The sequence below is a fragment of the Scyliorhinus canicula genome, chromosome 10 (assembly GCF_902713615.1).
Source record: "Scyliorhinus canicula chromosome 10, sScyCan1.1, whole genome shotgun sequence".
NCBI classification, from domain to species: domain Eukaryota; kingdom Metazoa; phylum Chordata; class Chondrichthyes; order Carcharhiniformes; family Scyliorhinidae; genus Scyliorhinus; species Scyliorhinus canicula.
The window spans coordinates 25,606,983-25,673,297 of record NC_052155.1 but is presented as its reverse complement, the minus strand read 5'-3'; the positions used below and the strand labels follow the sequence as shown (position 1 = coordinate 25,673,297).

General features: G+C 50.9%; 1 protein-coding gene across 1 annotated transcript; it reads right to left on the bottom strand.

Moving 5' to 3' along the window:
• Window positions 1-6,042: 6,042 nt before the first annotated feature.
• Window positions 6,043-21,791, bottom strand: LOC119972285 (chromatin accessibility complex protein 1-like). The gene is made up of 3 exons (XM_038808733.1): window positions 21,593-21,791; window positions 12,823-12,946; window positions 6,043-6,598 (listed from the first exon to the last, which is right to left on the bottom strand). The coding sequence occupies exons 1-3, from the start codon at window positions 21,764-21,766 to the stop codon at window positions 6,441-6,443; spliced, it is 456 nt and encodes a 151-aa protein (XP_038664661.1). The 5' UTR covers window positions 21,767-21,791; the 3' UTR covers window positions 6,043-6,440.
• Between the last annotated feature and the right edge of the window lie 44,524 nt (window positions 21,792-66,315).

Below are 66,315 nucleotides of genomic sequence, written 5' to 3'. Positions count from 1 at the left end.
CTTCCCCAAGCTGCTTGTTTTCTCTGGGGGTTTCTGTAAACAACTTCTAGCTCAAAGTTAGGCAAGTTCTGCAGCCTCTATCCCCATAGAACTTTGTCACCCAAATGAGCTTCCGATTATATCTTTGTTCTGTGTGATGAACGATAAAAGTTAGTATTCTCTCTGCTTAAGGTGCAGGCCTCGCAAACTTTGATCTCTCTTTATCCCTTTACTCTGAACTGCAACTGTCCTGGTCCAGCAAGAAGCTCCCCTGTTTATAAAGATGCTTTAGTATCTTTAGCTGGAAATTAAATACCCAATTTAAACCTCTTACGAAAGTAAATGTAGACATCGCAAACCTACCAAAAAACACACTGGAAAATAACCCGTTGTTTAGTTTTTGCCCTACTATGTGTAAAATTTTGATACTGATTTCTAGGGTTCTGTATTGGTTTGGGTAATAATAGATTTTTATCTTAGCCTCATTTTAAACAGATCAATTTGAATTTCTGCAAGTGAAATGATTAACAGTAGAGGCAGCCTGAAGACTAAATGACCGTAAAAGGTGCTTAAAGGGTTTAAGCAACTGTATTTGTTTTAACTACACTGTGATTCAAGGCCTCTGTTAGCCTTAAAGAAATAAGCAAAAGGTTTGAATTCAGTAGCTTGAACTTCATATGGCACCATACCTTTAAACAAGAACCACTGGGGCTGGTTTAGCACACTGGGCTAAATTGCTGGCTTTTAAAGCAGACCCAGGCAGGCCAGCAGCACGGTTCAATTCCCGTACCAGCCTCCCCGAACAGGCACCGGAATGTGGCAACTAGGGGCTTTTCACAGTAACTTAATTGAAGCCTACTCGTGACAATAAGTGATTTTCATTTCATTTCATTTTAAATAGATCAAGTAAGCTAAACCCTACCATATCTGGAGGACAGAACACCTATATTTTAAAAAGACATTCTTTTTCTGACACCATGCTTGGAACATAGAATCCTTGCGAATAGGTTAACATGTTTTGTGTGAATTGTTTACGATTGTTTATATTATTGAAAAGAGGATGTGCCAAGTTTATAGAACCACTATCTGAAAGGATGTGTCATTTGTTCCCAATGGAATGCAAGCTCTGGGGCCTGGAGGAAATATTAAGTGGACATTTCTCTCAGCCTTACTTGGCCCTGGTTACAGTGATTGGTAGGGTGACACCATAGGACTCTGTTTTCCTGAACTAATGAAGAAGTAATTTGCCTTACTTCCTAATATGGGGGAAGGGACAATCTGAATTGGGGATAAAAGTTAGAAATTGAGTTTTCAATGGCAGTTTCACCATTGCTTCTGTGGTGTAACTCTGTGACACAGCTCCCACGTTACTTCAGAAACAACAAAGGCATCGCCTGTGCTGGCAGCATTCCAGGAAACCCAGGCCTTGAGAGATGAGAAACTTCCACACCGTCTTCACTGCTTTTAAGTACATATGACATATTGCTTAATAAATTCTACTTGATTCATAAATACTGGTTGGTCGTATCTTATTGGGCTAGGCAGAGGTGGGGACTCCATTGTTTTGAATTAAAAATTTAGAACCTAGATATTTGAATTAAAATGGTATTACACTTAAAACCTACACCTCTCTGAGCACTCATGTACAGATGGGATATCCTTTGGCAAATATTTTGGGGTGCTTGCCAATCTCAAACCCAGGTTTTTTCACATCTCATTTAGCACTAAATGTTGTACCTCAAAAACACGAATTATGGAACACCAATGCTCCAATTTTAACTCCTTTCTGACCATCACACGTCAGAGCCAAACTGGCCTGATTAATTGGTTCTGTTGCTAGCCTAATTTAATTGGTTCTAATTCTGACCTTGAATTGATAAGGCACCTGTGACAGTGAACAGAGTCCTATTCATGTTGTACAAGACTCTATTCACTTCCACTGATATAATATTCATTTTACACAAAGCTATTCATTTCCACTGATACAATGTGATTAGTGCTGGCTGTATCAAGGTCTCTAGCTCTAGGCTTGTAGGGGTTACTGGAGTTCACAATGCCATTGTCCGATGTAGACAGCCATGTGCCTGCATTACAGTAAATTATAAAAACTTTAAACTTGTACAATATTAAAGCTCATTAATCAATAATGCAACCCAATCAATATATGCATAACTCAATCAAAATTTCAGAATCTATTGTAACTGATTTATCTTAGTACAGTGATATAAAATAAAGCTGGCTAGTTAACCAATGTGTTATTGGCATATAATGACGCCTAGTCTACGTAGTTACCTCATAAAAAGAGTTCAGGCCAGTTAGTCGGACACAATTAGCCTTTAACAGACCATTCTGACTTCTTGATTAACCCATACTATTCCAAATTAATTTATTTTGTCTGATAATTTCCAATAATTTCAGCACAACTGAATAGGTTGACTGGCGAATAATTTCCTCTACTTTCCCCACCTGCTCTGCTTGATTGGTGTTAGCAACCCACCAACACTGCTGTATCCTATGAGAGTTGTGATCTTATGTGATGACTGTTGTGCGCTCTGCTTTCCACAAACTAGGATGCATTCCATACAAACCAGGTGATTTGCCAACTTTTCAGCAATGCTAATCTTCTAATATGAATTTTCTTATCTATTTCTATACTGTGTGCGCGTGTATATCTGAGATCTCTTCATCTTTTAAGTGCAGCCTTTACTATTCACTTGCTTTGTGATGTAAAGTATTCTTCAAAATAGTGCAGTGGGATCTTTATGTTCACCCGAGAGGGTAATTTGGGCTTTGGTTTAATTTCTCAACCAAATGACAGCATCTCCAACAGTCCAGCACTGGAGTGTCAGTTTTAGCTTATCTGTTCAGGACCTGGTGTGGGACTTGAACCCACAAACGTATGATTCAGATGACAGTGATACCAACTGAATTACCACCACAACATGAGTGGTGCCTTTAACATAATGTCCCAAGACACTTCAAAGGAAGTGTTAGAAAACAAATTATGATGCCGAGCCACATAAGGTGATATTATACCAGCTGACCAAAAGCTTGGCCAAAAAGGTTGGTTTTTAAAAGTGTCTCAAAGAGGACGGCACAGTAGTTAGAACTACTGCCTCACAGCTCCAGGGACCCAGGTTTAATTCCGACATCGGATGACTGTAGAGTTTGCACTTTCTCCCCATGTCTGCATGGGTTTCCTCTGGGTGCTCCGGTTCCCTCCCACAGTCCAATGAAGTGCAGGTTAGGTGGATTGGCCATGCTAAATTGCCCTTTAGTGTCCAAAAGGTTAGGTTAGGTTACAGGGATAGGGAGGACATGTGGGTTTAAGTAGGGCGCTCTTTCCAAGGGCCGGTGCAGACTCGATAGGCCGAATGGCCTCTTGTAGGGATTCTATGAAAAAGAAATCAGAGACGGAATTCCAGAGCTTGGCACCTCAGTGACTGAAGGCACAGCCATCAACGATAGAACAATTATAACTGGGCATGCACAAGAGGCTGGAATAGTAAACAGAGATAGGGGCATGCAGGGATCTAAAAACGAGGATGAGTATTTTAAAATCAAAACATTGCTTGATCAGGAGTCAGTGCAGTTTAGTGAACACGGAAACAGGACTTGCTGCAAGTGAAGACCAGGCATTTTGTAGAACTATTGTTTTGTACAAAGGTGACATAGAGGTAGAAAGTAGAATACCAGGACTTTGTGGAATTGTTACGGCACAGGAGAGGCCACTTGGGCCATAGGTCTGCACTGACTCACCAAATAAGCATCATGTTTTTCCTGTTCCTCTGCAAGTTGTTTCTATTCAAGTAATCATCTAATGTACTTTTGAATGCCTTGATTAAAGGTGCCTCCATATCTTGGCAGTGCATTGCAGCTCAAACCAGTCATTTGTTGTGTGAAAGCTTTTTCTGACATCATGTATGCTTTTCTGTGCCCTCCTGTTTTTTTTTTAGAAAATATTTTATTGAAGCATTTGTAATTTTCAGTTTAACACGTTAACATTTCTTGAACAACCGCGTGGGCCAACACACACAAAACATCCCCTACTACCCCCGCCCTAATCCTTAATTACCTGTATACCAAGTTCCCTGTCCTTATCTAACATTGCCATGCCTCTTTTTTTTCCTCTTCCCCCCCCCCTTGCACTCCCAAGTTTTGACGGTTAAGTAGTGTTGTATTTAAAGTGATTCAAATCGTAAGTGAATTCTACATCAACATAAAAATGATATTGCGTCCTTAAAATAAAACATCCCAAGGTGCTTTACAGGATTATAAGAGACCATAAGACTTAGGAGCAGAATTAGGCCGCTCCGCCATTCAATCATGGCTGATATTTTTCTCATCCCCATTTAATTTACAGGATCATGTCATGTTTATTCTAAAGCAGGTGGAGGATCAGGACACGAGGTATATGTGCACAAAGTAAAGAATTGCCCCAAAGTGGGTAAAGCAATAACTGATTAGAAATGCATATTGTCAACTAAACTTTAAAAAATATTTTGCTGAGGCTGAAAAAGATTAGATGAAAATAGTCATTAGGCCACAGGATTTAGCCAGCGGAGTCCATGCTGCCTCTCTATAGTCATCTAGTCAGTTCCATTCCTTGTAGCCTTGCAAGGCAGCATATCATAGTCTTAGAATTTACAGTGCAGAAGGAGGCCATTTGGCACATCGCATTTGCACCAGCCCTGCGAAAGGGCATCCCACTTAAGCCCACACTTCCAACCTATCCCCGTAACCCCACCTAACCATTTTGGACACCAAGGGTAATTTAGCATAGCTAATCCACCTAACCAGCACATCTTCGGACTGTGGGGGAAACAGGGGGAAAACCCACGCAGACATGGGGAGAAAGCGCAAACTCCACAGTCACCCGAGGCCAGAATTGAACCTGGGACCCTGGAGCGGTGAAGCAGCTGTGCTAACCACTATGCTGTTGTGGAAACAAACACATATGCATGGATTTAACATTTCAGAGTAATGATCCATCTTGAAAGGTTAACTCTTATATGCCCTCTACAGATGCTGTTTGAAACACTCAGCATCTTCAATGTTTTGTATTTTATTTCCAATTTCCAGAATTCACCGTATTTGGCTTTTACACTTGCCATCTGATCAGTACTTTATGGCAAAGACCTCTGTTAGCTGTTATTTTACCTGAGTCAGCAGTGAGGTGGAGATATTAAACCAATCTCAAGGCCAAGGGATCATTTAATCTTCACGGAGCCAGTAGCAGCTGTAAGGAAATTTGTGAATTACAAAAAACTCATTCATGGGATGCAGGTGTCGCTGGCTGAGCCAGCATTTATTCCCTAATTACCTTCAAGTGGTTTGCTAGGCCATTTAAGAGTCAACCACATTGGAGTGGGTCTGCCAGTAAGGACATCTGTGAACCAGGTTTTTTTACGACAATGGTTTCATGGTCATCATTAGACTTTTAATGCCCGATTTATTTGTTGGATTCAAACCTGGGTCCCCAGAGCATTACCCTGGCTCTCCAGATTACTAGCCCAGCACCAATGTGCCACCACCTCTTCTTAAAAGATCTCTGCTCTGCCAATAAATAACACTACTTAAACTGCTAGCTTCACCCCACTCCCACATCCATCACCACAGAGATCTGGCATTTTTATGTTATTAAAAAGCCAGCAGGGTATCAGAAACAGTCCAGTGAAAAACCATTTAAAACTTAAATTTGGGATATCTACCCTGTTGCAAATGTAGTATAGCCAACGTGAAAGCAAAGCAGTACAAAGCTACTGTCAACAAAAGGTTGAACTCGACACTACAATATTTATATTGAGAGATTTCACTTTTAGAAAAAAAATCACCAATTATATTATAATATAATTACATTTCGGGGAAGGGCTTTGAGATTTCTGAACATGTACCCTGGAGTTTGCTTTCAAATGAAGAAATATTTACAAATCTTGCTGTGCAACAATAGCTCTCCACTGGGAGTATAGACACTGAATTAATCTTCAATATTGAACATATTTCTGCTACTAAATAATGCACCCTCCTAGAATCCACTTTTATGGTAATTAAATGAACTCCATCTAGGAACATACTTTGTCTCTTTATTTTTCCAAACATACAAAAGTATATTTCACATATATACACAATATTATACCAAGTTTGTTCTGTTATTTACCAATAACACAACCAGGAAGGAAAAAAAACTGATCTCTTTTCAAAAAAAAAATACAGCAGTTTCCTATCATTGAACTGAAGGAACTGTTAACACTAACTCCAGACTTCCTATTTGATCATTGTTCAGTTCTTCACAGTTGTTTATATTGTGGAATTTAGAAGTTGTGCATATGTAGGTTTGTGCTGACATATCCCCAAATACGCAATAGTCTTCAGCTTTGCGATTTCTTCTTGCTGTCTACTGCAGCCGTTGGACAATCGTCGGCAAGATGCTGGTACAGTGAAAAGGCACTTTCACACTTCCTTTAGGACTCGTTTTCTTCTTCGTCGTCCTCATCCTCCTCCTCATCATCATCCTCCTCATTTTCGTCATCACCTTCCTCATCGCCACCACCACCACCTTCTTTCTCCTCCTCGAGCATCTTGAGGTATTCGCTTGCCAAGATCTTCTTTGGCAAGATATCTGTAACAATATTAGTGCATTGTTAAAGCTGATGTACTTTAAATTACTCAAGTTCTGAAGTAATTGTGTCACTTGGTATCAGTACTAAGACTGATGTGAGTTTTTGGCAGCAATGCAGTGGCGATCGATTTCACAACTGTGGGTTATTCTTTCCATTGACTTCAATGAAGACAAGGTGGCCACGAGACTGCCGAACTGTTAAATAAAATCACACTGGTTCACTCATCATTTTCCTACAAGAAACTGCCAACCAAATGGGTCTAGATGTGACTCCGATCTCAGACTTTGGTGGTTGACTCTTGAACAACAATCTACTTGGCTGTACAAACAATCACCAGACCTATGCTGGATGGGCAAGAAAAGTACACTCTTGTCAGCATTATCCACATCCTGAAAACTGTTGCCCTAAGACCAAAAGTCTAAAGTCCAGATGACCTGGTAATGATCTCTTTGCCTGTATATTAGGTATATTGGACTTTTCCCCCAACCAGCTCCCACTTGAGGCACAAATCCTTTGTGTTGCTGTGCCTAACATTTTACTTGGTTCAAAAATAGTGTGAAATATTTCAGCCCTCAAACCAACATGAACTGGCCCAAACCAGGAAAATGAACCATTTGCCTTTCTCAAGCTAGAGTAACTGACCCCAAGAATACCAGGTAACTCAGTTCTATTGCAGAGATTTCTTCCGAACTTCCTATTTGACTAACCTATATTGTTGGCTTCTGCTTATGCTCTTTCCCCACAAGACGAAACATCCTTTCTGTATCCACTCTTAACGAAATCTCAGGATTTTCAAGACCTATTTGGTCATCTCTCAAGCTACAGCACAGGGATTTGGGGATCCTCGTGCATAAATCACAAAAAGCTGGCATGCAAGGTCAGGGAAGGAAACTGGAATGTTGGCCTTTATACTCCATATCCTACTATAATATAATCTTTATTAATGTCACAAGTAGGCTTACATTAACACAGCAATGAAGTTACTGTGAAAATCCTCTAATCGCCACACTACGGCAGAATTCAGAATGACCAATTCACTTAACAAGCATGTTGTTCAGGACTTGTGGGGGAGGGAAACTGGAGCACCTGGAGGAAACCCATACAGATATGGGAGGAACGTGCAAACCTTACAGACGTGACCCAAGCCAGGAATCTAAAAAGATACAAGGCACTAGTTAAGAATACTGTGAACAGTTTTGATCCCCTTACCCAAGGAAAGATATACTAGCGTTGCAGGCAATCTGGAGAAGGTTCACAAGGTTGATCCCAGGTACGAAGGGATTTTCTTGAAAGGTTGGGTAGATTGGGCCTGTGCTCATTGGAGGTTAGAAGAATCAGAGGAGACCTTATTGAGACCATAAGCCATAGGAGCAGAATTAGGCCATTCGGTCCGCTCCACCATTCAATCATGGCTGTGCTCATCTCCATTCTCCTGCCTTCTCCCCATAACTGCAATCCCACTATTAATCAAGAACCTATCTTTCTCTGTCTTAAAGACACTCACTAAATTGGCCTCCACAGCCTCCTGCGGCAAAGAGCTCCACAGGTTCACCACTCTCTGGCTGAAGAAATTCCTCAGCTCTTGTTTTAAAGGATCTTCCCTTCAGTCCGAGGTTCAGCCCTCGGGTTCTAGTTTTTCCTACTAGTGGAAACATCCTCAACGTCTACTCTATCCGGGCCTCTCGGTATCAATAAGATCTCCCCTCATCCTTCTAAACTCCAACGAGTACACCGTAGTACAGACCCAGAATCCTCAGCCATTCCTCATACAACACGTTCTTCATTCCAGGGATCATTCTTGTGAACCTCCTCTGGACCCTTTCCAAGGCGAGCACATCCTTCCTTACATACGGGGCCCAAAACTGCTCCCAATACTCCAAATGGGGTCTGATCAGAGCCTTATACAATCTCGTAAGTATATCCCTGCTCTTGTATTCTAGCCCTTTCGACATGAATGCTAACGTTGCATTTGCCTTCCTAACTGCCGACTGAACCTGCACGTTAACCTAAAAAGAATCCTAAAAGAGGACTCCCAAGTCCCTTTGTGCTTCTGATTTCCTAAGCCTTTTCCCATTTAGAAAATAGTCTATGCCTCCATTCTCCAAGCAAAGTGCATAACCTCACACCTTTCCACATAGTATTCCATCTGCCACTTCTTTGCCCACCCTCCTAGCCTGGCAAGTCCTTCTGCAGCCCCCCCTGCTTCCTCAACACCACATGTCCTTCTACATATCCTTGTATCATCTGCAAACTTAGCAACAGTGCCCGCAGTTCCTTCTTATCATAGAATCCCTACCGTGTAGAAAGAGGCCATTTGGCCCATCGAGTCCGCATCACCCCACTCCCCCACCCCATCCCCAGAACCCGCCCAACTTTTAAACACAGAAGGGAAATTTAGCATGGCCAATCCACCTAACCTGCACATCTTTGCACTGTGGGAGGAAACCGGAGCACCAGGAGGAAACCCACGCAGACATGGGGAGAATGTGCAAACTCCACACAAGTGCCCCAAGGCCAGAATTGAACCCAGGTCCCTGGCGCTGTGAGGCCGCAGTGCTAACCACTGTGCCGCCATGCTTCCAGTTCTTTAATGTATATTGTGAAAAGTTGTGATCCCTGAGGCACACCACTAGTCACCGGCTGCCACCCTGAAAAAGACCCCTTTATCCCCACTCTCTGCCTTCTGCCAGTCAGCCAATTCTCTATCCATGCCAGTATCTTACCCTTAACACCATGGGCTCTTAAGACATATAGGATTCTCAGGGGCTCGACAGCGTCAATGCTGAGAGGATGTTTTTGCAGGAGGGTCTCGGACCAGAGGGTCCATTTATGAGGAAATGATGAATAAAGAGGGTCGTGAATTTGTGGAATTCTTTATTGCAGAGCGCTATAAAGGCTGGGCCGTTAATTATGTTTACGGCTGAGATGGACAGATTTTCTTTTTTTATTAAGGTATTTGAAAATATTTATAATATTAACAAAAACATGGTATAATAAACATTTCCACCCCCTCCCAATCTTCACACACCCCAACCATAAAACAACAATCTGGCCCTCTTTCTCCCCCCACCCCTTGGAATACTGCATCTGCTGACATTTTAATTTTCCCCGAGAAAGTCGACGAACGGCTGCCACCTCCGGGTGAACCCAACCATTGACCCTCTTCAGGTGAACTTTATCTTCTCGAGACTGAGAAACCCAGCTATGTCACTAACCCAGGTCTCTACACTCGGGGGCTTCGAGTCCCTCCACATTAACAAGATCCGTCTCCGGGCTACCAGGGAGGCAAAGGCCAAGACGTCAGCCTCTTTCGCCCCCGGAACTCATGGCTCTTCCGACACTCCAAAGATCGCTGTTTTTAGTACCGTGGACATTGCCTTAGCGAAACCCTGCCAAAACCCTCTAAGCTTTGGGCATGCCCAAAACATGCGGACATGATTTGCTGGGCTTCCCGCACACCTCGCATACCTGTCCTCTACCCCGAAAAAACTTGTTCATCCTAGCCACTGTCATGTGTGCCCGGTGGACGACCTTAAATTGTATCAAGCTAAGCCTGGCACATGAGGAGGATGTATTAACCCTGCTTAGGGCATCCGCCCATAGACCCGCCTCGTCCTCCCACTTGTCCTTAAGCTCCTCCAGCGGAGTTTCCTCCGTCTCCTAAAGCTCCTGGTAAATATCTGATACCAACTTGTGCAGTGCCTCCCACTCCCGGGACACTTGGATTCCCAGATACCGAAAGCTCTTTCTTACCATTCTAAGCAGCAGCTCACCCAGTTTCTCCTGCCCTCTTGCCTGGATCGCGAACATCTCGCTTTTCCCCATGTTCAATTTATACCCCGAAAAATTGCCAAATTCCCCCAGGATTCGCATTACTTCCCCCATCCCCTCCAATGGGTCTGAAATGTACAAGAGCAGGTCATCCACGTAAAGTGATACCCAGTGCTCCACCCCCCCCAAAGGAGCCCTTTCCAGTTCCTCGAGGCTCTTAACGCCATGGCCAATAGCTCTATGGCTAGAGCAAACAGTAACGGGGAGAGGGGGCTCCCTTGCCTCGTCCCTCGGTGTAGTTTAAAATACCCCGACCTCAGCCGGTTTGTACGCACACTCGCTATTGGTGCCTGATAGAGCAACCGCACCCAGTCAATAAAGCTCTCACCAAACCAAAACCTTCCCCTCGCCTCCCACAGGTAATTCCACTCCACCCGATCAAAAGCCTTCTCCACATCCATCGCTACCACCACCTCCACCTCCTCTCCTTCTGAGGGCATCATAATAACATTCAAAAGCCTTCGAACATTGGCCTGGAGTTGCCTGCTCTTTTACAAATCCCTTTTGTTTCCAGGTAGTTCTGGATGGACTTGTCAACGCGCCCACAGATTGCTTTGTCCGCTAGCAACCTCACATCCAGTCTCCACAGCAGGCGTTGCCCTCTCTCCACACTAACCTGTAGATCCACCCAATGTCGGGCATGATCCAACACTGCGATTGCCAAGTACTCAGTATCCACCACCCCCGGTATTAGCGCCCTGCTCAGAACTACAAAGTCGATGCGAGAGTACCTCGCATGGTTTGCAGGGGCTGGTTTAGCTCCCTGGGCTAAATAGCTGGCTTTTAAAGCAGGCCAGCAGCACGGTTCGATTCCTGTACCAGCCTCCCCGGACAGGCACCGGAATGTGGCGACTAGGGGCTATTCACAGTAACTTCATTGAAGCCTACTCGTGACAATAAGCGATTTTCATTTTCATTTTCATACCTTGTAGAGATCCGAGAAAAAAGAAAACTCCTTTGCCCTTGGCTGTGCAAACCTCCATGGGTCTACTCCCCCCATCTGTTCCATAAACCCCTTCAATTCCTCCTCCCTGTCCTGGATTTTCACCAGTCCAATTCCGGATCAATGACTTCTGTTAAAATCTCCCCCCATGATCAAGTTATGTGACTCTAAATCTGGGATCTTACCTAAAACCCGCCTCAAATTCCACATCGTCCCAATTCGGAGCATATACGTTCACGAGTACCACCCGCGCCCCCTCCAGCTTCCCACTCACCATTATGTACCTACCTCCCTTGTCTGACATGATTCTCCCTGCCTCGAATGCCACTCGTTTGTTGATCAAGATCACTACCCCCCTGGTCTTTGAGTCCAGCCCTGAGTGGAGTACTTGGCCAACCCACCCCTTTTTCAATTTCGTCTGTCTATAACCTTTAGGTGTGTCTCTTGTGGCATTGCCACATCCGCCTTCAGCCCCCTCAAATGCGCAAACACGTGAGCCCTCTTGACCGGCCCATTCAACCCTCTAACATTCCATGTAATCAGCCTGGTCGGGGGGCTTCCTGCACCTCGCCCTGCCGACTAGCTATCACCCTTTTTAGGCCAGCCTCCAGCTCGCGCCCTTTGCCTCCAACATTCCATGTAATCAGCCTGGTCGGGGGGCTTCCCGCACCTCGCCCTGCCGACTAGCTATTACCCTTTTTAGGCTAGCCTCCAGCTCGCGCCCTCAGCCTCCTCGAGCCCGCCCCCTCGGGCATTCGCCGTTCTCGACCTCCCATTTGTCCCGTCAGCAAAGCCGTTAGCCATCAAAAGAGACCCTTATTGCACCTAACACTTCTTATACTTATACAGCCCTGCATAACAAATCGCCACCACAGTACGCTCAGAGATGGACAGATTTTCAATCAGCAAGGGAATCCAGGGTTATAGGGAAAAGGTGGGAAAGAGAAGTTGAGGCTCAGCCACGATCTCATTGACGGCCGGAGAAGGCACGATAGGCCGAGTGGCCTACTTCTGTTCCTATGCCGTATGGTCACTTTTTTTTTTCAACTGTAAAAGATACCCAGGCTATCAATCCTTTCCTGATCCGTAGACCCATGCATTTCTGGCATCACCCTTGCATCTTCACTGGACCATCCCTATTGCTCCTTGAGCCTTTTTGTAATATGACCACCAGAACTACTCCCCTTCGTGGACTCACCCCGATCTTGAAATGTAAGTTTTGTGCTGTTTCCAGCTCGTTTCGTCAGAATCTGGATTCTGCAGAGGCCAGCTTTTGACTGGATGATCTGGAAACAGCACAAAACTCAAATAGTGTAGATCAGCCTGTTCTGCGGAACCCAGTTTAGGAACCCCCGGTATAAGGTTTTCTACATTGATGTCATCCACTGTTTGCCACAACCCGGCAGCTCAGTGAATTTTTTCACATAAAAGTTAGTGGGTTATACACACCAGCCAGAAATTGGAATGTTTCAGAGTTCTCCACGCAGTCAGCCAGGTCATTGTAGGTTAGTTCCTTCTTTTCCGAACAGCTGCTTTTGTACGCACACGTGGCAAGATGCTGCACAAATAATTCCTGGAAAGCAATCACAAAAAATGGTTTATATGCAACAGATGTTCCTACCGGGGTACTATACAACACTGACATTCTTTTCAGTACACTATGTGAGGAAAACACAGAAACCCTCAATAACTAGCCTGTTGATATCAGAATTGATTTTGCGTGTTTTACTGCTGGCGGGAAAATCACCTGTTGGTGGAACACATCAGGACATTTACAGTCAAGCTGCATCAAAGTTTGTGCCTGTATTTTGACAGCTGGAAAACAGAAGCCAGCACGTTGCAGTTCCATAGAATAGAATCCCGACAGTGCAGAAAGAGGCCATTTGAACCAATTCTCCAACATTTGTGACCAACTCATCCCATTAAGAGTAGAAATTTGCAAATAGCCAGACCAGTTTCCAACTTTATGGGTAGATTCAAATCAGCATGCCCAATGTAAAAAATCCTACAAACAGAAACAGGCAATTTTGGGCTTTTAAACAGTTATGTAGATTTGGAATGGATCTTTTAAAATTTGAATCCAAATAAAAACCTTACAAAGCTTGAGAGATAAGTGACAACAATGCAGCCCTGTTCAATTTAAAACAAAGCTGCTTTATGTGTTTTAATTCCAATTTCAGGAAAACAGCCATGGTTTTCCAGATATAACAACAGGATAAAAGAGCTGGGATCTCATGATTGCTCAGAATAATAATCTTTATTATTGTCACAAATAGGTTTACATTAATACTGCGATGAAGTTACTGTGAAAAGCCCCTAGTCGCCACACTCCGGCATCTGAGGGAGAATTCAGAATGTCCAAATTACCTAACAGCACGTCTTTCGGGACTTGTGGGAGGAAACCCACGCAGATACTGAGAACGTGCAGACTCCGCACAGTGACCCAAGCTGGGAATCGAACCTGGGACCCTGTCGCTGTGAAGCAATGGTGCTAACCACTGTGCTACTGTGCTTGCCAGCAGGACAGAAGTAGCAGACACATGGGAACAAAATGAGAAACATAAACGCAGGGAGCAGGCCGCTGGGCCCCTCTGGTTTGCCCCTCCGCCCTCATCCGTTGCCCCCCCGTACCCCAACCCCCTCTCCCCTTCAAACCTCAAAACGTCCTCCCCCCATCAAACCTCAAAACGTCCTCCCCCCTCAGGTTCCCACCCTACAAATGTTCTTCCCACAGAATCACTCCAGTGCAGGAGGAGACCATTCAATCCAAACATGGCTGACCTTCTGTTTCAACACTATTTTCCTCCCCACCCACTCCCCTCGCTCACCCCTCATGCCCCTCCCCACATCCAACTCTGCTCACCCGTCAGTCTCTCCCTGATCATTCTTCCTCCCCTCTCTACCTGCATGCCACCTGCCCACCCAAAGTCCCCATTCAATTATCTCCACTTTCCCACCATTCCTCCGCCTGACCCTCCTTCATGTTTCTCCCCCCCCATTCCTGTGTATCTGCCCTCATCACCCCCCCACCCTCATCACCCCCCCACCCTTCATCATCACCCCCCCCACCCCTCCGCCGTCATCATCACCCCCCCCACCCCTCCGCCCTCATCATCACCCCCCCCACCCTCATCATCACCGCCCCACCCCTCCGCCCTCATCATCACCCCCCCCACCCTCATCACCCCCCCTACCCTTCCGCCCTCATCACCTCCCCCGACCCCTCCGCCCTCATCACCCCCCCGACCCCTCCGCCCTCATCACCCTCCCGACCTCATCACCCCTCCATGACCTCATCACCCCTCCGCGACCTCATCACCCCCCCCACCCCTCCGCCCTCATCACCCCCCACCCTCATCACCCCTCCGCCCTTATCATCTCCCCCCACCCCTCCGCCCTCATCATCCCCGTGACCCCTCCGCCCTCATCATCCCCGTGACCCCCCCGCCCTCATCATCCCTCCGCCCTCATCACCCCTCTGCCCTCATCACCCCTCTGCCCTCATCACCCCCCGACCCCATCATCCCCCCGACCCCTCCGCCCTCATCACCCCCGACCCCTCATCACCCCTCCGCGACCTCATCACCCCGCACCCCTCCGCCCTCATCACCCCCCCCACCCTCATCACCCCCGACCCCTCCGCCCTCATCACCCTCCCGACCTCATCACCCCTCCGCGACCTCATCACCCCCCACCCCTCCGCCCTCATCACCCCCCAACCCCTCCATGACCTCATCACCCCTCCGCGACCTCATCACCCCCCCAACCCCATCACCCCTCCGCCCTCATCACCCCCCCAACCCCTCCGCCCTCATCACCCCCAACCCCTCCGCCCTCATCAACACCCCAATCCCTCCGCCCTCATCACCCCCCCTACCCTTCCGCCCTCATCACCTCCCCCGACCCCTCCGCCCTCATCACCCCCCCCGACCCCTCCGCCCTCATCACCCTCCCGACCTCATCACCCCTCCATGACCTCATCACCCCTCCGCGACCTCATCACCCCCCCCACCCCTCCGCCCTCATCACCCCCCACCCTCATCACCCCCTCCGCCCTTATCATCTCCCCCCACCCCTCCGCCCTCATCATCCCCGTGACCCCTCCGCCCTCATCATCCCCGTGACCCCCCCGCCCTCATCATCCCTCCGCCCTCATCACCCCTCTGCCCTCATCACCCCCCGACCCCATCATCCCCCCGACCCCTCCGCCCTCATCACCCCCGACCCCTCATCACCCCTCCGCGACCTCATCACCCCACACCCCTCCGCCCTCATCACCCCCCCCACCCTCATCACCCCGACCCCTCCGCCCTCATCACCCTCCCGACCTCATCACCCCTCCGCGACCTCATCACCCCTCCGCGACCTCATCACCCCCCACCCCTCCGCCCTCATCACCCCCCAACCCCTCCATGACCTCATCACCCCTCCGCGACCTCATCACCCCCCCAACCCCATCACCCCTCCGCCCTCATCACCCCCCCAACCCCTCCGCCCTCATCACCCCCAACCCCTCCGCCCTCATCAACACCCCAATCCCTCCGCCCTCATCACCCCCCCAACCCCTCCGCCCTCATCACCCCCCAACCCCTCCGCCCTCATCACCCCCCAACCCCTCCGCCCTCATCACCCCCCAACCCCTCCGCCCTCATCACCCCCAACCCCTCCGCCCTCATCAACACCCCAATCCCTCCGCCCTCATCACCCCCCCAACCCCTCCGCCCTCATCACCCCCCAACCCCTCCGCCCTCATCACCCCCCAACCCCTCCGCCCTCATCACCCCCCAACCCCTCCGCCCTCATCACCCCCCAACCCCTCCGCCCTCATCACCCCCCAACCCCTCATCACCCCCCCAACCCCTCCGCCCTCATCACCCCCCCAACCCCTCCGCCCTCATCACCCCCCAACCCCTCCGCCCTCATCACCCCCCCAACCCCTCCTCCCTCATCACCCCCCAACCCCTCCGCCCTCATCACCCCCCCCAACCCCTCCGCCCTCATCACCCCCCCAACCCCTCCGCCCTCATCACCCCCCAACCCCTCATCACCCCCCCCAACCCCTCCGCCCTCATCACCCCCCAACCCCTCCGCCCTCATCACCCCCCAACCCCTCCGCCCTCATCACCCCCCAACCCCTCCGCCCTCATCACCCCCAACCCCTCCGTCCTCATCACCCCCCAACCCCTCCGCCCTCATCAACCCCAACCCCTCCGCCCTCATCACCCCCCAACCCCTCATCACCCCCCAACCCCTCCGCCCTCATCACCCCCTAACCCCTCCGCCCTCATCACCCCCCCAACCCCTCCGCCCTCATGACCCCCCCCAACCCCTCCGCCCTCATGACCCCCCCCCAACCCCTCCGCCCTCATGACCCCCCAACCCTTCCGCCCTCATGACCCCCCAATCCCTCCGCCCTCATGACCCCCCAACCCCTCCGCCCTCATGACCCCCCCAACCCCTCCGCCCTCATGACCCCCCCAACCCCTCCGCCCTCATGACCCCCCCAACCCCTCCGCCCTCATGACCCCCCCCAACCCCTCCGCCCTCATGACCCCCCCCAACCCCTCCGCCCTCATGACCCCCCAAACCCCTCCGCCCTCATGACCCCCCACAACCCCTCCGCCCTCATGACCCCCCCCAACCCCTCCGCCCTCATGACCCCCCCCAACCCCTCCGCCCTCATGACCCCCCCCAACCCCTCCGTCCTCATGACCCCCCCAACCCCTCATGACCCCCCCAACCCCTCCGCCCTCATGACACCCCCCCAACCCCTCCGCCCTCATGACCCCCCCCAACCCCTCCGCCCTCATGACCCCCCCAACCCCTCCGCCCTCATGACCCCCCCTACCCTTCCGCCCTCATCACCTCCCCCGACCCCTCCGCCCTCATCACCCGCCCTGACCCCTCCGCCCCTCATCACCCCCCCCGACCCCTCCGCCCTCATCACCCCCCGACCCCTCCGCCCTCATCACCCCCCCGACCCCTCCGCCCTCATCACCCTCCCGACCTCATCACCCCTCCATGACCTCATCACCCCTCCGCGACCTCATCACCCCCCCCACCCCTCCGCCCTCATCACCCCCCACCCCCCCGCCCTCATCACCCCTCCGCCCTCATCATCCCCCCCACCCCTCCGCCCTTATCATCTCCCCCCACCCCTCCGCCCTCATCATCCCCGTGACCCCTCCGCCCTCATCATCCCCGTGACCCCCCCCGCCCTCATCATCCCTCCGCCCTCATCACCCCTCTGCCCTCATCACCCCCCGACCCCATCATCCCCCCGACCCCTCCACCCTCATCACCCCCGACCCCTCATCACCCTCCCGACCTCATCACCCCTCCGCGACCTCATCACCCCGCACCCCTCCGCCCTCATCACCCCCCCCACCACCCCCCCACCCTCATCACCCCCGACCCCTCCGCCCTCATCACCCTCCCGACCTCATCACCCCCCACCCCTCCGCCCTCATCACCCCCCAACCCCTCCATGACCTCATCACCCCTCCGCCCTCATCACCCCCCCAACCCCTCCGCCCTCATCACCCCCAACCCCTCCGCCCTCATCAACACCCCAATCCCTCCGCCCTCATCACCCCCCAACCCCTCCGCCCTCATCACCCCCAACCCCTCCGCCCTCATCACCCCCAACCCCTCATCACCCCCCCAACCCCTCCGCCCTCATCACCCCCCCAACCCCTCCGCCCTCATCACCCCCCAACCCCTCCACCCTCATCACCCCCCAACCCCTCCTCCCTCATCACCCCCCCAACCCCTCCGCCCTCATCACCCCCCCCAACCCCTCCGCCCTCATCACCCCCCAACCCCTCATCACCCCCCCAACCCCTCCGCCCTCATCACCCCCCAACCCCTCCGCCCTCATCACCCCCAACCCCTCCGCCCTCACCACCCCCCAACCCCTCCGCCCTCATCACCCCCAACCCCTCCGCCCTCATCACCCCCCAACCCCTCATCACCCCCCAACCCCTCCGCCCTCATCACCCCCTAACCCCTCCGCCCTCATCACCCCCCCAACCCCTCCGCCCTCATGACCCCCCCAACCCCTCCGCCCTCATGACCCCTCCCAACCCCTCCGCCCTCATGACCCCCCGACCCCTCCGCCCTCATCACCCCCCCGACCCCTCCGCCCTCATCACCCTCCCGACCTCATCACCCCTCCATGACCTCATCACCCCTCCGCGACCTCATCACCCCCCCCACCCCTCCGCCCTCATCACCCCCCACCCCCCCGCCCTCATCACCCCTCCGCCCTCATCATCCCCCCCACCCCTCCGCCCTTATCATCTCCCCCCACCCCTCCGCCCTCATCATCCCCGTGACCCCTCCGCCCTCATCATCCCCGTGACCCCCCCGCCCTCATCATCCCTCTGCCCTCATCACCCCCGACCCCTCATCACCCTCCCGACCTCATCACCCCTCCGCGACCTCATCACCCCGCACCCCTCCGCCCTCATCACCACCCCACCCTCATCACCCCCGACCCCTCCGCCCTCATCACCCTCCCGACCTCATCACCCCTCCGCGACCTCATCACCCCCCACCCCTCCGCCCTCATCACCCCCCAACCCCTCCATGACCTCATCACCCCTCCGCGACCTCATCACCCCCCCAACCCCATCACCCCTCCGCCCTCATCACCCCCCAACCCCTCCGCCCTCATCACCCCCAACCCCTCCGCCCTCATCACCCCCCAACCCCTCCGCCCTCATCACCCCCAACCCCTCATCACCCCCCCCAACCCCTCCGCCCTCATCACCCCCAACCCCTCATCACCCCCCCAACCCCTCCGCCCTCATCACCCCCCCCAACCCCTCCGCCCTCATCACCCCCCAACCCCTCCACCCTCATCACCCCCCAACCCCTCCTCCCTCATCACCCCCCCAACCCCTCCGCCCTCATCACCCCCCCAACCCCTCCGCCCTCATCACCCCCAACCCCTCATCACCCCCCCAACCCCTCCGCCCTCATCACCCCCCAACCCCTCCGCCCTCATCACCCCCCAACCCCTCCCCCCCTCATCACCCCCCAACCCCTCCGCCCTCATCACCCCCAACCCCTCCGCCCTCATCACCCCCCAACCCCTCCGCCCTCATCACCCCCCCAACCCCTCCGCCCTCATCACCCCCCAACCCCTCATCACCCCCCAACCCCTCCTCCCTCATCACCCCCCCAACCCCTCCGCCCTCATCACCCCCCCCAACCCCTCCGCCCTCATCACCCCCCAACCCCTCATCACCCCCCCAACCCCTCCGCCCTCATCACCCCCCAACCCCTCCGCCCTCATCACCCCCCAACCCCTCCCCCCTCATCACCCCCCCAACCCCTCCGCCCTCATGACCCCCCAACCCCTCCGCCCTCATGACCCCCCCAACCCCTCCGCCCTCATGACCCCCCCCAACCCCTCCGCCCTCATGACCCCCCCCAACCCCTCCGCCCTCATGACCCCCCCAAACCCCTCCGCCCTCATGACCCCCCCCAACCCCTCCGCCCTCATGACCCCCCCAACCCCTCCGCCCTCATGACCCCCCCCCAACCCCTCCGCCCTCATGACCCCCCCAACCCCTCCGCCCTCATGACCCCCCCAACCCCTCCGCCCTCATGACCCCCCCCAACCCCTCCGCCCTCATGACCCCCCCCCAACCCCTCCGCCCTCATGACCCCCCCAACCCCTCCGCCCTCATGACCCCCCCAACCCCTCCGCACTCATGACCCCCCCAACCCCTCCGCACTCATGACCCCCCCAACCCCTCATGACCCCCCCAACCCCTCCGCCCTCATGACCCCCCCCAACCCCTCCGCCCTCATGACCCCCCCCAACCCCTCCGCCCTCATGACCCCCCCCAACCCCTCCGCCCTCATGACCCCCCCAACCCCTCCGCCCTCATGACCCCCCCACCCCTCCGCCCTCATGACCCCCCCACCCCTCCGCCCTCATGACCCCCCCCACCCCTCCGCCCTCATGACCCCCCCCACCCCTCCGCCCTCATGACCCCCCCCACCCCTCCGCCCTCATGACCCCCCCCCACCCCCTCATGACCCCCCCCACCCCCCCCTCATGACCCCCCCCACCCCTCATGACCCCCCCACCCCTCCGCCCTCATGACCCCCCACCCCTCCGCCCTCATGACCCCCCCACCCCTCCGCCCTCATGACCCCCCCCACCCCCCTGCCCTCATGACCCCCCCCACCCCCCCGCCCTCATGACCCCCCCAACCCCTCCGCCCTCATGACCCCCCCAACCCCTCCGCCCTCATGACCCCCCCCAACCCCTCCGCCCTCATGACCCCCCAACCCCTCCGCCCTCATGACCCCCCCCAACCCCTCCGCCCTCATGACTCCCCCAACCCCTCCGCCCTCATGACCCCCCCCAACCCCTCCGCCCTCATGACCCCCCCCCAACCCCTCCGCCCTCATGACCCCCCCCAACCCCTCCGCCCTCATGACCCCCCCCAACCCCTCCGCCCTCATGACCCCCCCCAACCCCTCCGCCCTCATGACCCCCCCAACCCCTCCGCCCTCATGACCCCCCCCAACCCCTCCGCCCTCATGACCCCCCAACCCCTCCGCCCTCATGACCCCCCCAACCCCTCCGCCCTCATGACCCCCCCAACCCCTCCGCCCTCATGACCCCCCCAACCCCTCCGCCCTCATGACCCCCCCCAACCCCTCCGCCCTCATGACCCCCCCAACCCCTCCGCCCTCATGACCCCCCCAACCCCTCCGCCCTCATGACCCCCCCCAACCCCTCCGCCCTCATGACCCCCCCAACCCCTCCGCCCTCATGACCCCCCCAACCCCTCCGCCCTCATGACCCCCCCAACCCCTCCGCCCTCATGACCCCCCCAACCCCTCCGCCCTCATGACCCCCCCAACCCCTCCGCCCTCATGACCCCCCAACCCCTCCGCCCTCATGACCCCCCCAACCCCTCCGCCCTCATGACCCCCCCCAACCCCTCCGCCCTCATGACTCCCCCAACCCCTCCGCCCTCATGACCCCTCATCCGTTGCCCCCAACCCATCCCCAACCCCCTCCAAAACGTCCCCCCCCCCCCCTACAAATGTTCTTCCCACAGAATCACTACAGTGCAGAAGGAGACCATTCAGCCCATCGGGTCTGTGCCCCCGCCCCAGCCCCAAATCCCGGGACTGTCAAGAGGAAACCATAGCCTGGCCAATCCACCTTCCTCCCCCCGCCGCTCACCGTGGCCTTGGCGGTCAAGAAGAGCGCGTCCTGGTTGATGCTGGAGACGTCGGGGCAGCTCTTCATGATGAGTTTGACGCGGGAGAGGGGCAGTGCGGCGGGCCCGGGGCTGGGCGCCGGGAGGCTGGGCCTCGCCGGGAACCTCAGGCCCTCGCGCCGCTTCAGCTCGGCCATCTTGGAGAGCGCGCCCACTGCCGGCTGGGGGGGGGGGGGGGGGAGCTGGGGAACTCTCCCTCACACCAACCAACCCAACACCAACAAACACACACAATACACACACTGATCAGCCAGCGCTTTTCATCACCTCCCTCGGACTAACAACATATTTTAACGCACACCATCATCACCCACCCCCCCCCCTATTTTTGTGCGGGAGTTGGAATCAACCGGTCTGGACTGTTCCACACGGAATAGGGGAGATGAATATAAATTAATGTCTTCGCATTCACCTCGCCTTCTCCTGGAAGATTATCAGAACATGAAGGGTGATGAATAATATTAGTTAATATGTACGTTTTAAAATCCGTTATCAGGTATTTTTTCAGGCGTTCCGACATATATGCTTTGTTGACTGCACCTCGCTCTTGGTTCATTCCAGCCCTGCGGGCCCCCCCCCCCCCGTGACTCAGGCTCATCGTATTTGTCTCCGTATGCTAATTAATTATGCTAATTATTCAAAATACCCAATTCAGGCTCATTAACATCAAATTACAGAGTCACGGTAATGTAAATGTCAATCCATCACCTCACTTCAAAACCCACTACGTCTACCACCCAGAAGGACCGAGGCTGCAGACACCAGGGAACACCACCACCTGGAGGTTCCCACCGCCCTGACTTTGGGAATATACACTGTCGCTGGGTCAAGATCCCGGAATTCCCTCCCTAACAGCACTGTGGATGTACCTACATCACATGGACTGCATGGCTCGCCACCACGTTCTGAAGGGCAATTGGGGATGGACAATAAATCAATGGGCCGAATGGCCTCCTTCAGCATTGTAAATTCTATGAAATGCTGGCTTTGCTGGAGATGCCCACATCCTTCGAAGAAATGAAAAATACATTTTAATTTTATTCTTTCACAAGATGGGGGGGGCACCACTGAAGATGGTTGCAAATGTTTCAGCCTTGTATTTTGTACTGGGTGGGGATATTTGTGGGTGATGTGTTGGGTAGGCTGGGTCTGCGAGGACTGCGTTTACTGCAGCAGTGCAAGAGACAGGCTTCCAACACTTGAAGAAATGCAACTCGATTTTATTGAACTCTTAACTATCATACATACTTTAACTGTGGGTTGACACTATGCTGACTTGACTGGAGACCTGAGGCTAACCTGACCAGACTATCTTACTACCACATGGTGTGTGTTCTAGTTGCTGCTCACGAGCTCTGACTGTCTCAGAGGCTGGATCCCAAAAGAACGGGAAAACTAGTGCCCTCTGGCTTTATAGTGGTTGTGTCCTGTCTGGTGATTGGCTGCTGTGTTCTGTGAGTTCACTGGTCATCCTGTGTGTCAATCACTGCCTGTCTGTGCACCATCATATACCTGTGTGTATATTATGACAGTGGGATGGGGGTGTTTGTGGAGCCTCCTTCTCCTGTTGTTTAATTGTCTGTCAGTATTCGCTTCTGGATGTAGCAGGACTGCAGTTTCGGCCTGTCGATCACATGCAGCTTCCATTGTTGGCAGGCAAGAACATAGAACATAGAACAGTACAGCACAGAACAGGCCCTTCGGCCCTCGATGTTGTGCCGAGCCATGATCACTCTACTCAAACCCACGTATCCACTCTATACCCGTAACCCAACAACCCCCCCTTAACCTTACTTTATAGGACACTACGGGCAATTTAGCATGGCCAATCCACCTAACCCGCACATCTTTGGACTGTGGGAGGAAACCGGAGCACCCGGAGTAAATCCACGCACACACGGGGAGGACGTGCAGACTCTGCACAGACAGTGGCCCAGCCGGGAATCGAACCTGGGACCCTGGAGCTGTGAAGCATTTATGCTAACCACCATGCTATCGTGCTGTGTTGTAGCTTCACCAGGTTGGTGCCTCATTTTTAGGTATACCTGGTGCTCCTCCTGACATGCCCTCCTGCACTCTTCATTGAACCAGGGTTGATTCAGCTTGATGGTAATGGTGGAGTGTCAAATATGCTGAGCCGTGAGATTACAGATTGTGATTGTGTACAATTCCGCTGCTGCAGATGGCCCACAGCGTATCATGGATGTCCAACATTGAATTGCTGTATTTGTTTGACTTCTAATCCCATTTAGCATGGTAGTAATGCCACACAACACAATGGAGGATATCCTCAATGTGAAGGCAGAGTTATATTCAGCAAAATGTCACAGAAAGCTGCAAATGTTAAAAAAATCGAAATAATAAAAATGTTGATTCTCATCTGAAAGCTAGATGAAAGATAACATTTCAGATGCTTTTTTCGCATCCTCCATTTCCCCACAATCTCTCTAAATTGGTGACTGGTACGATAATGTCTATTTCTCAATACCAGCACCCCACAAGGCTGCAAATATAGCCCCCTACTATACTCCCTACGCACACATGACTGTGTGGCAAAATTTGGTTCCAACTCCATCTACAAGTTTGCTGTCGACACGACCGTAGTGGGTCGGATCTCGAACAATGATGAGTCAGAGATCGAGAACCTAGTGGAGTGGTGGATTGACAACAATCTCTCCCTCAATGTCAGCAAAACTAAAGAGCTGGTAATTGACTTCAGGAATCAAAGTATCATACGCACCCCTATCTGCATCAACGGGGCCGAGGTGGAGATGGTTGACAGCTTCAAATTCCTAGGTGTGCACATCACCACCAATCTGTCTTGGTCCACCCATGTCAACACTACGACAAAGAAAGCACAACAGCGCCTATACTTTCTCAGGAAACTAAGGAAATTCGAAATATCCACATTGATTTTTACCAACTTTTACAGATGCACCATAGAAAGTATCCTATCTGGCTGTATCACAGCCTGGTATTGCAACTGCTCGACCCAAGATCATAAGAAACTACAGAGAGTCGTGAGCACAGCCCAGTCAATCACGCAAATCCGCCTCCCATCCATTGACTCTGCCTACACCTCTCAATACCTTGGAAAAAAGCGTGCAGCATAATCAAAGATCCCTCCCACCCAGCTTATTCTCTCTTCCAACTTCTTCCATCAGGCAAGATACAAAAGTCTGAGAACACGCATTAACAGATTCAAAAACATCTTCTTCCCCATTGTTACTAGACTCCTAAACGACCTTCATATGGACTGATCTGATCTCTTTACTGAGTAGTACTACACTCCTGCATGCTTCAACCGATGCTTGTCTCTATATATTTACATTGTGTATTTTATGTTTGCCCTATGTATTTTCTTTTCATGTATGGAATGATCTGTTTGAGCTGCATGCAGAACAATACTTTTTACTGTACCTCGGTACACGGGACAATAAACAAATCCAACTCCAAATATTTCCATAATTTTCTATCTGCAATTGAGCACAGTGAAGTGATATTTTATAATGGACAAGGGGAGTTCAGATGACAGCAGAACAGTTTATAACTGCCACTTCAACACCTTTACATTAATGTAGAAAAAATAGTGAATCTAGCAGATGTGCTGATCAACATATTTGAAAATTTACATCTCAGCATAGATGAAAAAAGGGTATTTATAACCTGGAGTCTGAAACTTACATTCTCCAATATTGAAGTTTAGTTACTAAGACCATAAGGCATAGGAGCAGAATTAGGTCACTCGGCCCATCGAGTCTGCTCCACCATTCAATCGTGGCTGATATTTTCTCATCCCCATTCTCCTGCCTTCTCCCCATAACCCCTGATCCCCTTATTAATCAAGAACCTATCTATCTCTGTCTTAAAGACACTCAGTGAATTGGCCTCCATAGCCTTCTGTGGCAAAGTGTTCCAGAGATTAACTACCCCCTGGCTGAAGAAATTCCTCCTCATCTGTTTTAAAGGATCGCCCCTTTAGTCTGAGATGGTGTCCTCTGGTTCTAGTTTTTCCTCCAAGTGGAAATAACCTCTCCACGTCCACTCTATCCAGACCTTGCAGTATCTTGTAAGTTTCAACAATATCCCCTCTCATCCTTCTAACCTCCAATGAGTACAGACCCAGAGTCCTCAAACATTCCTCATACGAAAGTTCTTTATTCCACTGATCATTCTTGTGAACCTCCTCTGGACTCATTCCAAGGTCAGCACATCCTTCCATAGATACGGGGCCCAAAACTGCTCACAATACTCCAAATGGGGTCTAAGCAAACAATTTTTAAAAAAAAATAATTTTTATTGAAATATTTTGTATTTATATAACAACAACGAACCGCAATAAAATACCAATAATAACAATAATGATAACAGTCCATCTGTTCGCCCATCCTCAATGAACAACAAAACATATTAACAACAACTTAAATTAACACAATATTAAGTTAAATAACCATAGAAAAAAATAGAAACAATACAGAACACCCTCCTCCCCCCCCCCCCCCCCCCCCCCCAGGTTGCTGCTGCTATTGACCAAGATACCTATCTTTGAGCCAGAAAGTCCAGAAAAGGCTGCCGCCGTTTATAGAACCCTTGTACCGATCCTCTCAGGGCAAATTTGACCCTCTCCAATTTTATAAATCCCGCCATGTCACTGATCCAGGTCTCCACACTTGGGGGCCTCGCATTCTTCCACTGCATCAAGATCCTCCGCCGGGCTACTAGGGACGCAAAGGCCAGGACACCGGCCTCTTTCGCCTCTTGCACTCCCGGCTCCGCCGCAACTCCAAAAATCGCGAGTCCCCAACCTGGTTTGACCCTGGATCCAACCACCCTCGACACCGTCCCCGCCACCCCCTTCCAGAATTCTTCCAGTGCCGGGCATGCCCAGAACATATGGGCATGATTCGCTGGACTCCGCGAACACCTGGTGCACCTGTCCTCACCCCCAAAGAACCTACTCATCCGAGTCACAGACATATGGGCCCGATGCAGCACCTTAAATTGGATGAGACTAAGCCTCGCACAGGAAGAGGAAGAGTTGACTCTCTCCAAGGCATCCGCCCAAGTCCCATCCTCTATCTGTTCCCCTAGTTCCCCCTCCCATTTAGCCTTCAACTCCTCCACTGACGACTCCTCCACCTCCTGCATTACCTTATAAATGTCAGACACCTTCCCCTCTCCGACCCACACCCCCGAAAGCACTCTGTCCATCGCCCCCTGCAAGGGCAGCAAAGGAAATTCCTCCACCTGTCGCCTAGCAAACGCCTTTACCTGCAAGTATCCGAACATGTTCCCTTGGGGGAGCCCAAATTTATCTTCCAGTTCCCCCAGGCCCGCAAACCTCCCGCCAATAAACAGGTCCCTCAATTTACTGATGCCCACCCTTTGCCACCCCCTAAATCCCACATCAGTGATTCCCGGGATGAACCGATGATTTCCACCTAATGGAGCCTCCATCGAGCCCCTTGTTTCCCCCCTATGCCGTCTCCACTGTCCCCAGATTCTTAGGGTCACCGCCACCACCGGGCTCGTGGTATACCTCTTAGGGGAGAGCGGCAACAGCGCCGTTACCAGGGCACCCAGGCTCGTACCTCTACAAGACGCCACCTCCATTCTTTTCCACGCCGCCCCCCCCCCCCCCAATCACCCATTTACGCACCATTGACACATTGGCCGCCCAATAGTACCCCAAAAGGTTGGGCAGCGCCAGCCGCCTCTATCCCTCCCTCGCTCCAGGAAAACCCTCTGTAGCCATCTAAGATGGACACTGGGCTACAAAATGGAGAACTGCTAAGACTGCAGGGAAAAACAGTCATAGTGAGGACAAACAGCTTGCAGAAGACTGTTTTGCATTCTGCACGTACAGAAACCAGTTTCTAGCCAGGTGCAGAGTTTCAGCCAAAGGTGCAAATGGGAAACAGATCTGCATAGTAATGAGGTGATCCAGATCCAGACCCCGGACAATAGAAACATTTAAGTATCGATGGATACTTTTCCATAGACGCCCAGACAGAATGGCGCCAAAGCAACCAACACAAAGAGCCGTAGGGACCGCCCCACCCATCGAGGAACGACCCTAAGATTGGGGAGTTTGAAAGATATCGATTGGGAAAGACCCAATCGATACCTAGCAGGTGAAAGAACCCGCCCCAAGGGGCACGGACTTCTAGGACCTATAAGAGTAGGTCCCGCACATGCTTTGGTCTGTTGTTTTGCTCCGGCCCAGACCTGTTACATCGCATCCTGACTCCAGTTTCATCACCGGCCGTTGAGCCTCAGCCATCGAACTGTAATCCAGACCTACGTGATCCAGACCTTGCTAGCCCTTGACAACTTTGCGAATCAGAAAGTTACAGACCAAGAACGGGACGAAGGCCTTGCTCCCTGACCTTGCCTGTTCCTGTCTAGATAAGTATTTAGTTGTTTAGTATTAGAAGTAAGTTAGTCTCTTTAGCGTATGCATGTGTATTTATTATATTTGTTATAATAAACACCAATCGTTTGGACTTACTAATCGGTGTATGGATTTATTACTTTGAACCTGACCTTGATATACTTGTGACGGTGTCTCAATACGGCACCTGGCGACTCCGAGCATAATTACACATACAGAGCCATAGTAGTGTTAAGCACACGGCCTTTAAACGGAGGCGTGTTAATCACACTCCAGTAAAACGAGCAACACCTCTTCACTCTCGGAGTTCCAAGTGCCCACACGAAGCTCAAAATACTGCTAGTCACCCTCCTAAAGAAGGCCCTGGGGATGAAGATGGGCAGGCACTGAAAGAGGAACAAGAACCTCGGCAGCACCGTCATTTTGACGGACTGCACCCTCCCCGCCAATGACAATGGCAGCATGTCCCACCTCTTGAACTCCTCCTCCATCTGATCCACAAGCCTGGTGAAATTATGCTTTTGAAGAGTCCCCCAGTCCCTGGCCACTTGCATCCCCAGGTATCTAAAACTCTCCCCTGCCCTCCTAAGTGGGAGCCTACCAATTCCCTCCTCCTGGTCCCCAGGGTGCACCACAAACACCTCACTCTTGCCTAAATTTAGTTTATAGCCTGAAAAGGTCCCAAACTCAGCTAGCAGTTCCATCACCCCCGGCATCCCTCCCACCAGGTCCGCCACATACAGTAACAGGTCATCGGCATACAACAACACCCTATGTTCCTCCCCACCCTGCACCAAACCCCTCCACCTCCCTGAATCCCTCAACGCCATCGCCAACGGCTCGATTGCCAATGCAAACAACAAGGGGGACAGGGGGCAACCCTGCCTGGTCCCTCGGTAAAGCCGGAAGTACTCCGACCTCCTCCCATTCGTGGCCACACACACCATCGGGGCCTCATATAGCAGCCTCACCCATCTAATAAACCCTTCACCAAATCCAAACCTCCCCAACACCTCCCATAAGTACCCCCACTCCACTCTATCGAAGGCCTTCTCCGCATCCAGCGCCACCACTATCTCAGCCTCCCCCTCAATCGCCGGCATCATGATGACATTCAACAACCCATTCGTGTTCAGCTGCCTTCCCTTAACAAAACCTGTCTGGTCCTCGTGTACAACCCCTGGCACACAGTCCTCTATCCTGGTGGCCAGGATCTTTGCCAGCACCTTGGCATCCACATTAAGGAGAGATATGGGCCTGTATGAACCACACTGCTGGGGGTCCTTGTCCCTCTTTAAGATTAAAGAAATCAGCGCCCGCGACATCATCGGGGGCAAAGTCCCCCCTTCCCACACCTCATTAAGTGTCCGCACCAGCAAGGGGCCCACTAGGTCCACAAACTTTTTATAAAACTCCACCGGGAACCCATTCGGCCCCGGTGCCTTCCCTGACTGCATCTGCCCGATCCCCTTAACCAGCTCCTCCAGCTCAATCGGCGCCCCCAACCCCTCCACCTGCTCCTCCTGCACCTTCGGGAAAGAAAGCCCTTCGAGGAACCTCTCCATTCCCCTCCTCTCCACCGTTGGCTCCGACCGGTACAGTTCCCCGTAAAAGTCCTTGAAGACCTCATTCACCTCTACCCCCTTCCGCACCACATTCCCACTCTTATCTCTCACTCCAGCAATTTCCCTAGCCGCATCCCGCTTGCGGAGCTGATGAGCCAGCATCCTACTCGCCTTTTCACCATGTTCATACACTGCCCCTTGTGCCATCCTCCACTGTGCCTCCGCCTTTCTACTGGTCAGCAAATCAAATTTAGCCTGTAGGCTGCGCCTCTCCCCCAACAGTCCCTCCTCTGGTTCCTCTGCATACCTCCTGTCTACCTCCAGCATCTTCCCCACCAGTCTATCCCTCTCACTCCTCTCGCTCCTCTCCCTGTGGGCCCGGATGGATATCAGCTCCCCACGAATCACTGCCTTCAAGGCTTCCCAGACCATCCCCACCCGGACCTCCCCCGTATCATTCACCTCGAGGTACCCCTCAATACTTGCCCGGACCCTCCTGCACACCTCCTCCTCCGCCAACAACCCCACATCCAACCGCCACAATGGGCGCTGGTCCAGCACCTCTCCCATCTCCAACTCCATCCAATGCGGAGTGTGGTCGGAGATTGCAATGGCCAAATATTCGGCCTCCTCCACTCTCGGAATCAGTCCCCTACTCACCACGAAGAAGTCTATCCGAGAATAAACCCTATGTACATGGGAGAAGAAAGAGTACCCCCGTGCCCTCGGCCTCACAAACCTCCATGGGTCCACCCCTCCCATCTGGTCCATAAACCCCCTCAGTACCTTGGCCGCCGCCGGCCTCCTACCCGTCCTTGAACTGGACCGATCCAGTGAAGGATCCAATACCGTATTGAGGTTCCCCCCCCCCATAATCAGACCTCCCGCCTCTAGATCCGGGACACGTCCCAGCATACGCCTCATAAAGCCCGCATCATCCCAATTCGGGGCATACACACTAGCAAGTACCACCTTCTCTCCCTGTAGCCTGCCCCTTACCATAACAAACCTACCCCCCTTATCCGCCACCACCTCAGATGCCTCAAACGACACATTTTTCCCCACCAGAATCGCCTCTCCCCGGATCTTCACATCCAACCCGGAGTGGAAAACCTGCCCTACCCACCCCTTCCTCAGACGGACCTGGTCCGCCACCTTCAGGTGGGTCTCCTGAAGCATTGCCACATCCGCCTTTAGCCCCCTCAGATGAGCAAGTACCCTAGACCGCTTCACCGGCCCATTCAGTCCTCTCGCATTCCAGGTGACCAACCGGATAAGAGGGCGTCCCGCCCCCTCCCTCGTCGACTAGCCATAGCCCGTCGACTGCCCGCCCCAGGCCAGCACCCCCCCGCCCGACCCAGTCCCCACGGCGACAACACCTCACCTCTGTCTCCCCGGCCCCCACCAGCTCCTTCCTGACCCTGCCAGCAGCAACCCGGTATTCCCCTATCCTCCCCTCCCTCCCCCCCAGACTAGGAACCCTCCTAGCCACCAACCATCCTCCATTGTACTTCCGTGGGTCAGCTAACTTCTGCTGACCCCGGAAACTCCCGCCAAAAACCCGACCCCTCCCAGAGTGGGATCATCCCCCATCCTGTCACTCCTCAAGGCACCGCTCCAGCGCGGGGAGGAACCAGTTAAGGCCCCCCCCCCCTCATCATCTCCACCCCCCAGCCCCGCAACGCGGGAAACCAGAGGAAAGCCCGCGCTTTCGCACTGCCCCACCACAACCTTCTGACGCAGCTCCCAAATACCAGCCCCACTCCATACCCCCAACCCTATACAGAATACAACAAACCCCCCCAACCCACCCCCCCGCAAAATACAAAACCCAAACAATGCCCCCCAACAAAAAACAGAACAACACCCCAATAAATAACCATATCAAAATTACAAAAGTACAGAAAAAACACAGCAGCAGCAGAAACCAGCAATAAAGCATTACAACCGACCCCGCAAACCCCAACCCCTTGCTTGAGTCCAGCTTCTCCGTCCGCACGAAGGCCCACGCCTCCTCCGGGGAATCAAAATAATAATGCCGCTCCAAATAAGTTACCCACAAGCGCGTAGGCTGCAACATTCCAAACTTTATTTTCTTCTTATTGAGCACCTCCTTCGTCCGATTAAACCCGGACCGCCGCTTAGCCACCTCCGCACTCCAATCCTGGTAGATCCGTACTACCCCATTCTCCCAATTGCTGCTCTTCACCCTCTTGGCCCAGCGCAGCACACACTCCTGATCACTGAACCGGTGGAACCTCACCAGCACCGCACGCGGGGGTTCATTCTCCTTAGGCCTCCTGGCCAGTACTCTGTGGGCTCCCTCCAGCTCCAGCGGCAGATGGAAAGATCCTGCCCCCACTAGCGAGTTCAGCATCGTGGCCACGTAGGTTGTCAGATCCGACCCCTCCAGCCCCTCCGCAAGGCCCAAGATCCTCAGATTCTTCCGCCTCATGCGGTGAATAAGCTCCTCGAAGCGGTCTTGCCACTTCTTATGGAGTGCCTCATGCCCCTCCACCTTACTCACGAGGACCACGGCCTCCTCCTCTCGTTCAGCGGTCTGCGCCTGCAATGCCTGGATGGCAGCACCCTGGGTCGTCTGAATCTCCGAAAGATTTTTATTCGTTTCCTGCAGAGAGCTCAGCACCTCAGCCTTAAAATCTGCAAAACAGCGCAAGAGAGCAGCTTGCTGCTCCTGCGCCCACAGCCTCCACTCCTCTGGTGCTCCGCTGGCCGCCATCTTGGAATCCTTCCCCTGTTTTTTCTGGGGAGCTGCTGCCGTTTTTTCCCCCTTTCCACTCCGAGTTCGAGTCATGAAATGTGGAGAAAGTTGATCACCACACCTTCTCCCACCGGGAGACGTCGAAAAAAATTCGTTTTGGGCTCTAAAAAGAGCCGAAAAGTCCGTTTGAATCGGGAGCTCCCAAATGTGCGGCTTCCTACGTCATCGCCGCCACCGAAAGTCGTCTAAGCAAACAGTTAAACTCTGATTGACCCCAGAGACGAACAGACCAGTCTTGAAGGAGACTCTTCTACACAATCCATAGAATCTCTGCGGTCCATCGAATCAACTCCGATTCTCTGAAAGAGCACTCTACTTAGGGCCTCTCCCTGCCCTATCACCATAACCCTGTGCATTGATCATGACCAATCCACCTAACCTGCACATGTTCCGACTGTGGGAGGAGACCAGAGCACCCGGAGGAAACCCACGCCGGTACAGGGAGAATGTACAAATTCCACACGGACAGTCACCAAAGGCCAGAATTGAACCCGGATCCCTGGCGTTGTGAGGCTACAGTTCTAACCACTGTGCTACCCAAATGCAGACTGGGTGACCACTTCATAGAACACTTCTGCTCAGAGCTCAAGCATGATGCCAAGCTTCCGGTCACCTGTGACTTTAACTCTCTGCCCACTCCCCTACTAGCCTCCCTGTCCTCGGCCAGCTATGTTATCCCAGTAAGCTTGCTGAACAGCCCCTCTTTTAATTAGGCAGCTTATTTACAGCGTTCCGTCTCAATATTGCTTTTTAATTCTTCAACAGCAGCTGCTGGTAATCTGCTTTTCCAATTTATACCTCCTCTAGAATCATCTTTTGTTTCTTTATATATCCCAATACTATCTTCTATTGCCTTGCACCTTCATCCCATTTGTCATTTAATGTTCGCAACCTTCCACACAAATCACTGATCTTCCTTTTTAATATTTCCTCCCCTCCCCACTTCCCCACTTGCTTAAAGCCTGTTACATCTCTACCTTTTTCAATTTGGATGAAAGGTTATGAAACGTTGGATAGAAACTTCCTGACTGTAGTCCTCCGGTGTATCCGATCTGGTCACCGCCATTTCCATAAAACTTTATCTCCATCCCTTCAAGTGCCAACCTAATCTATTCTTAAATATTGACATTGCATTGAAAGCTGGTGAGACTGGTGAGTGAGGGAGTTTTAAAGGTTAATTTCCGTCTAAAGTCTCACCTTTTCTTTTTTGCTTTAATTTTGCAATGGGCTAAAAATCACTTCCTAGGAGAAAGTTATGCTTTATTCCAGCCTCAAAACAAGGGGTACACAAGCTCTCTGAGGGCAGCTGCAGCAGCTAGTTCATTAGGGAGCTGGCTGGAACTGGTTTCCAGAAGCTTGAATCAGTTGTTTTTCAGAAAGTGTAAAAACTGACCTTCCTCACTTTGTCTGCAATGAGTGTAATGTGGGAGTATGGCGATTGAGGTGCTCTGTTCTTTTTCTACCTTTTTTAGTCTTCTGTAGCTGGCTCCTACTTTAGTTGGCTGAGCGGCTGGTTCGTGATGCAGAGCGAGGCCAACAGCGCGGGTTCAATTCCCGTACCGGCTGAGGTTATTCATAAAGGCCCCACCTTCTCAACCTTGCCCCTCGCCTGTGGTGTGGTGATCCTCAGGTGAAATCACCACCAGTCAGCTCCTCTCCCCCCCCCCCCCCCCCCCCCCCCCCCCCCCCCTTAAAGAGGTAAGCAGCCAATGGTCATCTGGGACTATGGAGACTTTACTTTTACTTACCTATTTCGGTGTGGGGCAGAAGCCGACTGGTGATTAACTGGTAAGCTATTCCACTTATTCTAATTGAGGAAATATTAAAAAGGAATAAATAGTTTTCAATGATACGGCATGGCAGGTCAGCTCAACCCGGTGGAATGTACATCCTGAAGTATGTGGGATGTCATGGATGTACCGTGTGGTGAACAAATCTGCAGGGAATATCACCGGCTGCAGAAGCGTGAGCCCAGGGTTTTGGAACTTGGGCGGCTGCTGGAGTCACTGTGGGACGTCCAGGAGGCTGAGAACTACGTGAATAACCTGTTTATGGAGGTGGTCACTGTGGTGAATGTAATATATATATGTATATATGATAATTCACACTGTCTTTGTAAGCACAGTAGCGCTATCCTACCACTAGGGGGAGTAGCTCTGGGAGTACTCAGGAACTTGTACTGGGCTCCACCCTTGGCTCCGCCCATGACTCCTCCCCCTATTGCAGCTGTATAAATACCCTTGTCCAGAGTCAGCCTGAGTTCACTAAGAGTTCATCAACGGGTAACAGGCTGGCTCTGAAGTAAGTCGATTAAAGCCTAGATTCATATCGGAAACACGTGTCTGGTGAATTGATGGTTCCATCAGTCACACTGCAGGTTAGGAGTGTGCAGACAAAAAGGGAATGGGTGACCACATTGGGATGCATATCCAAGGATCCCTGAAGGCAGCAGGACAGGTAAGAAGCTATATGGGATGCTAACTTTATTAGCCGAAGCACAGAATATAAGAGCAGGGAGGTTATGATGTAGCTGTATAAAATGCTCGTTAGGCCACAGCGACAGTACTGTGTGCAGTTCTGGTTGCCACACTTTAGGAAAGATGTGATTGCACCAGAGAGGTTGCAGAGGAGATTCACCAGGATGTTTCCTGGGCTGAAGCGTTTCAGCTATGAAGAGATGCTGGTTAGGCTGAGGTTGTCCTCCTTAGAGCAGAGAAGGCTGAGGGGGGGACCTGATTAAGTATTGAGAGACATAGATTGGGTAGATAGGAACCTTTTCCCTTGGTGGAGGGGTCAATGACCAGAGGGAATAGATTTAAGGTAAGGGGCAGGAGGTTTAGAGGGGATTTGAGGAAAAACCTTTTACCCAGAGGGTGGTGTGTATCTGGAACTCATTGCCTGACTGGGTGGTAGAGGTGGGAACCTTCACAACATCTAAGAAGCATTTAGAAGAGCATTTGAAACACCATTGCATACAAGGTGAGGGACCAAGTGCTGGGAAACAAGATTAGAATATATTGATGGTTGATGCAGATACGGCTGGAGGGCCTCTTACTGTGCTGTAAAACTCGATGAATCTATGATTCTAAATGTAATTCCAGAATGGTGTATTGTCCCCCTGATACCAGGGTTAAAGCTGTCATGGAGCAGCTGCAGGACATCCTCCCAGGGGTGGGTGGACAACCAGAGGTAATGGTCCACATCGGTACCAATGGAATAGGTAGGAAGAGGGATGAGGTACCGAAAGCAGATTGTCGGGAGTTAAAAGCAGGATCTCCTGATCAGTAATCTCCGGTTTATTCCCAGTGCCATGTGCTAGCGAGCATAGGGACATGAGGATTGATTGATTGAATACATGGATGGGTTATGCCTTAACAGGAGCAAGGAGATTTACTCGCATTGTTGAGGAGGGTTTAAACTAGCTTGTCAGAGGGTTGGGAACCTGAGGTATAGCTCAAGTTGGAAAGATGTTGATAACAGGAAATAGAAAAGTTGCAAGTGAATTAAAAAAAAAAATCACTCTTGGGATGTGGGCATCGCTGGCTGGGCCAGCATTTGTTGTCTATCCCTAATTGCCCTTGAACTGAGTGGTTTGCTGGGCCATTTCAGTGGGGGCAGTTAAGAGTCAACCACATCGCTGTGCAGGTCTGGAGTCGCATGTAGACAAGACCGGGAGATTAGTGAAGATGATGGGTTTTTACACTGGTTTCATGGTCATCATTAGACTTTTTAATTCCAGGTTTTTATTGAATTCAAATTCCACCATCTGCGGTGGTGGGATTAGAACCTGGGACCCCAGAGCATTACCCAGGTACCTGGATTACTAGTCCAGTGACCATGCCACTGCCTCCCCTGATTAGAAATTAGAAGTTGGGCAAAACAAAGGTGAGCATCAACTAAGCTTAGGATGTGGAATAACGTCAAAAAGACAAAGTTAAGGGCACTCTGAGCGCACGCAGCATTCTCAACCATGTAGATGAATTAAAGGCACAAACAGAGGGAAATGTGTATGATTTAATTCCTATTATGGAAACATGGCTGCAAGGTGACCACAACTCACCTTGATAATATTGTGGAGGAGAATGCTGAGACCCAGGCTATTAGAATAGATGGCATTGAGGTGCGTAGGGAAGAAGTGTTGGCAATTCTGGACAAGGTGAAAATAGATAAGTCCCCGGGCCCTGATGGGATTTATCCAAGGATTCTCTGGGAAGTCAGGGAAGAGATTGCTGAGCCTTTGGCTTTGATTTTTAGGTCATCATTGTCTACAGGAATAGTGCCAGAGGACTGGAGGATAGCAAATGTGGTCCCTTTGTTCAAGAAGGGGAGTAGAGATAACCCCGGTAACTATAGGCCGGTGAGCCTAACGTCTGTGGTGGGTAAAGTCTTGGAGAGGATTATAAAAGATACGATTTATAATCATCTAGATAGGAATAATATGATTAGGGATAGTCAGCATGGTTTTGTGAAGGGTAGGTCATGCCTCACAAACCTTATCGAGTTCTTGGAGAAGGTGACTGAACAGGTAGACGAGGGTAGAGCAGTTGATATGGTGTATATGGATATCAGTAAAGCGTTTGATAAGGTTCCCCACGGTCGGCTATTGCAGAAAATACGGAGGCTGGGGATTGAGGGTGATTTAGAGATGTGGATCAGAAATTGGCTAGTTGAAAGAAGACAGAGAGTGGTAGTTGATGGGAAATGTTCAGAATGGAGTTCAGTTACGAGTGGCGTACCACAAGGATCTGTTCTGGGGCCGTTGCTGTTTGTCATTTTTATAAATGACCTAGAGGAGGGCGCAGAAGGATGGGTGAGTAAATTTGCAGACGACACTAAAGTCGGTGGAGTTGTAGACAGTGCGGAAGGATGTTGCAGGTTACAGAGGGACATAGATAAGCTGCAGAGCTGGGCTGAGAGGTGGCAAATGGAGTTTAATGTGGAGAAGTGTGAGGTGATTCACTTTGGAAAGAATAACAGGAATGCGGAATATTTGGCTAATGGTAAAATTCTTGGTAGTGTGGATGAGCAGAGGGATCTCGGTGTCCATGTACATAGGTCCCTGAAAGTTGCCACCCAGGTTGATAGGGTTGTGAAGAAGGCCTATGGTGTGTTGGCCTTTATTGGTAGAGGGATTGAGTTCCGGAGCCATGAGGTCATGTTGCAGTTGTAGAAAACTCTAGTACGGCCGCATTTGGAGTATTGCGTACAGTTCTGGTCGCCTCATTATAGGAAGGATGTGGAAGCTTTGGAACGGGTGCAGAGGAGATTTACCAGGATGTTGCCTGGTATGGAGGGAAAATCTTATGAGGAAAGGCTGATGGACTTGAGGTTGTTTTCGTTAGAGAGAAGAAGGTTAAGAGGTGACTTAATAGAGGCATACAAAATAATCAGAGGGTTAGATAGGGTGGACAGCGAGAGCCTTCTCCCGCGGATGGAGGTGGCTAGCACGAGGGGACATAGCCTTAAATTGAGGGGTAATAGATATAGGACAGAGGTCAGAGGTGGGTTTTTTACGCAAAGAGTGGCGAGGCCGTGGAATGCCCTACCTGCAACAGTAGTGAACTCGCCAACATTGAGGGCATTTAAAAGTTTATTGGATAAGCATATGGATGATAAGGGCATAGTGTAGGTTAGATGGCCTTTAGTTTTTTTCCATATCGGTGCAACATCGAGGGCCGAAGGGCCTGTACTGCGCTGTATCGTTCTATGTTCTATGTTCTAACTCGGAACTCAATATTCAAGGATATTTGACATTTTGGAAGGATTGGCACAAAGGAGAAGACATGGCCTTGCGCGGATAAGGGACAGGATCAGTACATTAGTAAGGGATCTTAGGGATCTAGTATTATGGAATGAGAAAGAGCTAGTTAATAATCTTGCTGTGAAAGAAGCTTTAGGGATGCGTGACCACAAAATATGATAGAATTTCAATCTGACGTCAGGGTGCTAGATTGGAACAAAGAAAATTATGAGGGTCAAATTGTCCGAGGTGGATTGAGAAAATCCATTGAAAGATTTGACAGTACATAGGAATAGATAGTCTTTAAAGAATTATCCCAGAGTTCACAGGAACTATACATTCCTTCAAATCACAAAAACCCCAAAAGAAATGTCGGTCAACTGTGGCGAACAAAAGAAGTTCAGGATTGTATAAAATTAAAATAAAAGGCTGATAAAGTTGCCAGAAATAGTAGTAAACCTGAGGGTTGGGAGAATTTTAGAATACTGCAAATGAGGACTAAGAAACCGATGAAGAAAATAGAATATGAATATAAACTAACAAAAAACATAAAAATGGCCAGTTAAATCTTCCAAAAGTATGTAAAAAGGAAACATTTGGCAAAGACAAATGTAGGTCCATTATAGGCAGAGTCAGGAGAAGTTATAATGGGGTATAGAGAAATGGCAGAGAAGTTAAATGATTATTTTGTGCCTGTCTCCCAGAATTTGAGGTTTAGGTAGCAAGAGGAATTGGAGGAAGCAGGTTGTGTTGGAGAGTAATGGGACTGAAGGCTGATAAGCCTCCAGACCTTGATATCTACATCCCAGAGTGTTAAAAGAGGTCGCTATGGATATGATAATGAATGCATTGGTGATCCTGTTCCAAATTTCTATAGATGCCGGAACAGTTTCTGCAGTTCAGAAGGTAGTAAATGTCACCTCACTATTTAAAAAGGGAGGGAGAGGAAAAACTGGGAACTACAGACCTGTTAGGCTGACACCAGTCGTCGGGAAAATGGGGAATCTATTCAAAAGGAAGTTATAAATGGGCACTTGGATAATAATAATCTGATTGGGCAGTGTCAACATGGATTGATGAATGGGAAATCCTTTTAGATTTAAATGTGTCTATTCTCACATTGGCAGGCTGTGACGAGTGGGGTACCACAAGGATTGGTGCTGGGCGGAAGCTGTTCACAACAGATATCAATGATCTGGATGTGGCAACCAAATGTAACATTTCCAAGTTCACGGATGACACAAAGGGAGATGGAGAAATGTGTTGTGAGGAAGATGCAAAGCGACCTGCGGTGGATTTGGACAGACTCGGTGAGTGGGCATGGACACGGCAGATGTGGAGAACTGGGATTATCTACTTGGCAGGAGAAATAGATATGCAAAGTATTTCTTAAATGGTAAGTGATTAGGAAGTGTCAATTAAAAGCAGAAAATGTTGGATAATACAAAGGACCTGGGTGCCCTTGTCAATAAGTTGCTGAAGGCTAACATGCAGGTGCTGCAAGTTATTAGGAAGGCTAATGGAATGTTAGTCTTTATCAATAGAGGATTTGAGCACAGGAGTAGTGAGGTCTTGCGTGGATTGTATAGGAGCTTGGTAAGACAGCACTTGGAGTAGTGTGTGCTGTTTTGGTCCCCTTACTTTGGGAAGGATGTTATTGCCATAGAGGGTGTGCAGTGAAGGTTCAGCAGGCATGTTCCCAGGATGTCAGGACTGTCCCATGTAGAGAGATTGGAGAAACTGGGCCTGTATTCTCTGGACTTTTGAATAATGAGAGATGATCTCATTGAAAAAGGTAGATGCAGGTAAGATATTTCCCCTGGTTAGGGAGTCTAGAACCAGGGGGCACAATTTCAAAATAGGGGGAAGCCACTTATGACCGAGATGAGGTGAATTTCATTTTACCCAGAGGCTTGTAAATCTTGGAATTCTCTACCCCAGAGAGTTGTGGAAGCTCAGTCACTGAGTATGTTTGAAGCAGAGATTGATAGATTGCTAAATGCCAATACAATTAAGGGAAATGGTGTTAGCCTGGGGCAAAAGGCTTTGAAGTGGATAATCAGCCATGATCGTACTGAATGACGAAGCAGGCTCGATGGGCTGAGTGGCCTACTCCTGCTCTTATGTTCCTATGACATTAAATTAAAATGATGTGGAGATGCCGGCGTTGGACTGGGGTGGGCACAGTAAGAAGTCTTACAACAACAGGTTAAAGTCCGACATGTTTATTTCAAACACTAGCTTTTGGAGCACTGCTCCTTCCTCAGGTGAATGAAGAGGTAGGTTCCAGAAACATATATATGGACAAAATCAAAGATGCAAGGCAATGCTTTGAATGCGAGCATTTGCGGGTAATTTAGTCTTTACAGATCCAGAGAGAGAGGGGTAACCCCAGGTTAAAGAGGTGTGAATTGTCTCAAGCCAGGACAGTTGGTAGGATTTCGCTAGCCCAGGCCAGATGGTGGGGGTGGGGGGGGGGGGGGGGGGGGGGGGGGGGGGTGAATGTAGAATAGAATAGAATAGAACAGTACAGCACAGAACAGGCCCTTCGGCCCTCAATGTTGTGCCGAGCCATGATCACCCTACTCAAACCCACGTATCCATCCTATACCCGTAACCCAACAACCCCCCCTTAACCTTACTTTTATTAGGACACTACGGGCAATTTAGCATGGCCAATCCACCTAACCCGCACATCTTTGGACTGTGGGAGGAAACCGGAGCACCCGGAGGAAACCCACGCACACAGGGGGAGGACGTGCAGACTCCACACAGACAGTGACCCAGCCGGGAATTGAACCTGGGACCCTGGAGCTGTGAAGCATTTATGCTAACCACCATGCTACCCTGCTGCCCTGTAATGTAATGCGACATGAATCCCAGGTCCCGGTTGGGGCCGCACCCATGTGTGCGGAACTTGGCTATAAGTTTTGCTCGCCGATTCTGCGTTGTTGCGCATCCTGAAGGCCGCCTTGGAGAATGCTTACCCGAAGATCAGAGGCTGTATGCCCTTGACTGTTGAAGTGTTCCCCAACTGGAAGGGAACATTCCTGACTGGCGATTGTCGTGCGATATCCGTTCATCCGTTGTCGCAGCGTCTGCATGGTCTTGCCAATGTACCACGCTTCGAGAAATCATTTCTTGCAACGTATGAGGTAGACAACGTTGGCCGAGTCTGTACCGCATACCTGGTGGGTACCTTGTCGCATGAGGAACGTTTGAGGACTCTGGGTCTATACTTGTTGGAGTTCAGAAGATTGAGAGGGGATCTTATTGAAACGTACAAGATACTGCGAGGCCTGGATAGAGTGGACGTGGAGAGGATGTTTCCACTTGGAGGAAAAACTAGAACCAGAGGACACCATCTCAGATTAAAGGGATGATCCTTTAAAACAGAGATGAGGAGGAATTTTTTCAGCCAGAGGGTGGTGAATCTGTAGAACTATTTGCCGCAGAAGGCTGTGGAGGCCAATTCACTGAGTGTCTTTAAGACAGATAGAGATAAGGTTCTTGATTAATAAGGAAACAAGGGTTATGGGGAGAAGGCAGGATAATGGGAATGAGAAAGTATCAGCCATGATTGAATGGCGGAGCAGACTCGTTGGGCCAAGTGGCCTAATTCTGCTCCTATGTCTTATGGTCTTATGGGTGGTGTTCTCACATGTAATGGTGGTACCGATGTTGATGATTTGGCACGTGTTGCAGAGATTTGCCATGGCAGGGTTGTGTGGTGTCGTGGTCACTGTTCTGAAGGCTGGATATTTTGCTGCAAACAATGGTTTGTTTGAGGTTGCGCGGTTGTTTGAAGGCAAGTAGTGGGGATGTGGCGATGACCTTCATCATGATATGCAGACATGCAGATAATGATATACAGACAGGCAGCTAACGAACACAGAGAACAGGACATGACCAATGAGCAGGCAGGATGCTCAGGGGTGGTATCTCACTAGAAAAGGCATGAGGCACTCACACTCCGCCTCTTTCCACTGATGAACATCTACAGAGTGAAACAGGGTGTATTTACAGTATCACACCTCCAGCAAGTGGCTAGTCTGGTTCAGTCAGTCAGAGTAACCACACATAGGTTAGCAGAGAGTCGAACTCATAGAGAACTGTGATACTGGTTCAATAAATCAGATTGAACTAACTTCAAAGTATGGAGTGTCTTTTGGTTAAAGCTGCATCCAGTTGCAGCCTGTGTTATCCCAGAGTACATGACACAACAACCTTGGCAAGATTTTTGTCTTCATCGATGACTTGTTGAAGGCTGCAAAGAAGATGTTGTAGTTTCTCTGCTGTGGGGATGTACTGGACAACGAAGGGTACTCTGTCGGTTGTGTTCCGTGTTTGTCTTCTGAGGAGGTCGGTGCATTTTCTTTTTTTTTGCTATGGCGCATTGGAAATGTCGATCGATGAGGCGAGCGCCATATCCCGTTCGTACGAGGGCATCTTTCAGCGTCTGTCGATGTCTGTTACGCTCCTCCTCGTCTGAGCAGATCCTGTATATACGGAGGGCTTGTCCATAGGGGATGGCTTCTTTATTGTGTTTAGGGTGGAAACTGGAGAAGTGGAGCATCGTGGGGATATCTGTGGGTTTGCGGTAAAGCAAAGTGCTGAGTGACCGCCCTTGATGGCGATGAGTGTGTCCAAGAATGCAACTGATTTTGGAGAGTAGTCCATGGTGAGTCTGATGGTGGGATGGAACTTATTGATGTCATCGTGTAGTCGTTTCAGTGATTCTTCGTTGTGGGTCCAAAGGAAAAAAATGTCATCAATGTATCTGGTGTATAACGTCGGTTGAAGGTCCTGTGCGCTGAGGAGGTCTTGTTCAAACTTGTGCATAAAGATGTTGGCATATTGAGGTGCGAATGTGGTCCCCATGGCTGTTCCGTGTGTATGGATGACGAACTTGTTGTCGAAGGTGAAGACGTTGTGATCCGGAATGAAGCGGATGAGTTGCAGTAAATTAAAACAAGAGAGTCTGGCTGAATTAAATTATCTGGCTGGTGCACAGTCTTTACTGGGCCACTAGGTGATGCAATAGCAATGGGAGAAGGAAGCATTTGGTTCAACCATGCACTCGTTTGCCTGGTTTTGAAAGAAAGTAGAATTGATTAATTAAGGGGCAAAATCCCCCAGGATTCTTCCTGATCTTTTATTTTGTATCTACAGCTGAAACGTGCATGTGAATAAATGTGGGATGAGGATGAGTTTTGTTTGATGATTGCCTGATTAATGTGAGCACTTGGGGGGGGGGGGGCAAATGAAACTGGGTGTGGGGATCACGATGCACAATTTACCCACGCTCGTTAACTTCAACACTGGCACAGCATCAATTGTGTGCTTTCTGCTGTTTTACATGGTTGCAGCAGCAGCCAGCACTAACTATGCTTTTTGATGTAGAAGACTGCGTGCCAAAGAAGGTAGTACATTCGTTTCCCAAACGGAAACCATGGTTTAATCGGGAGATTGACTTCCAATTGAAGGACAGGTCTGAGGCGTTCAAGACAGGCGACCCTGACCTTTACAAGGAATCCAGGTACCATCTTCACAAAGCCATCAGGGATGCCAATAGACAATACCAGTCTAAGCTAGAGTCACAGACTAACATCACGGATTCTCTTCAGTTGTGGCAAAGCTTAAACACCATAACGGGCTAAAAACCAAAGGTGAGTAGAATTTCCGGCAGCAATGCACCCTTCCCTGATGAACTCAATGCATTCTATGCTCGGTTCGAGCAGGAAACCAACAAACTGTTGTCAACTGTCCCAGCAGCTTCGGACACACCCATACTTACCATCACAGCTTCCGAAGTCAGATCGGCCTTCTTGAAAGTGTTCGTAGCTGATTGGAGGTGTCCCAGAGGCTACGTGTGCAGGAGATGTTGCTGGCAATGCGTGTCACTGAGGCCAAAACTGCTCGGGTGGCAACTGCAGTGGAGAGCCTGGTGCACGATGTTCGCACCATTAGAGAAAGTGTCCAAGGCATCGCGCAGTCGGGGGTGGCCATGGCTGAGGACCTTGGCAGAATGTCCGACTCGCTGGGGGATGTGACGCAGTACCAGACTGACCTTGATGAGGCGCTGAGGGACATGCTCTCAGATGGCAACGGCTGAGGCGCTGTGGAGCTTGTCCCAGTCACAGGTGGGCATTGCCGAGACACTGCAGAGCATGGCCCAATTGCTGAGGAGCATCATGAGGGCGTCGACACCATGATGTAGACTTTAGGGAGCCCCTGGATTGCCGGAGGCTGTTGGATATGGGGTGGCTCCCATTATTTGTATGGAAATAGGGTTTAAATGGCGATAATTGGTTTCTTGTCATGCTATGGCGGGATCCCAATTTCACCTATCGGAGCGGGCTGGCTGCATCGCAAACTGTTTGGCGCCCGCATAATTCTCTTCTTTGGCCTCTCCCGCTATTCACCGGCCTCTTTGCTCTCTCGCTTGAGCAAAACGAGGCCAGAGAATTGCGTCCAATGACTTCTCACAAGGGGTTAAGGTCAGTGAATGCATCTTCAAATTCCAACATCTGACTAACTGCTCTACTCACCTCGGACACTGTCCGTCCACCACAGCTTTCATCTTCACCTTCAACAATCTCCAGCAGTCAGAACTCATATCCAACATTCATCTGTACTTAGCACTACTTTAAGCTGCAAGATGGGAAACACTGTCAGCTATTCAACTACGACAGCCACATCACCCAAACTGGTTACACAAGGTACACTGACACAATTTCCTCTTGATTTCAGGAGAAGGCAGTGCACAACCAGCGGTGGCTGGAGCTAACCGGAGGGGGACAGCCATGCCTGCATATCCTAATGCTTCTGGAGGAGATGGTGTTGGCCATCACTGGGGACAGAGGCTGTGGTCAGCAGCGCGGCTGAAACCATCCATAAAAGCCCAGGAGACCCGAGAAGGCAAATGGCGATTTAATTTCTGCCAAAAGAAAAGGCAACAACACTGTAGTAATGTTCTTGGATTGGACTGATGTGGAATCTCCACATTGCTGTGTGAACAAAGAACATTAGACTTTGTTTTATCAATAAAGTTATTTATTACGGACACTACACGAACAAATAATTAAAACGTCTAAGATGAATACAGTTGGAAGTAAATGTCTTACACTATGATGCAACAGAGCTGCTCTAATATGCAACTGGTATCAACTCCATACAAACACCTTCTGAAGGAACACATGGTGCATCTGGGTCTCGGGACTCCGTACTTGCCCCACCTGCTGGTCAGATGCTAGACCTAAAACAGTAAAAGATACAACTTATAATGCACATGTAGATCATAGAATTTACAATGATGATGAACTACTCATATTATATACAGGTGATAATCTGCCCATCATCACAATTGTAGGTAGCAGATGAGGAACATATCAGCCATCACAGAATGGCAGAGCAGACTCAATGGGACGAATGGCCTAATTCTGCTCCTATATCTTATGAATATATGAACCTATAACAAAGGTCCCAACCGGGCCTAGCGTTCATGCCAGTCCCAATCCGGGTCGGCTTTCATGAGGTGATTTCTACCAGCCCCAGTTGATGGGCCCACGCCAGTTAGCGGGAGCTTATATTCCACGAATCCCATGAGGAGATAAATCGTGTTGTCCCCATGGGTCATGTGAGGGTTATTACACCATCAAAGATGAGGCTCTCCCTCACAACAAATCCTCCTTCTCACATTCCACTTCCTTCAATTTCTTTTGATTTAAAATATGCAGATGTGATGAGCGTGCGTTTCTTCCTTCCCTAACACCGCAACCCTGCCCTAAACCAGGAAGTGCAACCTGCCCTGGCTAACCACTGTGCTACTGTGCCACCCTTGTTCATGATGCCCATGTCATCATTGTTTAGCCTAGTCATCAGAAGCCATTTGTGAGGGCAATGGACAGAAACATTCTGGGCACATGACAGAAATTAGGTTTTTGTTAAGGACATTTAATAAGGCATGTTTTGGGAACAACTGTGAACGATTCAGACCAGTGAAGGAACAGGGGCCTGCTGAAGAAGCATCAGGAGGCAGAGAGACCATATGATGTAGGACCAGAAGTAGGCCATTCAGCCCATCGAGTATTTGGGCTAGCCTTTGTCTCTCTCTTTGAGGGACTGAACCAGGGTTTCACTCCGGGGCTTTGATTGCACCTCAGTTAGAGTGGAGCTTGACAAATCTGCTACTGCAAGCAATAAACCACAGCAAATTCATCTTTCTAAGGCTGCAGACTCTATTTTTCGGTGGAACAATAAGGAACAACAGGCTGGCAAAAAGCAAGGGTTTGGGTTTAGGGTTTATGGATTAGCCCTTATTCAAACATCAGTCAGCAGGTGTGAAATGTGGCCGCCCTGCAGTGATAATCTGCCGAGAATGCCCTTAGTTGGCGCAGATCGAGTGGGACTACCACCCGCTCAGGGACAGGAAGTCCCGCCCTGGAGAACATCCTGGCCAATCTGATAGGCTGGCAGCTCTGAAGTCAGTGCAGCGCCAGAAGGCAGTAGTTGCTGCCGCTGGGACTACAGCCAATCCCCACAAAGAAGTGAAGATGTCCCCTGGACTACAAGTAAATCTGGGGATTTTGGGCAGGCCCATCTGTGAGCCCCCAGTGAGGAGGGGAGGGGGTTGAAGGGAAGATTAGAGCGGCCAAGGGTGAGGGACAAAGAGGGCACCATATTGGGGGAGCTCCCTCCCAAAGGATGTATCCCCCCTACCTTGGGGCAGCACGGTAGCACAAGTGAATAGCACTGTGGCTTCACAGCGCCAGGGTCCCAGGTTCGATTCCCCGCTGGGTCACTGTCTGTGCGGAGTCTGCACGTTCTCCCCCGTGTCTGCGTGGGTTTCCTCCGGGTGCTCCAGTTTCCTCCCACAAGTCCAAAGACGTGCAGGTTAGGCCATGATAAATTGCCCTTAGTGCCCAAAAAGGATAGGAGGGGTTATTGGGTTATGGGGGTGGGGTGGAAGTGAGGGTTTGAGTGGGTGGGTGCAGTATCAATGGGCTGAATGGCCTCCTTCTGCACTGTATGTTCTATGCCAATGTTCTTCCTGCCCTAAAGCAGCCCATGCAGTGAAAGCTGCCAGGCTGTTCGCCATTACCCTGCCTTCTCCTCAGGTGGAAAAGTTGCAACAGAAGCAGGTTGACGCCCTGAGCTGGTAGTTGATTGGCTTGACCGTGGGCGGGCATTCTATTGCCTTACCTGCCCCTCTCCCTTGGAACATGGGCGACAAGGCAGTGGACTGGCCACCCGTTTAAATTTATATGCCACCATATGCTTGCCCATTTGAAGGAACAATGTTTATGGTGATTATGGATGTGCGGTGGTATGATTTGCATAGCTGTCTGCCATTGGTGCAGAACACCAGCTTACCATTGGCCCTGGTCGGTCATGTGCCTCTCGGCCGATTGGTTGAGACCAGTCATGTGACGGCTCTCCGATTGGTCGAGAGGCTGAGTTAACCACGCCTCCATACTAAGGTATAAATAGTCAGAACGCCCGGCGGTCGTCCATTTATTGTAGTCGACCGCAGGGCTAAGTTCTAGCTTCTTAAAGCCTAACTTTTGTACAGCAACTCATCTCGCGTTCAATTGATGGCTCATCAGGATGCTCATTCTGAATGAACATCAGTGATGTCCTCTATTACTACTGAGAGTATAACTGAAAGACTCGGTGAAATGTTCAGTCGTTACGGGATACCAGAACAATTTGCGGCAGACACTGGATCTCAAATTGTCCTGTAGGAGTTTAAGAATGTTTTGAGACGCAGCGGAATTCATCACATCACCTCCGCACCTTACTAGCCATCCACCGATGGATCAACAAAGAGATTTGTTCAAAACATGAAGCATGTTTTAAGGTCCTCACAAGGACATTTCTCTATCCAAAAGCATCTGGACACATTTGTGCTGACCTATTGAAATACGCCACATGCTATGACTAAAACATCTTCAGCATTTCTACCAGTGGGATGGCAACTGCACACTTGCTTTCATCTTCTGAAACCAACGAAAATGCAACAAGTTGTGCAAGATCAACAGCATGACCAAGTGGAGAGAAGAACACGAGTATCAAAGCCATAAGACCATAAGACATAGGAGCAGAATTAGGCCACTTGGCCCATGGAGTCGGTGCCACCATTCAATCATGGCTGATATTTTCTCATCCCCATTCTCCTGCCTTCTCCCCATAACCCCTGATCCCCTTATTATTCAAGAACCTACCTATCTCTGTCTTAAACATACTCAGTCATTCGGCCTCTACAGTCTTCTGCGGCAAAGAGTTCCACAGATTCACCACCCTCTGGCTGAATAAATTCCTCCTCATCTCAGTTTTAAAGGATCATCCCTTTAGTCTGAGATTATGTCCTCTGCTTCTAGTTTTTCCTACTAGTGGAAACATCCTCTCCACATCCACTCTATCCAGGCCTTGCAGTATCCTGCAAGTGTCAATAACTCAGCCTTCTAAACTCCAACGAGTACAGACCCAGAATCCTCAACCGTTCCTTATACAACAAGCTCTTCATTTCAGGGATCATTCTTGTGAACCTCCTCTGGACCCTTTCCAAGGCCAGCACATCCTTCCTTAGATATGGGGCCCAAAACTGCTCACAATACTCCAAATGGGATGTAAACAGAGCCTTGTACAGTCTCAGAAGTACATCCCTGTTCTGGTATTTTAACCCTCTCGAAATGAATGCTAACATTGCACTTGCCTTCCTAACTGCTGACTGACCCTGCACGTTAACCTTAAGAGAATCTTGAACAAGGACTCCCAAGTCCCTTTGTGCTTCTGATCCCCTAAGCATTTTCCCATTTAGAAAATAGTCTATGCCTCCATTCTTCCAAAGTGCATATCCTTACAGTTTTCCACATTATATTCCATCTACCACTTCTTTGCCCACTCTCCTAGCCTGCCCAAGTCCTTCTGCAGTCCGCCTCCTTCCTCAATACTACCTGTCCCTCTGCATATCTTTGTGTCATCTGCAAACTTCACAACAGTGCCTTCAGTTCCTTCTTCCAGATCATTTATGTATATTGTGAAAAGTTGTGGTCCCAGCATCGACCCCTGATGCATATTGCTAGTCACTAGCTGCCATCCTGAAAAAGATCCCTTTATCCCCATTCTCTGCCTTCTGCCATTCAGCCAATCCTCTATCCACGCCAGTATCTTACCCTTAACGCCATGGGCTCTTAACATATTTAACAGCCTCTTATACTGCATCTTGTCAAAGGCCTTCTGGAAAGCCAAGAATTTTCTGTTTGGGGAAGAGGTTCTAGCTCATAACTATGCTACTGGAGCTAAAAGGGTTTGTGCTACTGTGATTGCTCAGACACAACCTGTTTCGTACACAGTCCAAACGGCGAATTACCTCACCTGTCGGAGACATGTTGACCAACTGTAGCCAAGTCAAACTCCAGGGGGGGTTATTGGGTTACGGGTATAGGGTGGATACGTGGGTTTGAGTAGGGTGATCATGGCTCGGCACAACATCGAGGGCCGAAGGGCCTGTTCTGTGCTGTACTGTTCTATGTTCTATGTTCCATCTCAGGTTACGCCTCTGGTGAAAGAGCGTAATTTCATCACTTCCAGTGAGTCATCTCAAAATCAAGGGATGCTGACTCCAATCCCAGTCCCAGCAGTCTAGCCTGACTGAAGCTGAAGTCCTCTCACCTACACCGATATTGGATAAAACCTCAAATTCAGCCCCCGCCACGGAACTTAGGCCCAGAATGGAAAATCCCAGCCATGGTTACAGGGTGACCAAGGTGAGGAAATAAATATTCGATGGCCATATTGAAAAGACAGACATTTTGGTAAAGGAAGAGGAGTAACACCGCAGGTGAAGGATAAGGGGCTGGTTTAGCTCACTGGGCTAAATCGTTGGCTTTTGAAGCAAACCAAGCAGGCCAGCAGCACGGTTTGATTCCCGTACCAGCCTCCCTGGACAGGCGCCGGAATGTGGCGACTAGAGACTTTTCACAGTAACTTGAAGCCTACTCGTGACAATAAGCGATTTTCATTTCATTTTTCATTTGATGTAAGGGGAGAAGTGAGAAATGATCTTGGTTCAGAAGATAAGGAAGGAGAGTGAATATGAGTTGTGATTAGGAATAACAAGGGTAAGGAAATGCTGGTGGGAGTATTCTATAAATGCCCAAACAGTAATTATACAGTTAGAGCATTAAACAAGACACTATTGGAGTTTGTAACAAAGGAAATGTAATAACTGTGGGGCACATTAATCTCCACATAGACTGAAGCAATCAAATTGGCAAAGGTGATCGGAAAGAAAGGTTTGCAGAAGTTCTCATGACAGTTTCCTTGCGCTATATGGAACCGACTAGGGATGAAGATACCTTAGATGCACTGTTGTACAATGAGGTGAAGCTAATTAGTAATGTCATATAAATTAGTAATGTTATAGTTAAAGATGTACTGACAAAAGAATGATCATAATGCAGTTGAATCCATATAAGTTTGATCATAAAACAAGAATCTTAAAGTCATACACATAGGTATGGGGTGGGGGGGGGGGGGGGGGGGGGGACACCTGACCATGGTTGATTGAGTAAATAGACTAAGCAAATAGTGGAATCATTTAAAGAAACAATCCAGATATTTGGTCTCTCAGGGAATCAAGGGGTATGTGGGCAGGTAGGTATGAAGTTCAGAATAATGGTCAGCCACGATAATGCAGTCTTAAGGGGCTCTGTGGTCTATTCTGCTTCTATTTATTGTATTCATATGAATGATACCAGTGCCGAGGGTTAAATATGAGACTAGGTCTGTTAGTGTGGGATGGAGTCACATATAGGCTTGACCAGGCCAAACTTCCTTTTCTAAAGTGAACATAATAGCTTTTTGTTTTTAACGACATCCCGAGACTTCCAGGGTCACCTTTGTTTCGCTGAAACCATTTATTTCATTACTAGTTACAAAATGTAACTAAAATTCTCCAGCCTCAAAGGTAGGATTTACTCTCATGTCTGTGACATTATCATAAATGTACAGAACTGGAAGGGTTTATGTTATGTTCGAATCAACCACTCGAGGGAGCTAGATGTAGAACTACATAAGGCATCAGTGCTAAGCCTTGTGGGTGAGAGGTTGAGGAGAAAGCTAGAAAACAGGCTGTGGGAAAGATAGCGTGAGTGAGAGCAGATCATAGTTAATATAGGGGCTGGTTTAGCTCAGCGGGCTAGACAGCTAGTTTGTGATGCAGAACAAGGCCAACAGTTCGGGTTCAATTCCCATACCATCTGCGAATTCTGAATTCTCCCTCCGTGTACCTGAACAGGTGCCGGAATGTGGCGACTAGTGGCTTTTCACAGTAACTTCATTGCAGTGTTAATGTAAGCCTACTTGTGACAATAAATATTATTTATTTATTATGTAGTAGTATAGAGATTAGTAGTAGATGAGTGTAGATTGTATATTTATTATCAACAGTGTATTATATAGGAGTAAGTGCCAAATCCAATTAGGTAGTGTATATATATAATCAATATGTAAATAAATGTACAATATAAAAGCTATTTGTGGTCTTTGTGATCACTACGCCAACCATCCTTAGAATTAACAACACAAAGAACCCCACAATGTCCTGTGAAGTTCTCATCCAAACCTCCGGATTGCGAGTCACGTAACGCAATTTAAAAGAAAGAGTTGGGGAAAAAAACTAGAGAGAAGGAAAAAGTATTAAAATGGAAGAAGTAGCAAAGCAAACTGGAAAATATTCACTCGGTCTGATAACTTCATAACGTTTTGTCCATAAATTAGTTAAATTCAAATCCACCAGGGGGCAGTGCTCCTGTTGGAATGCTCTGAAACCACAGATGTATCAATGGCAACAGCTGAAGGCAGAATTCTGCGTGTGTGTGTGTGTGTGGCCTCTGGTGCTGCCACCTGTGGGGTTTCCTCTGCCACACAGCTATCCAGTCTGTGTGAAGTGTTTGTGCAACAGATTTTTCCTCATCACAGGCAGAATAATAAAACGACTTTTGGTACCATTTTGACTGGTACCATTTTGACTGGTACCATGCTTCCCCCATCCCCTTGTCCATTTAAACCCAGCAGGGAGGATTGATACAAGCTCACCGAGGTTGCCTTTTTGGAAGATGGTGGAGTGAAGCATTTACAAAGGGAGCATGTTCCTTTACTTCTTGGAAGGGCTGTGGTTTGTCTCAAACGTAATCTGATTGAATAAAATCACAGACCGGTTCAAATCCAGACAAATGTTTTGTGCAAGATGTGCCATTGTGTTTCAAAATGTTGCACATAAAATCTTTACCGCGGTGCTGTAATGTAATTTCATGAAGTAATTTTAGTCTTCATGGTTACTTTTCAAGCCACAGCCTTCAGGCTGGGGTTGGGGTTGGGGTTGGGGGAGGGGGGGGGGGGTAATAATATTTTAGCATTGACAGAGGGTTGATTAATGGGCAGGGAGCAAAGAGCAGGGGCAATTGGGGAATTTTGAAGTTGTCTGGGAAACACATGGGGTGCCGGAGAATCCTGCACAATATTTTTCAGATTAAAAAAATACTTTTCTTAAATACCGTTAAGAGATACACTTAGGCACTGCCCTGTTTCTTTAAGAATTTGAAATATGTTTACAATTGAATGGTGCAGCATTTGAATAAAGTTGAAAGTTCACATTCTGTGGTCAGCAACTCTTTGAATGTCATGTTATGGAGTAGACCTAAATGTTTGACTTACAAATTACTTCCATTTCCTGTGCTTATGCGATGGTTTCTAGTGTGTATCTGCATCTACATCACTGTCCTGGTACACATGAGTCTAACCGCTGAACTCTGCCAGCAATAATTGTTCGCCGGTTCCTGTAGAAATTTTGTGGAAAAGCACAGGTCACCGATTCTCTTTATCAACGGCATTGAATTGTTGGGAAAGCATGATAGTTAAAACATTGTGACATGTAAGCCGTTTTAAACCAAGCAGAACTGTTCAAGGAACTGCACTCATGGGCAATTTACCCTTGTATCTCCGGTGCTGTTGGTGACAAATCCATGTAAAGGAAGGAGGATGTTGCGAACTTTCTGACTGACTGCTGGGTACCATTGAGCGTTGGGTTTGTGCTGACGCTTTGTCTTCTTCTGTTGGGCCCAGGAGAGCCCTGCAAACCTTGGCACCATGTCTATCATTATGGTGGCTTACTGACCCTGCCCATTGGCAGGCACTGAATCGATCAGTTGAGGTGAGCAAAATAAATGGCGTGGATGTAGAATTGACTTGAGAGACAGATTCCTCATCTGCACTTACTGATAAGTTCTTTGTCTGCATCTGTGTGAGAGGAGAGTGTATTCGTTACGACCCCTTTGGGGGCCAAGGACTGTGCTCTATATGAATCCTCCCTTACATGGCTGAGTATGAACTCCCCCAGTAATTGGTGGCGGGGTTTCCCCTTACCAAGGGGGCACCACTCAGTAGAAAACCCCTGACCTGGGTATATCAGGGAGGGCGGCCCTTCGGGGAAAGGGGTCGTAGTTTTGTTATTTGTGTGTACTCTAATACACATTTTTGTTCATTCCTATCCTACCGTGTATTCCTGCCGTCTCTCCCTTCGGATTCTATAGTATTGTGCTATCACTGAAACCTCTTCCAAAGCACTGTCCAGCGAAACCCTTCAGCACGGTGAATCTCTCCACGCTGGAGTGCACGCAGGATGTTCGGCCCCAAGATCTCAATAGCTTCAGTTAAGACATTCCTGAGGCAATCCACAGCTGTGTTTGCGGCAGGTGTATCTTGATGTTCTTCATATAGAATCATAGAATGCTGACAGTGCAGAAGGAGGCCATTCGGCCCATCGAGTCTGCACCGACTCTCCGAATGAGCACCCCACCCAGGCCCACCACTTCCCGCCCATCCCCACCTAACCTTTCGACACTAAGCGGCAATTTATCATGGCCAATCCACCTAACCTGTACATCTTTGGATTGTGGGAGGAAACCGGAGCATCCGAAGGAAACGCACCCAGAAACAGGGAGGACGTGCAGACTCCACGCAGAAAGTTACCCGAGGTCAGAGTTGAACCAGAGTCCCTGGCGCTGAGAGGCATCAGTGCTAACCACCTCTATATATCCCAGGGTGGGTTATAGTTCTACGACATGGTCATTCCCTAATGCGCTGTTGTGGCTAACCAATCTCGTGGCTAATGGATTCCTCGATACTAGGTATAACACTTCGTAGGATGATTTATAAGGCCATAAGTCATATGAGCAGAAATAGGCCACTCGGCCGATTGCGTCTGCTCCGTCTTTTAATCATGGCTGATATTTTCTCATCCCCATTCTCCTGCCTTCTCCCCATAACCCCTGATCCCCTTATTAATCGAAAACCTATCTATCTGTCTTAAAGATACTCAGTGATTTGGCCTCCACAGCCTTCTGCGGCAAAGAGTTCCACAGATTCACCATCCTCTGGCTGAAGAAATACCTCCTCATCTCTGCTTTAAAGGATCGCCCCTTTAGTCTGAGATGGTGTCCTCTGGTTCTGGTTTTTCCTACAAGTGGAGACATCCTCTCCACGTCCACTCTATCCAGGTCTCGCAGTATCCTGTAAGTTTCAATAAGATCCTCCCTCATCCTGCGAAATTCCAACGAGTTCAGACCCAGAGTCCTCAAACGTTCCTCATACGACAAGTTCTTCATTCCAGATAAGAGACATTTGCACATGACTTAACAAACTGGTATTGATATGGCGGCAAGTTCCGGGTGGCACCCATCCCAGAGATTGGCTGCTGAGGGTTCGAATCCCATCCTTGTCAATGAAGTCCACATCCTGAGGGTGAATCAAGAAACATTTATGGAATTTGTTACTCCCACCTGGTAAGAAAGATGGGACAGATCATCTGAAAGAAGGCAGCACTGACCATGCAGATCTCCATAATATTGCATTGATCTGGGTCTTAAACACCAACTTCCTGCTCTGGGCTTGTGGGGTCCAAACCCACCACAGCAGCGAAATTTGAATTCAATTATGGAATACAAAGCTAGTCTCAGTAATGGTGACGATGAAATTATCACCTTGTCCGTTAATGTCCTTTCGGAAATCTGCCACCCTTACCTGGTCTGGCCTAAGGGTAGTTAGGCACGGGCAACATAATTCAGCCTGGCCAGCAGCACCCACATTGCCTGGAATAATGAGAAATAATGGGCGCGATTCTCCGAACCCCCGCCGGACCAGAGAATCGCGGTATATTTAAAGCCGAGATGGAGAGATTTATGGTCTAGCAGAGAATCAAAGGATGCAGGGAGGGGGTGGGAAAGTGAGTGTTGAAGCAGAGGATCAATTATGACCGCATTGAATAGCGGAGAAGGGGCTGAACGGTTTACTATTATTCCTATTTCTTACTGTAGATTGGGTGGTCACGTGGTGACGTGGCTACTTGAAGGGTCACGTGACGGGAGTCCTCCCCGGAGCGCTGGCAGAGTACAAGCAAGCTCAGACCAGTGAATAAACTGTTGTTCTAGGTCATTGGCAGCCTGTTATTGGAGCCCAGCGCTTCCACACGGTGTCAGGAGTTGGCCGTTTGACATAAGGACTCGCTTGCGTTCGACGAAAACATTGCGGACAGTCGAATTTGAAAAGGAGTGGAGTATTTACTGCAGTGCCAGATTATCTGACAAATCAAAAAAACGGACAATCTAACTTAAATCTAGTTAGTTAGATCTCTAGGCCCTAAGGCTGTAGAGAAGTTTGAATCATTTGTTTTTCAAATGGAGGAGGAGGAAGAGGACCCTGAAATAACAGGGTGTGCAGCAACACGAAACTAAAAGTAAAGATTGGCACTGGAGCAGAATGGAACGTATTGCTCGGCTGAATTCTGCGGGAACTGGACCCATAGGCAGCACCGGACCCCAATATCCAGGTGGACCCCATGGTCTATGGTGGACAATCCATCTACACTGAAGGTGTGGCCAATCTCCATCACACAGGGCAGCTTTGTGTTTCATACAGTTGACCAGAACCTGAGGCCACTGCTCGGTCTGCGGGACAGCTACACACTGAGGTTCATCCAACTAGACCTAGGGCTGCATGGTCTGTAACTCCAAGCCCTAGAAATGATAGATTACAAAGACCTCTTCAACTGCAATGTCATTGGTAAGCTACCAGTAATATACCACATAAGACTATATGACTCAGTACCACCAACGGTCTGTGCTCCGAGAAGTGTACCAATAGCCGTGAAGCAGAAAGTAGTTAATGAGCTGCATTAGATTACAACACTGGGTGACATAAGTCCTATAGATGAGGCCACAGAGTGGGTTTCAGCAATGGTGGTCGCAGTAAAGTAAGATGACACGGTCAGGATTAGCATTGACCCAGTTCACTTGAGCAAGGCACTGCTCAGACCTCATCACCCTATGAAGACAGTGGAACAGGCGAGAGCAGACTTGCTCAAGGTTAACGTTCTCAACATCTGGATGCAAAATGTGGGTTCTGGCAGATTCTGGTTAGATGAAGAATCCTCGGAACTAACCACATTCATGTCTCTTGTCAGCAGATATCGTTATCTTCTTACGCCCTATGGGATCTCCACTGGCAACAAGGTTTTCCAGTGTTGCATGAAGCAAATCTTTGCAGGCCAACGCTGCAAAATAATCATCGATGACACCCTGGTTGGGGTCATATATGCAGGCACACGATGCACATCTTTGTCCTGTCCTCGACAGAATTAGGATCATACAGATAAAGCGTGACCTTGCTAAATGCATATTCAGGGCACATGTTTAGAGTGTGTGGCCAAACCAAACACAGGGGGCTGGATTCTCCAAAAATGGGGCTATGTTCCTATGTCAGTGTACAAACGCTGGAGTTTTACTCTGGGGACGCCTTAAAAATATTAGCAGCTATTCATTTACCTGCAGAGGGCTGGCAGGACCCCAGAGTGCTTCTCACAGCTTCAGCTGCTGGATACGGGCCCTCCGCACTTCCGGTTGCAAGTCTGCGCTTGTGTACGGTGGCGGCTTCATGCGGTCGTGCCGAGTGCTATGGTGGACTCAGCTGGTGGACCTGCACGAGGAAAGAAGGCCCCAACGAACGGCCTTGCGCCACTACATCTCACATGCCCAATTGGCGCCCCGGCCGCCCATAAGGCACCCCCCCCCCCCACCCCTCCCCGTACTTGATCTCCCCGCCCCCACCAGGGCGGCCGTGGACTAAGCCCCAACTTGCCAGACGTGGGTTAGAACCACGCCGTAGGGAATTCGGCCGGTCGGGACCGGAGCATCGCTGGGAGGGCCTCTGGCAATGGCCCCACAGCCGCGCCGCGTAAATCGCGTGTGGGCCGGGACCGGAGAGTCACGGGAGCGGCACCGGTTCCGATCCTGTTGTAAAAGTGGCTTCTCCGCCCCTGCATCAAACGTGATTTCAGCGCGGGGCTACAGAGAATCAAGCCCAAGGAGCGTGATTCTCCATCGGCTAGAATCGGGAAATGCGATTGGGTGGAAAATCGGTTCTGATGGCAAAATCATAGCGGGCGCTGGTTTCACGCCAAATCACACAATTCTCCGGTGCCTCAACAGCGGCGTCAATGCATTCCACTCCGCATGTACAGTAAACACTGTTGGCACTTTGGGGCAGCAGGGTAGCATGGTGGTTAGCATCAATGCTTCACAGCTCCAGGGTCCCAGGTTCGATTCCCGGCTGGGTCACTGTCTATGTGGAGTCTGCACGTCCTCCCCCTGTGTGCGTGGGTTTCCTCCGGGTGCTCCAGTTTCCTCCCACAGTCCAAAGATGTGCGGGTTAGGTGGATTGGCCATGCTAAATTGCCCGTAGTGTCCTAATAAAAGTAAGGTTAAGGGGGGGGTTGTTGGGTTACGGGTATGGGGTGGATACGTGGGTTTGAGTAGGGTGATCATGGCTCGGCACAACATTGAGGGCCAAAGGGCCTGTTCTGTGCTGTACTGTTCTATGTTCTATATCATTAGCGGGCCTGACCTGGTACTCTCTGGGGCCTCTGCATTATAAATTCTATGATTCTAAGTGGTCACGTGATACATAGAGCAGGAACCGTGGTTAACTATGCTGGCTGAACCCGTTGTGTAGTCATACATAACATTCATCCCAGTGAGGCATGCTGGGTGGCCCCTTGACCAAAATTGTGAATGTCGGTCTGGGACCTCATGTGAATAATGTTAGTTGTTAATTTCGGATTAAGCTTGCTTCTTTGATGTGCTGTGACTACCAGCAAGGCTGGTATGATTTAAGCTGCACTTTGTTGAAAAGAATCCACAATGCAACCTGTGTGTGGCAGATCGCCACCGAGACCCGAATAAATAATGACACTGTATTAAAATGGCTGGTAACGATTTCTCTCTCTTATAACCTAAAAATAACAAAATAAAAAATAGGGGCGTGATCTAGTGGCCCCGTTAACCAAGGAGGGGATGCCGGACTAATGCATGTGAGGTGAGGCGGGGGGGAGGTGGGGGTGGGGTGGGGGGGGGGGGGGGGTGGTCATGCCTGTTTGCCAGTGGGGGGGGGGGGGGGGGGGGGAAGTGCCCTGATGTTTGTGTGGTGGGTGGGGCATCCAGATGCTTGTGCTGTGGTGGGGAAGAGGGGAGGGGGGGGAGGATGCCCAGATTGGGAGACTAGGCTTTAACAACCACCTACTTCATGACTCTTGTATCCACGGGGGGGGGGGGGGGGGGGGGGGGAGGGGGCATTATGCCGGGACCGTGGAACCTACCCGGGGCCGAGCCCACCTAACGGTGGAGGCCCATTCTCACGACTGGGCCCGTACGCCCCCTGCGGGATTCCCCTACCCAGGTACTGGGCAGCAGCCGAAGATGGCTACTCCCCTCCTACGACCCCCACAGCAGCTACTCCACCAGCATCACCTTTTTAAATAGGTGTACTAAACGACGCCTGTGTGACCATTTGTTGGGGCGGCGTTTAGGTGATGGGTGGCTGTTCGATCGTGGGTCCTCCCTGTTAATGGATGGACATTGGTCTCAATTGGTGAAATTGGTTTCTTGCAATGCTGGAACCCTCATCTCACTGGTTAGATCAGAAACCCATCGCCGCCCAGTGTGGCTCCCGATTTTGGCCTCTCCCGCTATCTAACTGGCTTGCCCACTCTCCTGCCCAGTGCAACGTGGCCGGTAGATCACACCCAAAGATAGGTGTGACTAATATAGGATCATAGGAATTAGGAGCAGAAGTAGGCACTTCAGCCCCTCGAGCCTGCTCCGCCATTCAATCAGATCATGGCTGATCTCTTCCTGGCCTCAAATCCACCTCCCTACCTGGTCCCATTAGCCCTTTAACCCATTTTAAAAATCAGAAATACATCTATGTCCTTCTTGAAAGCATTTAATGACTCAGATTCCACCGCACTGTAGGGCAGCGAGTTCCACATATTCACCATCCTTTGCGAGAAGTAGTTCATCCTCACCTCAGTTCTAAATCTACCGCCCCTTAACCTATATCTGTGACTAAGCAATGCTTTTACTGCAATACTTAAATATCACAAACATAACCATTGATTTCCCACTTTAAAACATGTGCAATCAAATAGTTTATAATGGAAAGTACTGCATTTCTTTAGCACCTTTCATTATTTCAGGGCATCCAAATGTTCTTTAGTCAATAATGTACTTTATAATAATTATCACTGCTGCATTATTGGAAATTTAAGAATGATTAAATTGAAGGAAATAAATTTGTTAAATCACAGCACTTAAACATTGAAACACGGAATAACCATTGAGCTTTAACTTTTTAAAAAGACTTACATTTCTGTGGCACCTTTCACTAAGTGCTTCAGTGAATAAAGAAAAGCTAATTGTGCTTCTTTTTTGAAATAGATTTGGAGTATCCAATTCATTTTTCCAATTAAGGGGCAATTTAGCGTGGCCAATCCACCCAGCCTGAACATCACTGGGAGACTGTGCAAACTCCACACGGACAGAGCCGGGATCGAACCTGGGACCTCGGAGCGGTGAAACTGCACGGCTAACCCACTGCGCCACTGTGCTGCCCCTAATTGTGTTTCTGGAGGTCTCTCGGCAATGAGTTGTGTTTCTGGGGGTCTCTGTGCAGTGAGTGGGGATCTGGGGGTCTCTGTGCAGTGAGTGGGGATCTGGGGGTCTCTGTGCAGTGAGTGGGGATCTGGGGGTCTCTGTGCAGTGAGTGGGGATCTGGGGGTCTCTGTGCAGTGAGTGGGGATCTGGGGGTCTCTGTGTAGTGAGTGGGGATCTGGGGGTCTCTGTGCAGTGAGTGGGGACCTGGGGGTCTCTGTGTAGTGAGTGGGGATCTGGGGGTCTCTGTGCAGTGAGTGGAGATCTGGGGGTCTCTGTGCAGTGAGTGGGGATCTGGGGGTCTCTGTGCAGTGAGTGGGGATCTGGGGGTCTCTGTGCAGTGAGTGGGGATCTGGGGGTCTCTGTGCAGTGAGTGGGGATCTGGGGGTCTCTGTGCAGTGAGTGAGGATCTGGGGGTCTCTGTGCAGTGAGTGGGGATCTGGGGGTCTCTGTGCAGTGAGTGGGGATCTGGGGGTCTCTGTGCAGTGAGTGGGGATCTGGGGGTCTCTGTGCAGTGAGTGGGGATCTGGGGGTCTCTGTGCAGTGAGTGGGGATCTGGGGGTCTCTGTGCAGTGAGTGGGGATCTGGGGGTCTCTGCGCAGTGAGTGGGGATCTGGGGGTCTCTGTGCAGTGAGTGGGGATCTGGGGGTCTCTGTGCAGTGAGTGGGGATCTGGGGGTCTCTGTGCAGTGAGTGGGGATCTGGGGGTCTCTGTGTAGTGAGTGGGGATCTGGGGGTCTCTGTGCAGTGAGTGGGGATCTGGGGGTCTCTGTGTAGTGAGTGGGGATCTGGGGGTCTCTGTGCAGTGAGTGGGGGTCTCTGTGCAGTGAGTGGGGATCTGGGGGTCTCTGTGCAGCGAGTGGGGATCTGGGGGTCTCTGTGCAGTGAGTTGTGTTTCTGGGGGTCTCTGTGCAGTGAGTGGGGATCTGGGGGTCTCTGCGCAGTGAGTGGGGATCTGGGGGTCTCTGTGCAGTGAGTGGGGATCTGGGGGTCTCTGTGCAGTGAGTGAGGATCTGGGGGTCTCTGTGCCGTGAGTGGGGATCTGGGGGTCTCTGTGCAGTGAGTGGGGATCTGGGGGTCTCTGTGCAGTGAGTGAGGATCTGGGGGTCTCTGTGCAGTGAGTGGGGATCTGGGGGTCTCTGTGCAGTGAGTGGGGATCTGGGGGGTCTCTGCGCAGTGAGTGGGGATCTGGGGGTCTCTGTGCAGTGAGTGGGGATCTGGGGGTCTCTGCGCAGTGAGTGGGGATCTGGGGGTCTCTGTGCAGTGAGTGGGGATCTGGGGGTCTCTGTGCAGTGAGTGGGGATCTGGGGGTCTCTGTGCAGTGAGTGGGGATCTGGGGGTCTCTGTGCAGTGAGTGAGGATCTGGGGGTCTCTGTGCAGTGAGTGGGGATCTGGGGGTCTCTGTGCAGTGAGTGGGGATCTGGGGGTCTCTGTGCAGTGAGTGGGGATCTGGGGGTCTCTGTGCAGTGAGTGGGGATCTGGGGGTCTCTGTGCAGTGAGTGGGGATCTGGGGGTCTCTGTGCAGTGAGTGGGGATCTGGGGGTCTCTGTGTAGTGAGTGGGGATCTGGGGGTCTCTGTGCAGTGAGTGGGGATCTGGGGGTCTCTGTGCAGTGAGTGGGGATCTGGGGGTCTCTGTGTAGTGAGTGGGGATCTGGGGGTCTCTGTGCAGTGAGTGGGGATCTGGGGGTCTCTGTGCAGTGAGTGGGGGTCCCTGTGCAGTGAGTGGGGATCTGGGGGTCTCTGTGCAGTGAGTGGGGATCTGGGGGTCTCTGTGTAGTGAGTGGGGATCTGGGGGTCTCTGTGCAGTGAGTGGGGATCTGGGGGTCCCTGTGCAGTGAGTGGGGGTCTCTGTGCAGTGAGTGGGGATCTGGGGGTCTCTGTGCAGTGAGTGGGGATCTGGGGGTCTCTGTGCAGTGAGTGGGGATCTGGGGGTCTCTGTGCAGTGAGTGGGGGTCTCTGTGCAGTGAGTGGGGATCTGGGGGTCTCTGTGCAGTGAGTGAGGATCTGGGGGTCTCTGTGCAGTGAGTGGGGATCTGGGGGTCTCTGTGCAGTGAGTGGGTATCTGGGGGTCTCTGTGCAGTGAGTGGGGATCTGGGGGTCTCTGTGTAGTGAGTGGGGATCTGGGGGTCTCTGTGCAGTGAGTGGGGATCTGGGGGTCTCTGTGCAGTGAGTGGGGATCTGGGGGTCTCTGTGCAGTGAGTGGGGATCTGGGGGTCTCTGTGCAGTGAGTGGGGGTCTCTGTGCAGTGAGTGGGGATCTGGGGGTCTCTGTGCAGTGAGTGAGGATCTGGGCGTCTCTGTGCAGTGAGTGGGGATCTGGGGGTCTCTGTGCAGTGAGTGGGGATCTGGGGGTCTCTGTGCAGTGAGTGGGGATCTGGGGGTCTCTGTGCAGTGAGTGGGGATCTGGGGGTCTCTGTGCAGTGAGTGGGGATCTGGGGGTCTCTGTGCAGTGAGTGGGGATCTGGGGGTCTCTGTGCAGTGAGTGGGGATCTGGGGGTCTCTGTGCAGTGAGTGGGGATCTGGGGGTCTCTGTGCAGTGAGTGGGGATCTGGGGGTCTCTGTGCAGTGAGTGGGGATCTGGGGGTCTCTGTGCAGTGAGTGGGGATCTGGGGGTCTCTGTGCAGTGAGTGGGGATCTGGGGGTCTCTGTGCAGTGAGTGGGGATCTGGGGGTCTCTGTGCAGTGAGTGGGGATCTGGGGGTCTCGTGCAGTGAGTGGGGATCTGGGGGTCTCTGTGCAGTGAGTGGGGATCTGGGGGTCTCTGTGCAGTGAGTGGGGATCTGGGGGTCTCTGTGCAGTGAGTGGGGATCTGGGGTCTCTGTGCAGTGAGTGGGGATCTGGGGGTCTCTGTGCAGTGAGTGGGGATCTGGGGGTCTCTGTGTAGTGAGTGGGGATCTGGGGGTCTCTGTGCAGTGAGTGGGGATCTGGGGGTCCCTGTGCAGTGAGTGGGGGGTCTCTGTGCAGTGAGTGGGGATCTGGGGGTCTCTGTGCAGTGAGTGGGGATCTGGGGGTCTCTGTGCAGTGAGTGGGGATCTGGGGGTCTCTGTGCAGTGAGTGGGGGTCTCTGTGCAGTGAGTTGTGTTTCTGGGGGTCTCTGTGCAGTGAGTGGGGATCTGGGGGTCTCTGTGCAGTGAGTGGGGATCTGGGGGTCTCTGTGTAGTGAGTGGGGGTCTCTGCCCAGTGAGTGAGGATCTGGGGGTCTCTGTGCAGTGAGTGAGGATCTGGGGGTCTCTGTGCAGTGAGTGGGGATCTGGGGGTCTCTGTGTAGTGAGTGGGGATCTGGGGGTCTCTGTGCAGTGAGTGGGTATCTGGGGGTCTCTGTGCAGTGAGTGGGGATCTGGGGGTCTCTGTGTAGTGAGTGGGGATCTGGGGGTCTCTGTGCAGTGAGTGGGGATCTGGGGGTCTCTGTGCAGTGAGTGGGGATCTGGGGGTCTCTGTGCAGTGAGTGGGGATCTGGGGGTCTCTGTGCAGTGAGTGGGGGTCTCTGTGCAGTGAGTGGGGATCTGGGGGTCTCTGTGCAGTGAGTGAGGATCTGGGCGTCTCTGTGCAGTGAGTGGGGATCTGGGGGTCTCTGTGCAGTGAGTGGGGATCTGGGGGTCTCTGTGCAGTGAGTGGGGATCTGGGGGTCTCTGTGCAGTGAGTGGGGATCTGGGGGTCTCTGTGCAGTGAGTGGGGATCTGGGGGTCTCTGTGCAGTGAGTGGGGATCTGGGGGTCTCTGTGCAGTGAGTGGGGATCTGGGGGTCTCTGTGCAGTGAGTGGGGGTCTCTGCCCAGTGAGTGAGGATCTGGGGGTCTCTGCGCAGTGAGTGGGGATCTGGGGGTCTCTGTGCAGTGAGTGGGGATCTGGGGGTCTCTGTGCAGTGAGTGGGGATCTGGGGGTCTCTGTGCAGTGAGTTGTGTTTCTGGGGGTCTCTGTGCAGTGAGTGGGGATCTGGGGGTCTCTGTGCAGTGAGTGGGGATCTGGGGGTCTCTGTGCAGTGAGTTGTGTTTCTGGGGGTCTCTGTGCAGTGAGTGGGGATCTGGGGGTCTCTGTGCAGTGAGTGGGGATCTGGGGGTCTCTGTGTAGTGAGTGGGGGTCTCTGCCCAGTGAGTGAGGATCTGGGGGTCTCTGTGCAGTGAGTGAGGATCTGGGGGTCTCTGTGCAGTGAGTGGGGATCTGGGGGTCTCTGTGTAGTGAGTGGGGATCTGGGGGTCTCTGTGCAGTGAGTGGGGATCTGGGGGTCTCTGTGCAGTGAGTGGGGATCTGGGGGTCTCTGTGCAGTGAGTGGGGATCTGGGGGTCTCTGTGCAGTGAGTGGGGATCTGGGGGTCTCTGTGCAGTGAGTGGGGATCTGGGGGTCTCTGTGCAGCGAGTGGGGATCTGGGGGTCTCTGTGCAGTGAGTGGGGGTCTCTGTGTAGTGAGTGGGGATCTGGGGGTCTCTGTGCAGTGAGTGGGGATCTGGGGGTCTCTGTACAGTGAGTGGGGATCTGGGGGTCTCTGTGCAGTGAGTGGGGATCTGGGGGTCTCTGTGCAGTGAGTGGGGATCTGGGGGTCTCTGTGCAGTGAGTGGGGATCTGGGGGTCTCTGTGCAGTGAGTGGGGATCTGGGGGTCTCTGTGCAGTGAGTGGGGATCTGGGGGTCTCTGTGCAGTGAGTGGGGGTCTCTGTGCAGTGAGTGGGGATCTGGGGGTCTCTGCGCAGTGAGTGGGGATCTGGGGGTCTCTGTGCAGTGAGTGGGGATCTGGGGGTCTCTGTGCAGTGAGTGGGGATCTGGGGGTCTCTGCAGTGAGTGGGGATCTGGGGGTCTCTGTGCAGTGAGTGGGGATCTGGGGGTCTCTGCAGTGAGTGGGGATCTGGGGGTCTCTGTGCAGTGAGTGGGGATCTGGGGGTCTCTGCAGTGAGTGGGGATCTGGGGGGTCTCTGCGCAGTGAGTGGGGATCTGGGGGTCTCTGTGCAGTGAGTGGGGATCTGGGGGTCTCTGTGCAGTGAGTGGGGATCTGGGGGTCTCTGTGCAGTGAGTGGGGATCTGGGGGTCTCTGTGCAGTGAGTTGTGTTTCTGGGGGTCTCTGTGCAGTGAGTGGGGATCTGGGGGTCTCTGCAGTGAGTGGGGATCTGGGGGTCTCTGTGCAGTGAGTGGGGATCTGGGGGTCTCTGCAGTGAGTGGGGATCTGGGGGGTCTCTGTGCAGTGAGTGGGGATCTGGGGGTCTCTGTGCAGTGAGTTGTGTTTCTGGGGGTCTCTGCGCAGTGAGTGGGGATCTGGGGGTCTCTGCAGTGAGTAGGGATCTGGGGGGGTCTCTGTGCCGTGAGTTGTGTTTCTGGGGGTCTCTGCGCAGAGTCCCTCCAATGCGCGGCTGCCTCTCGCCCGCCATCACCGGAAGTCTGTGCTGTACTGTTCTATGTTCTATGTTCTACACGGCCTTTGAGGCAGACAGCCACCTCTTCCACTTCCTCTGGGTCCCCTTCGGCGTTACCAACGAGGTCTCGGTCTTCCAAAGAATGATGGACCGAATGGTGGACCGGTACGGGCTGTGGGCCACATTTCCGTACTTGGACAACGTCACCATCTGTGGCCATGATCAGCAGGACCATGACGCCACCTTCAGAAGTTTCTCCAGACCGCCCAGAAACTCAACCTCACGTATAACAAGGAGAAATGCGTTTTCCGCACAACCCGACTGTCCATCTTCGGCTATGTCGTGGAAAACGGAGTCCTTGGGCGCGACCCCCACCGCATGGGCCCCTTCCTGCAACTCCCCCTCCCCACTGCCCCAAGGCTCGGAAAAGATGCCTCAGGTTCTGTTCGCATTATTGCCAATGGGTCCCCAACTATGCGGACAAAGCCCGCCCACTTATCAAAGCCACCATCTTCCCATTGATGGCTGAGGCCCGTCTGGCCTTCAGCCGCAGCAAGGCAGATATTACCAAAGCTGCGATGCGCGTGGTGGAAGAGTGGCCATCCTCTTCCAGGTGGAGAGCGACGCGTCAGAGGTCGCCCTCTCCACTACCCTTAACCAGGCAAGCAGGCCCGTAGCCTTTTTTTCCCGTACCCTCAACACCTCTGAGATTCAGTCGAAAAAGAAGCTCACGGCATTGTGGAAGCTGTGCGGCATTGGAGGCAATACCTGGCTGGTAGGAGGTTCACCCTCGTCACCGACCTATGGTCGGTAGCCTTAATGATCAA

Excerpts from the sequence above, each read along its gene's own strand:
- LOC119972285 (XM_038808733.1), bottom strand. The coding sequence starts at position 21,766 with ATGGCCGAGCTGAAGCGGCGCGAGGGCCTGAGGTTCCCGGCGAGGCCC. Across the intron at positions 12,947-21,592 it reads TCTTGACCGCCAAGGCCACG|GAATTATTTGTGCAGCATCT; the intron begins GTGAGCGGCGGG and ends ATTGCTTTCCAG. Across the intron at positions 6,599-12,822 it reads AACATTCCAATTTCTGGCTG|ATATCTTGCCAAAGAAGATC; the intron begins GTGTGTATAACC and ends ATATTGTTACAG.